Source organism: Oncorhynchus kisutch, unplaced genomic scaffold (genome assembly GCF_002021735.2).
Source record: "Oncorhynchus kisutch isolate 150728-3 unplaced genomic scaffold, Okis_V2 Okis01b-Okis20b_hom, whole genome shotgun sequence".
NCBI classification, from domain to species: domain Eukaryota; kingdom Metazoa; phylum Chordata; class Actinopteri; order Salmoniformes; family Salmonidae; genus Oncorhynchus; species Oncorhynchus kisutch.
This window is the reverse complement of record NW_022261978.1, coordinates 4,261,278-4,330,498: the sequence shown is the minus strand read 5'-3', so window position 1 is coordinate 4,330,498 and position 69,221 is coordinate 4,261,278. Positions and strand designations below refer to the sequence as shown.

Sequence of the window (69,221 nt, the reverse complement as noted above, 5' to 3'; positions counted from 1 at the left end):
AAACGATGCCCAGAGGTCATGACCTTAACAGGCTAGGTGGAAGTAAGGTGGATCTGTTACCATATTGCTTCCTGTCATCCTCTCAGATCCCCACTGTATATAGGACGGGCTCAAGGGGTTGATTTAGGATTGGGCCTTTAGTTACTATTCCTTTTGTTCCTTTCCAGGTGAGCGACACCCCACAAGTGGAGTACCCAGGATACAGGGTCCCCTATTTCAACAGAGGGCAACACCTACTCTCGCTGATCCAGCCCGCTGCCCCTGACATTAAACCGTCCAGCTCCCTGGCTATTCAGAAGGTGGAGAAACCACTGGCGTGTGGGCAGGCGGTGTCGATCACCATCCGCTATGCCATCGTAGGGGAGACTGTCCCAAAGGGCTCTGTGGCTGTCCTCTACCTGGTGAGTAGAACCAGGAACAACCTGCAAACCCATGGTGCCTCTCAAACAGCACCATATTTCCTATTTGCACTCCTTTTGACCAGGATCATTTCAGGCCCGAGCCACACTTTCAAAGGAAGGATGTTCCTAAACTACACCAATACTCCTAATCAACCACTGTAACCCAACCTAGCTCATGTTACAAATTGGAATTCGTAATCTATAAATAATACATTTATCAAATTCATAACCTATATAAAATGGATGATGGGCATCCACAAATGAATAGGTGCTAACGTATCATACTAATTGGAGTCCTGGATTTGTTAACCGTGTTACGTCAACCCCGTGAGTCCAGGTTGCAACGTTTCCACTCTTGCTGAGAACTGTTTCCTTTCCCTCCAGGCCTTGTCCAGAGGGGTCATAGTTCAGCATGGACACATCAATGTTACTGTGCAGCAGGACAGTCCTGGTGAGTGAATTTCATGAAGTGATTCTGAACGTTCTGGAAGGTGCTTAATGAGTGACCTGCTCTTGCGTTGCAGTAGCTGAGGGTGACGTCACCTTGACGTTGGCAGTGGTCCCAGAGATGGCGCCGGTGGTTCAGCTCCTGGTGTACAGTATGCTACCCAGTGAGACTGTCATCGCCCACAGCATGAACTTCCCCACTGAGAAATGCTTCAGGAACAAGGTGTGTGTGTGTGTGTGGAGGAGTCTGGCATATCCCCAGTGACTGTACATCACAAACATTGTTGTCCTTTTATGAAAGGTGTCCAGTATTTCCATGCAGACTGTATCATACCTGGAGTAATGGGATCTGTGTCTGCCAGGTGTTGGTGGAGTTCTCTCCCTCCAACGCTGTCCCAGGGGAGGAGAACACCCTGCATCTCTCGGCCCGGCCCGGTTCCCTCTGTGGCCTCAGTGCTGTTGACCAGAGTGTTGGCATCATGGAGCCAGGGAAGAGGCTGGATGCTGACAAGGTAACACGGCTCACTGAAGTGAACAAGTGGTACCACCATACCTACTGTTTTGGTGGTGCTGGGAATACAACCAGTGACTACAGCAGACATGGAGTGGATCTGTTCACTGTAGGGAGCTTTTATCAAATGTGATGGGACTCATTCTCTGGCTTGAGGCCCACTTTCTATTGCCTCTCAGTAACTGGAAAGCACCTCCTTGTTGAACGTTTAGCAATGGACAACAAAAAGTAGTCGTTTCAGTCTGTTCTGTTTGGTCCCCAATGAACAAGGTAATTTCACACCTCCCTGTTGTCCCTTTCCAGATATTTGATTTGTTACCGGTCAAGGAAATGACCTATATTCCCTACGAGCTTGAAGATCCAGTAGCATGTTTACGCGTTCGACCAAGGAGATCCATAATACCACACCCATATGGACCGTCTGAGCAGACAAATGATCCTTATGCAGTTTTTCAGGTAAATATTTCTGCCCTGTTTTCTCAACTTGAAGCCTCTTTTTCTTCTTTCTGGGAAGAATCAGTCACCGTACTGTTACAATGTGTTAAACTTAATAGAATGACAAACTGACTTTTATTACTAAATTGGTTCTGCTATTTCTAGACACTGGGATTGAAGCTAGCGACTAACCTGGATATAAGAGTACCTTCCTGCCTCAGTTACCAGGGGAACCAGTACTATCGCTCCTATGGTGAGATGTCCTTACCAACCCTTATTCTCATTGCCAAGTCTAATGAATCTTGGGTTATGGATGACCTTTTGCTAGAATAACAAAGCCTGGTCTAAACACTGCATGCACTCACTGAGCCCAGCAGCATTCAGTCTATTTTTAACTTGACACTAATGGCCATGTTTTGTGTTGGTAGTAGCTTACAGCCTAATGGCTAGGCCTGGATCGGCTAGGCCTGGATCAGCGGGTCCTAGACTTGAAATGGCTGTGGCTGGTGGACTTGCCGCTCCACCTCCGCCACCCATACAGACGGTCCGTACATTCTTCCCTGAGACATGGATTTGGGACCTTGTGGAAGTTGGGTAAGTGCTCTGCAGAGTGAGGCCGACCTCTGGTGAAAGCCCTCTTAGCTCTTGCCTCGTATCCAAACAGTAGTGGTGTAGATTAGGAACCTGAACCTCTGTAGGCCAGCTTTCTCTTAGGAAAGACCCTTTGACCTCAATGGGTGTCCCTGGTTAGATAAAGCTTAAATGCATTTGTAACAACAAACTGTGTTGAAATGAGACACACGTGGTGGATTTCTGTTTGAACTCTGACCTCTGTATTCCAGGGAGTCTGGATCTTTAGATGTCCCCCTGACAGTCCCAGACACCATCACCACCTGGGAGACTGAGGTCTTCTGCCTGGCCCCCAGTGGCTTCGGTCTGGCTCCTCTGGTGGAGCTCACGGTCTTCCAGCCCTTCTTCCTGGAGCTCACCCTGCCCTACTCAGTCATCCGGGGAGAGCACTTTGAGCTGAAGGCCACTGTGTTTAACTACCTCTCCAAGTGCATCATGGTACGACACTGCACCAGGATGGTTTCTTGAGTTGTATTGTTATCTTACGCCGTGTTCCTCTTTGGCAGGTTTCTGTGACTCCAGCTCTTTCCTCGGACTACACTCTCACACCCTTGCGTGATGTCCAGGACTCCTCGTGCTTGTGTGCCAATGGACGAAAGACCTTCAGTTGGACAATGGCCCCCTCTGTCCTGGGTTAGTCTTCATCTGTTCAAACGGCAGAATGCATGTCAACCTGAGTTGTGTACTGTCACCGTATTGGATGTTGTGTAACCTGCGCTGTACTGTGTGTAGGGGTTTTGAACGTGTCTGTTAGTGCGGAGGCTGTCCGGTCCCAGACTGCGTGTGACAATGGGGTTGTGAACGTACCGGAGAGAGGACGCGTTGACACAGTCACACGGAGCCTGCTGGTGAAGGTATGTAGTGTACTGCTGTGGGAGAACTAACGTTAGGTAGCACAGATACTGCCTCTGAAATGAATCCCTCTCCTCCTCCAGGCTGAGGGAACAGAGAAGAGCCACACCTACAACTGGTTGCTGTGTCCTACTGGTCAGTAATGAATCAACGTTGAATGTTCACGGTGGTTGACGTGATCATCTTCATTCAGCTCCTCTTTGTGTCCACAGGAGAAGCTCTGACGGAGGAGGTGGAACTGCAACTTCCCCAGAATGTGGTGGATGGCTCTGCTAGGATTTCCCTCTCAGTTCTGGGTAAAATAAACCATTGTGTAGTGGTGGGAAGTGACGATGCTGCTGTTTGCTGTAACAGAAGTCCCTTTTTTCTCTGTAGGGGACATCCTGGGTCGGGCCCTCAACAACCTGGATGGACTGTTGCAGATGCCGTATGGGTGTGGGGAGCAGAATATGGCCCTGCTCTCCCCCAATATCTACATCCTGGAGTACCTGAGGAACACAGAGCAGCTCACGCCAGCCATCCTAGAAAAGGCCACCAAGTTCCTCACTAGTGGTAGGAGAGTCCCTTAAAATCTGTCTTGATTAGATGCCAAATCCACAAACCGGGCTGGATTTGTCCAATTAGAGAATTTTGTTTTCTATTTTAAAGTGTTTCTCCACGGTGTACCCTGCTGTCATGGTAACGGCGGAGCTGCATAACAGATGATATCACTGACCCAACACATGGTTTTCTACTGAAGTCATTTGATGGTAGAATATTGACACTGTCTCATAGCACCCTATTCCTTACATAGGGCAGGACTCTCCGACCTTGTTACTGTCCTGTATGTAGGTTTTCACTCCAACCCTAATCTCGCTCCCCTTCTAATAATTAGCTGGTTGAATGGGGTTAATTACAACTTGGTTGGAGAGTAGCTCTCCATGAACAGGGTTGGAGAGCCCTGATGTGGATATATAGGGAGCCGTTTGGGGCACAACTCTGGGAATAGAACAAGCGCTTGGTCACCGTTGATGATAAAAACCCACCGGCAGGTTACCAAAGGCAGCTGAACTACAAGAATGCCGATGGTGCGTACAGCACGTTTGGACAAGGCTTGGGGAACACCTGGTGAGTACTTGGCTTGTTTTTCACCTACTGGTAGTTTCAATGACGTATTGACCAATCAAATGGCATCTCTGGCATGGAGACGATGGATAGGACAGCTGACGTGTGATGTCATGACTTGGAGCTTGACGATATTATGTCAGGGCTTTTAAATGAATCCACTTCTTTCTTCAGGCTGACTGCTTTTGTCTTGAGATCCTTCGGCAAAGCCCAGTCTTTCATCTATGTTGACCCGGCAACGATGGAGCAATCCAAGACTTGGTTGGACCGTCAACAAGGCCAACATGGCTGTTTCAGAACTTTAGGGAAGCTCTTGAACAACCGAATGAAGGTATTTATATTGCTAATAAACTGGTTGTCTGTTTCGTCAGACCGGCCGTAGTTTGATTTCAACAGGCTAGATACAGTTGGTGTCTTGACATTGTTTTCTAGGGTGGAGTGACGGATGAAGTCACACTGACGGCTTACATCACTGCTTCAATGCTGGAGCTCAACATGTCCGTGACGGTAAGTAGCTTCACTCCGTGGAACCATTTCTCACACCGTCATTACAGGCAACTCATTCAGCCTCCTGTATGAAATCTGTCTTACATCAACTGTCATTTACAGCTTCTACGACGTAGTGAAGTAATTTCTCTGCTAGTAGCCTATGAAATGACAAAGAATGGGCTTAGATATGGAAGGGAACACCCCCCTGAAATGGACAAAAATGAATGGGAAGTTATTGGCACTGGACAAACCATATACACGGTGTCCAATACCGCTCAATTCGGCGTCGTTTCGTTCAAAGTTGATTGCAAATGCCATATGGCAAATGCCAGGTGTAACACTTTGAAAATCCACTGTGGTTTTTCATATTGCAAATGCAACAAGTCAACATCAAAAAGCAACATTTTGAAAAAGTGAAAAAAAAATGCAAAAAAAGTGCTTTCTGGATCGTTTTTCGAAATTATTTTGATTTGTGTCAATTACACATGTATAAGGACTTCATCAACATACTTTAGTCATTTGTTATTTTTTACTTGTGCATATGTTTTGTCCATTTGCAATGTGATTTCATAGGAAGTCAAAAGTAACTTTTTTTTGGGGGCCAAATGTCTTAATTTGACATGCTCCAAAATCCTGCAGAAATGCCAAATTGACTGGCCTGATGAACACAGGATGGCCGGGCATTGATCGCTCGTTGTGTTGATTTCATTATTGGTTTATGTTTTCTCACTTTTGCAAATTCACTGTGCATTTGCAATATGGTTCAATGGGCATTTACCATCACGAATTTGTCATGCTATAAAAATCCTGCAGGAATGCAAAATTGATGGCTGGGCAGTGATTCTGGTACCTCACTGTTTAAACATATTGCAAATGGACAGTAGTCACCAGCAAGTCACTGTCCATCAGTCAATTAGATATCATTCTGACACCAAACCCACTTTTTCCAAATCGTTTAGTAGCCAACTATCACATACTACAGAGCTGGCCCAAAATTCACAACGCCTTCTCTTCAAACCATAATAAAAACGTAGTTACGTTCCAGCTGCGGGTCCTAGCTGAGGCAACTCAGAATCCCAAGGTCATTTGGTGCCCGAGCAAGACCCTAATTGGTGCTGAAAATCCACTGTTTTCCATGCCTTGCTACGGGGTCCTTGAATGAGCTATCGGACAAAAACGTTGGGGTCCGTCTATATGGGCCGAGGCGGTCGCAATGCACCTAGTCTTGCGACTCTGGGACATTTCTAAATGTTGTCATTTTCGTGATGGTCAAAATGAATTGAAGTCATTGCAAATGTACGAGGCTGTTTCTCGGTCCGAGAACCTTCTAGTGCGTGGTGAGTTACGTGGCTCTATCGACCTGCGGTCTAGAACAGGTTTCGGAACTCTAGGTCTGACGGTTCTTTAAAAGTTCCAACAAGGTTAACTAATACAGGCACTGTCTGTCTCTTTGCACCCCAATGGGTCCCTCCTGCCAAGCTGTGTGTGATTTAGTTTTTCTTTGAAATGTTATGGGAAAAATGACTGATTTACAGTTCATGGGGGTTGCCTAATCACACATATGAAGTTTTGAAAAGATCTGACCTTTCTAACCCTTGGAAACAGCCAATATGACACCATTTAAGGCACTTCCGGTTGGCACAGGAAGCTATAAATAAACTCATATCCTGATTGGGGTATGCCTTTACAGAATCCTGAGTTTTAACTGAGTTATTTACGGAGGGTTTAGTGAGTGTTATTTCAGAAAATCACAAATCTCGCAGAGCTCCGCAGCACACTTTAAAAAGATTCGTATGAACACCCTGCAACTGGATCTGTAACTGTTTAAAAAAAAAAAAACATCACCAATTTGACATTGTACGATTTCTCTTAAATTACGATAGATAAATGGCTGGTTCTTTTTTTTATTTACACCAGAGGCTCCTTGACTTGACTTGCTCATTTTAATTTTGGACCTTTTTTCCCAGAAAAATGGCCATAACTCAAGAACCGTTGAGGCCTAGACGCCATCTTGTTCGGGGCCAACTGCCCATTATGCCAAACCTACGCTCACCAAGTTTCGGCTTTGAAATCATTTCCGTTTAGGAGAAGGCCACGTTGTGATTCGTGATGTTTTGTACATTTGCAATATGATTGCTTATGCCCTCTTGTGGGATTTACCGGGACAGCGGAATAATGACAAATTTGATTATTTTATCAAACGGAAACCGAATGTCTGAGTTCGTTTGACTTCCCGGTAGATCCGGCCCTGCCGCACGGCCCGACTCCGTCCGTGAATTTTACAAACGTTTTCGGACGTCTAGTAAGGGACCGTATATTTGCAATATGGACTTTCTCACTAACCATATGGCGACTGTCAAAATGTTCCCTTAAGGTATGTTGCTACTGTAAAGTGAGAAAGGAAATGTGCTGTAGTCTGGTCCCAGATCTGTTGGTGTTTATTTTTAGCAGGGGACCTCTGCATATACACAAATTATGCCCTTTACAAACAATCCCGTTCCTCAGCAGAAAGTGTTCCCTAATCAACAATTTGAACTGCCTGAGGCCCCAGAACAGCAAGTTGAATGGAACCCAGTCCAAACTGATCTGGGACCAGGCTGGCTTTTAATGTGCTGCTGTCATTCTGTGCTCTAGGATCCTGTTGTGGACCACAGCTTGTCTTGCCTGAAGAACTCCACCAGTGATTTGTCCAACACCTACGCTACTGCTCTGCTGGCCTACACCTTCACCCTGGCAGGTGACGTGGAGACACGGGCCCGGCTTCTGCAGCACCTCGACACCATCTCATTTCAAGAGGGTGAGCTATATCCTGGTAGCGCTGTCTTGCCTTGATTGAGCATGCCTGGATAATGGAGTACTCCTAAAAGTGCAAACCATCTGGCACTCCAGATGGGCCCAATACAATAGTAACTTTAAATTATTGTTAAGGGAAAAAAAATACCCTAAAATAGTTTTGGAAATGAATTGGGGAGGTCAGAACTTTGTATTGTGTAGTCTGTATTAGGATGAATAAGCTAGTCCTTATTCTTGTGTGTGTGTGTGCTCCTCAACCCTCAGGGGGTCTCCTGCACTGGTCCCAGTCCTCCTCGGAGACCTCACCCTCCCTGGAGGTGGAGATCAGCTCGTACGTTCTGCTGGCGTCCCTCAGTGCCTCTTCTCGGTCTACCTCTGACCTGGGCTACGCCTCCCGCATCGTCAGGTGGCTGGTGAGGCAGCAGAACGCCTACGGAGGCTTCTCTTCCACCCAGGTATACTTCCTAAACACCAGTGGTCTGAAATGGGGCACTAGTACAAACATTGACTTGTATCAGACCACAGGGCATGTGTTCTTCATGTCCAACCTGGTGAGGCTCCCTTCCACTGATAGAGCAACTGTTCAATGTGAGGAAAATAATCAACCCTTCAAAATGGTCTCTTTTCATTTTGAACTGATTGTCCTGTGGTGTGCATGTCTAGGACACGGTGGTGGCCCTCCAGGCCCTGGCTCTCTACTCCACCAGGGTGTTCAGTAGAGGAGGAGCCAGCACAGTGACGGTAAGGTCTCCCAGTGGGGACCGGTGCCTCTTCCATGTGAACCAAAACAACAAGCTTCTGTACCAGGAGAGGGCGCTGCAGGACACAGAAGGGAAGTACAGCGTTGAAGTGCAGGGCAGTGCTTGTGCCTCAGTGCAGGTCAGTGAATATGCATCTCTCCTCCAGTCCTGTGGCGCAAGATGCACTTTAATACACATTACAGGGAAGCTGTTTCTTCTGGCTCATAAAATGTTTGTATTCGGACAGGATGGTTTCCCTGACTTCCTCTTCTCTATCCCAGGTGGTGCTCCGCTACAACGTCCCTACTCCTACCAGAAGCACAACGCTCAGTATCCAGGTGACTCCAGAGGTGGACTGCAACAGGACGTCTTTGAGACCCAGAGTCACGCTGAAGCTCCAGTCTCTGTAAGAATGAAGGACATATTTGTATGAATTATTTGAAATGTGTCATCTTGGAGCGTGATCTGCAGAATGGGTTTGACCAAAATGAATTAGTGCTATACCTGTGCATAGGTTATTGACCTTCTGGTTGGTACCTCGGCTTGGATCAGTCAGAATGCTTATCTGGTCTTTATGGCTAAAATAATCCAAGCATTTGATTATGAAAATCAGTTGTCAATCATCTTTCTCAGATATCATGGAAAGGAGCTCACCACCAATATGATTATAGTGGATTTGAAAATGCTCTCTGGGTTTTCTCCAGATCCAGACTCTTTGGGGAGGGTGAGTTGTTGGGCCCTTTATCCATGGAGGTCTTGCCTCATCTGTGTCCTTTTGTTTAAGGATGACGGTTCTTTGTTCATGCAATATCAATGACTTGTCTTCACAGCTGAGGGGTTCAAGTCAAGTGGCTCGTGTTGATATCAAAGATGACCATGTGTTAATGTACTTGACAGAGGTGAGGTGAAAACCATTCACATGGCGCTTCATTTAAACATAATATATTTTGATGTACAGTAACTTCTGCTTTGATCATTTAATGACCCGTATGTTTGTTTTTCTCCCAACAGCTGACATCACTTCCTTTCCGCATCACCCTGGACATCATACAGGAGCTCCCAGTACAGAATCTAAAGCCAGCAGTGGTCAAGATCTATGACTACTACCAGCCAAGTAAGTTACTCTACTAGCCCCTCTTCTGAGGAACATTTGGTCAACTTGTTTTCATTTACTGAGACGAAGCTGTCTTGTGGTTACAGGTGACCAGGCTGAGACAGAATACGTCTTCCCTTGCAAGTAGGGGTTCCAAACTGGTGAGCTACTTGAAATCTGTAGTTATTGGTGATGAATTGTGTACTATACATGATTTTAGGGAGCCAGTCTTCCTTTAATCTAAATGCTGGTCAGTTTGCTAAAGGATTCATTAAATGTCTTTGCTCCTTGACAGATGGAAGAAGATGTCACACCTGCAACCCTTGAGACGTCTTTCAAGTGCTGAAGTAAAACTATGGATCTGGAAATAAAGTGTTTCATTAGAACCCCTTTCTGGAGCCTTTTGTCTTTGAGTATTGAGGCAGTGGTGTTCATCCTGGGGTACATTTTAAGGAATGTGATTGGGTCCAGTAAACAGAGCAGCTCTCTGGAGGTGTAGTTTCCATCTGTGCTGTTAATCAGGGTCGCCAACTGTACAAAAGTGTATGCAACTTTGGGTTCTCATCTCTTTTGTTCCTCAGTCTGTGACATGAAGCCCTGGTTCTTTGGGAACAAAACATTAGTGGCGGTTATTGTTTGAGATCATTTGAGAATTTTGATTGAACATTTATTGGTTTATTAGCTTTGGTGTTGTGAGAATTTCTCATCAAAATAAATGGGGTCCACAGAAATTTGGTCCAAAAATGGTGTCCCCGCTAAAGAAGTTAATACCACTGGGCTAGTAGGAGTTACCACCCTATTTCTAGTACCGCTCATTTCAAATCAGTCAAGGGAAGTGGCAAGGAGAGAATTAGAACAAGGTCCCTACATCTCTAAAGGGATTCTACCCCCTTCTGTCGTATCATGTCGAAGGTTGTGGCTTGGACTTCCTCTTTCTGGGCAGCAGAGGAGGGGAGAGGGTCGTAGACAGAGGTTCCTCTTTGACCGGTGGGGCTGAGGAGGAGGAGGAGGGGGGTGGTAACCCCAAATCAGGCTCCAGCTTGACCCTGGAGTGGTGAGCGAGGGGACCCAACTTTAGGCTTCTTGGCTGGGGAGGCTTGATGGGTGGCGGGGCAGCTGTGCTGTGAGGATTGACAGGTAGACACACCTGTTGACCAAACCCCACCAGCAACCAGTTGATCTCACTCCATAGATCCCTGTGTCTGGGAAGAGAGGAAGATCATCAATCGCCGTCTTCATCAAAATCATGTCGGACAGAAGGCAAAATGTTTCTTTCCTGCTGTAAGGGATCTGATTGGTCAGTGACCGGTGTCGTGTCTTTGTCATAAAATTGAAGACTTAGTTTTTTATCAAAGATTCTCCGTAATTAGTATTAAGCGACTAAACTGATTAATCATGAAACTAACTAGGCAGTCGGGGGAACCAAGGAAAATATTCAGATTACAAAGTTATAATTTCCTAAACTTTTGGGATATTTTATATCTGATCAATTAGTCTTCGAATGAATGAATTATTTACCTCACGTTAGTCTCATTCCAAATGTCGTAAATTGTTGGTTATCTGCACGAACCCAGTCTTCACTATGTTATCCATACATCGATTTGTCTTAAATTTATTAATTTAGTTTGTTTATGCATTTCTGTGAATTCTACAAAATGGTTTGTATGTCACCACAGAGTTGATAATTATAATAATCGAAATACTAATCCTTTGCACATGAATGCTCACTCATTCGATATCATTGAACGCGAAGGGGACAATTACAATCTATATATATTTACGCTCAGTGTGTCGTCTTGATAGCTGTTGAAAAGTTTGTTTCTTTTGTAGAATTGTCGGTCGTGATTAGAGGGGATAGTTCAGAGCGACATTCATTCATGTTGTAGAATGGATGTTTCGGCGGTTGTCGTTCTTTGCGTTCAATGATACCAAATTCCTAGCTGCAGACTAGTAATTAATATCAAAGACTTGTTCTTATTCTGTCGGTATCGATAGTCTAAGAGTTTAACCACGTGGTATGGTTAAAAGATTCAGCAATGGTCTGCAACCTTTGTCCTCTCGTAATGGAGAAAAACATGGTCTATTGAGGAATTCTCAAGATTGGGGTTTTATTCGGAATTGCAGAAAAGGGCCTGACCCGAACTGGGCTCATGGGCGGTCCTCTGATTTAGTTCAACTCAAAAGGGAATTGGGAGTTTCCTTCATTAAAAAGTCCAAAATCATATTACACAATTTTACAAACAGTATCATCCTCACTCATTCATCTTATACAACAATTAGATGTAAACCTCATATCTGAGGCTATTACATAAACAGCGTTATGGTAATGTGGCCGCACCGTCTCCCATGAGCTTCACCGAAATGTAACAAACGGACCAGTTCGACGCTGGATTCTTCACCGATCTTTTATACTTTCTCCGGAACATAAATGTTGTTCGGACCTCAAGTTCTGTGAGGTGGAAGAAATTCCTTTGTTCTCTATGAAACTTCCCTCTGTCTCTATACTGTGTGGCCATGAGGCAGGGTCTTCTCTAGGAATTTACGACCTCGCTGACCACAGTAGCCTGGTTGAAGGAGCAGAGAGGGGGATGGTGCTCTCTGTACCCAAAGAGGGCAACGTCATTACACTGGTTAACGAGTGACCTGATGGGTCAGAGGAAGTGGTGGTGTCACCTTGGTAACCAGTCTTCCAGGGCCTTGCGTGTCTCTCCGGTTGGAGATACGGTGTGTGTGTGTGTGTGTATACACACAGCCACACACACAATAAAAACAAAAAGTAGAATGAAAGTATCCCGTGACAAGACGCCCACTATATAATCCAATAGAACTACCCCTCTGCACCTGATCAGACCACATCACAACATGCAGACTAGAATATGTGATTTGTAGTCCTAAATGAGCCATACCTACCTATGCCAGAGACCTGGTGCCAGGGGAGCCATCTTGGGCCCTACTCCAGGTAGTCGTACCAGGTCCTCCACTGTGTTAGGGATGTGATAATGGGATTTATTTGATCATGTCAATGATTAGAATATTCCACCCTGAAACCATATGATTGTATGAAATTGATTAGAATCATGAGATTATTCTAATGGTGTGTGTGTGGTACCACTAAGTGAGTACTGATGGTGATGGTGGCCACACAAAATATTGACACTTTGGGCCCACTCACTTTTGTTGTCACTGTTTAGACATTAATGGCTGTGTGTTGAGTTATTTTGAGGGGACAGCAAATGTACACTGTTATACAAGCTGTACACTCACTCCTTTACATTGTAGCAAAGTGTCATTTCTTCAGTGTTGTCACATGAAAAGATATACTCAAATATTTACAAAAATGTGAGGGGTGTACTCACTTTTGTGATATACTGTATACATCCGTGTGTGTAGGTTATGTCTATTATAGTATCTTACAAACAGTGTTGGGATAATCAGAATTGGTTGGTAACATAGGTAAGATGTTTTATATTCATCATATGTTTGTAAGTTACTTCTCATCAAGAATGTTATTTTAGTATAATACTGTGGCAGGGTTGCAGTATCTGTTCTACGTCAAGACTAAGTTGCATGGGCCGCAGAGAGGGGAGAGGTCAAGGTGTCATCATGTGTAAACATATCTTTTGCTCCACTGTGTCTGTGTGCCAGTCACTCCCTACTTTTCCCATTGGGGAGTGTCTGGAATCATTCTATGCTCCCCGTAAGCTTGTCCAAGATTGGTTGTATTTAGAATTGGTTGTATCTAAATGACAATTTGATATATGCCTGTTGATATGGAGGATTGGTTTATGGTTCTAGGGTTTGAGTAAGGACACAAAGCTGAACGATTTATTATGTCTATGCTGTCTGACTATGTGTGTTCTTTGCTATTAAAGGATCTCAGTTGCAATGTGTAAGGGGGCTCTCAGAGAATTCATTGATAAGACACTGAATTGATCTGAGAGTCACAGGGTTGTGATAGAGCTCATATAATTAAAGATGGACTTAGTTATCAAACTCTGACTTGTGTGTGTGGTTTGCGCTCATGATTTGGTAAATAGAGGAACATTTCCACGACAACAGACTGAGCAAGATTCGGTGCCGACCTTGGCCGGGGCCACTGAGGGTACTTCCCAGGGTCTCCCTATCTTGAGGGAGGATGGGGAGTAAGTCACGGATTCCCCTAAACTTTGTCGGCTGGGTAGGAGAACATTGTGTGCTAATGTTAGTGTGAATGTGTGTGAGTGAGAAGCCAGTATAAAATGTATTGTTTTGTACAACAGACCGGCGCTCTCGTCAATAAACTTTCTGACTATCGTAGCTGGGCCTCCGTCTGATTCATTTCAACCAGTTTCTTACAAATTCTGGGCTTCAGGCTGAGGACTTCATTGAATTGGGTTTATGAACATAGAGAACATAATTCTCGTGACAGGATGTTCCCTCTAAACTCCCTCTGGAGCATCACTGACGTCTGCTTCAGGTACTTCACCTTGGTCTGGAGGGGGGGTAGGAAAGAAGACAGTAACGACTACCTCATCATCATCATGTGCAGTAACGACTACCTCATCTCTGTACAACACACATGGAATTATCTGTAAGGTCCCTCAGTCGAGCAGTGAATTTCAAACACAGATTCAACCACAAAAACGAGGAAGCTTTTCCAATGTCTCACAAAGTAGAGCAGATGAGTTGGTAGATGGGTAAAAATAAAAAGCCGATATTGAATATCTCTTTCAACATGAAGTTATTAATTACACTTTGGATGGTGTGTCGATACAGGCGTCCTTCCCAACTCAGTTGCCAGAGAGGAAGGAAACTGCTCAGGGATTTTACCATGAGGCCAATGGTGACTTTAAAACAGTTACAGAGTTTAATGGCTGTGATAGGAGGGGATTCAATTATCTGTCCTGCGTTACCCCGGTGGAAGGAGTGTCCGGGATGCCTCTGGAGCATGAGCCAGGTGCCCCTTTCAAAGCCAGCTCAAAACAAAGCGATGTAGGTCAAATCAAATCAAATTGTATTTGTCACATGCGCCGAATACAACAAGTGTAGACTTTTCCGTGAAATGCTTACTTACCCTTAACCAACAGTGCAGTTCAAGAAGAGGAAAATATTGACCAAGTAGACTAAAATAAACAGTAACACAATAAGAATAACAATAACGAGGCTATATACAGGGGGCACTGTTAGTAATTTAGTATGTAGACGGACGAGTCGGTCAAGGATCGATTCAGACAAGGTGGTAAATTGTATGACAAGCTACAGTTTATTCAGAGTGAAGATATCTAGAACAGCGTAATTACGGCTCTCCCGCTGGTTCGTACGGAAGCGCAGACGAAGAAGAGACCGTTACAATCAGTACACCACTATTATATAGGAAAGAATGTAGGTTGATTCTGGAAGATCGGATCTTTGGATTGGTTCATCTGGGGTGTAGTCTGTAGTCTTCCGCCATTGGCTCAGTAGTCTGTCCGTCATCGTAGAATCCTCTTCGGGCATTCAACGTTCAGAGACAACGGAGACCATGTGTGTGTGCGCTGGTTTTGGCCATTAGTGTAATGCGGGAGCTATCCTGTAGGTGACCCCACAGGCTCAACTCTGAGTTGTAGCCCTTTATCAACAATAGTTTGGTCACCTACATAAGAATTAGCATTTCTCTACAAAACCCTCTCTTCACGTCTCACCAGAGACGTGACACAACCTAACTGGATCCAGACACAAAGAGAAACTTCTCCCAATGGGACTATGAAATAAGGCACGGTTTTAAACAGAAATAGATATATATGTATTACATCATGTTCTCCATTCAATCCCACTATGTACTAAGTTGGCTACCAGCCACCTAGGAACTTACAACCCTCATTTAACAGAGCGGAGAACAACAGCTCAAAATAAAAGTAAATGCTTGTCTACATAAGCCAACTTTTTTCCCGCAGGAAAAAGTTGTGATTCCCTCTCTTCACATCTCCAAAGAGATGTGACTTAAACTAGGCAAGTCAGGCGGAATGATCCACTTGCATAACACATACATACATCCCCATAAGGCAACAGCAGATATAATGTAAACCTAAATAGGCACTCTCCTCCTCGAATTCATGTAGGTCTTTATCCAGCAGAGGAAACATCTGGGAAGGGGAGGAAGGGTCAATGGCTTTAGAGATAACCCTAGTGGCAAGGGGACGGATGCATGGAATGCAACAGCATCCACAGAGAACTAAAATGGCAGCGAACACCGAAATGGATACCAAAATGGAGGACACCAGGGTTTTATATTTACCAAACGCACTCATCCAGGAGTCCCCACATAGAGGTATCCATCCCAGAATGAGATTTCATTTTACCATTAAGCGTCCTCAAACCTTCTAGGGCCATGGTCAAGCTACCATCGGAGGCTGTGTTACTAGGGATGAAAGTGCAACACTGTTCACCAAACATAGTACAAGCTCCACCTTTCTCCGCCAGTAGCATATCTACTGCAATGCGATTCTGGAATGTCATAAGAGAAGTTGCAGCCAGGCTCTCATGCTCCATACCGTTATCACGCACCTGGCTCCTGTTATCTAACAACAACAAAAAAAAAACGCTTGTTCTCGCAACCCCACGCTCTGAATGTGCCCTCCCTTCTGTATTTTTCCAGCATGAGAAAGTCCCCTGGCCCTGACACTTTTAACAATGTTTCAAGTCAGCTATGTTGCATAACACTTGCATACATCAACACAAGCCAACAGCAGATAATATTCAATCATATATATGGTAATGGCTATAATGTAAAACACAGGAACCAATAATCCCTCTTTTTCACACCCCCCAGGGTGTGAACAAAAATTCAGCAATGAATCATATAACAGTCACAGAGTTTAAAATACCTTCATGTCAAAAGAGAACAGCTCATTCAAAAACAGAACATAAAAAAAATTGAAATTTAAGTCCCCCTTTTGACACCCTAAAGGGTGTCACTTAGCAAAAACAGGATAACACTTTATTGTTTATTGACATGTAAGATACCGGATAAAACTTTGGTCATGGAAAACAGAGTAAAGCATAGCAAAGCATTATTATAAACCATCTGGTCCTCTCAGCTACTCCTATCCTGCACCAGTTGGGCTTCATGCCACCCAGGGACTCAAAACCTTCACAACAGGGAGAACAAACATACTGGAAAGAAAACCCATCATAAAGATGTATAACAAGGAACTGTGGTGGTGTAAGATTTATTCTACTACCTCGCCCACAGCATACCATGGGTCATCCTCAGTCAGTCTCATCCTCCCCTGAAAGCATGCTTCAGTATCAGCATCTCCAACTGGAGCATCAAGCAAAGGCATCATCATGCCTGAAGCCTTCACCACATCTGTAACAGACTTCTTAAAACACGGTATGATGCAAGCAGCACAACACGTCAAATAACAAAAATTAGGGTCAGAAATCCAGTAACCACCATTCTAGTTTACTTACCAAAACCAGGCTCCCACTCAAGAGAACAGGCCAGACTCCTCCACCCCCGCCATGGTCCACATCTCAGCAGATAGTGCATCAAGCCCACTAAGGGCCTTAGATATACTACTATCTGGACTGGTGTTATTAGGAATATACGTGCAACATTGTTCACCGAACATCTTGCATACGCCCCCCTGACTGGCAAGAAGCATATCCAAAGCAAGTCTATTCTGTCTGGCAACCCTAGATATGGCCTCAAACTGTTCAGACATACCAGTGAGTGCATCACGGGGGTAATTAACAAAACGCTGTTGATCATAGTAGATGTAATAAATCCATGCAGTCTGTCTTGCATCCACCATGGCTAGACCTATAATCCATCATTCCTGCCCAAGGCCTGAAGCCTATGAGGAACCCCCACCGGCACTCCTAACAGGTTAGTGTGTATGTCAACTACATCCTCTGTCCATGGAGCACTACTTCTATGTCTCCCATGGGATGGAATGTTTTCAGGTCCCCTGGATACAGAACCCAACAACTGTTCAGCAGTAACATCAGCAATGGTCAGTGGAATTATCAAACTGGTCAGAGCACACGTACCTTGCCAGTCTCCTCTAAGAATGGGTCTCAGCACTCTTTTGGGTCCACAGATCCACCACACATCAGCCAGACCACTAGTTTGGTTTAGGCCTGTAACTGGCCAAGTGGAATTAATGGTTATGTTACTACTGCAATCAGCTTCAGGCAATCTCCCATAATCAATGCCATTACCTGTACCCGTGATGCAACTGTAATTGCCCCCATATGCCTCAACACCCCAAGGGGCCCGATGAGGAGGTACTGTAGGAAACACAAGGCTCAAAGAGGAACAGAGAGTTGAATTGGCCTCAACCAGGTATAAACCTCTCAGAATACACAACCACCCCTCTCCTTCTCCTATAGCAAATGGGTGTGTAGCCAGAACAGGTCCATCATGACCAATGTTTCATGTAACTCATGTAGTCCTTTCTTTTCAGGGTCTTAACTGTACCTCATAAGAAAGCCACAAATTGTCCCTACCAATAACACCAGTCTCAGTGCCTAATTGATCAATAGCTGAATAGTCTAACATTAATTACCTGAATGGGATTTTTTAATACAGTGGTGGCAGGTTCGGTCCAGGGGTGGTAGAGGAGTGTGTCTGGCCCTGGTTCATCTGGGACCTCTGGTTTTGGCAGCACCTTAATAGAAAACACACCCATCGTGTCTGTCCCGGTCCTTTGTAGTCCGAGGGTGTAAGTGCCTGCATCAGAGAGCTTAATAGTTTTGATGGTTAGCAAGATTTCATCACCTTTACAAAGTTCAACAGTGCTCCCAGGTTTTCCCATATCATGAAAAGCCTATCCACCTTTGTGGGATCCCCTATGCTATAAGGATACCCTCTCTTCCAATCCCAGAACTGTCCCAAGTCGGTTATCCTGTAATCCCCATACGGACACCCTCCCAATTTAATATAATTTCATTTATAATTTTCGTCCACTTGTTCTGTAGACATACATTCAGCATTCCACGGGTCAGAACCTGGAATCCGCTGGTACATCACCATCTATTTCCATCGATTTCTCCAGAGTCCTGGAAATAAGGCCTCATAGACAGGGAGTTAGACAACAGCCCCATAAAACTAAAACAGTCACACAGGTGAATGTAGCCCATAATACAGTGATCATAATATTTTCCCCATTTTCTAAACATATTATCCAACCCAATTAATCAGAAGTATCCACCCCAGTGTTTTCTGTCAACCCGTGATCCAGGGTGGTCAAACCAGCTGAGGCTTCGGGTACTGATTCATCCGGAGCTGTGTTATTTGGGATGTCACCCACGATAAGACCGCTCAGACAAACAGCTTCCATGTGAAGCCCCACCCTTTCCCCGAGAACACATCACTTAGCAAGAGCCAGACACATCTTCACTTCTATGAACAAAAACAGGGGTGACAGGACAGGGAGGATTTTCTTCATTCGAGAGATGGCCCCCGGAATTCTGTTAATTCCAGTTCTCCTCTCGAACACTGTTTATTGTTCGATAGTGTCAGTGTGTCTTACCCTCCCACCGTGCGATATGAATCCGGGTAGCTCTTTCAGCTAGCTGCCACCAGGAGACCTTGGTATGGTCCCCCCAACAAGCCTCTGGGACTGGATTGAGTGACTTCACCTGCAGTTCACCTATAATGCATAAAATGCTGGACATACAGGCTTGGTTAACAAACAGTTTCTCATGTTTGATCTGATTCTATCTTTAACTTCTATGCCCATTTGTTAACTACATTTAAAAAAAATATTAGTTTCTTATCCAATAGGCCCCATCCTATCCTAGACCACAATTTACCTATCCCCCTTTTGATACCTAGCTTTGCCCAGGTAACAACTTTACCTGCTCTAAATAATGACTTAGGTAAGATTAGTATATTATCCGTCTGTTCTGACATTATCATGTAGGAGCGCCCCTTTAATTTTTCACATGTCCAATTCTCCCCTCTGTCTCCACTCAGTGACTGTTATCTACACACTCCGTTATCCTTGCTCGTCCTGGCTCCCTTCTAAAACTTCTCTCTGCTCTCCAACCGTCAAGGTCTCTGCAGTGCGGGGGAGGGCTCATCTGTCTGCCTTTTCCCATGTTTCCACATTTTAACTAAATGTCTCACTGTTTGGCTTTATCTAAACTCATGGATTTTTATTTTTTGAAAAACATGTCTATGGTGGCAATTACTAAAGTCTTTATATAGGTTAAGTAAACTCCACTATAATTAAGTTACCTTAAAAAATTAAATTTAAAAAAAAATATATATATTTTTATAAAACAGTATTACCCATGACCACAAATGTATTATTCAAATGGCACCCCCTTGTGGCTGATCAGACCACCCGAGGGAGCCATGAAATCCGGTCACGGGTTACACCATCCCCCCACATTCGTGTTCCATACCATATTAGACATATTAAAGAACCCTTTATCCTTAAAATAAAATAAAAATCGCTTGTGTAATTAAAACTCATAAAATAAACTCATAAAGGTTCCATATGTGAGCGTGCCTCTTTAAAATATCATGTCTCTGGGAACATGGAAATCCCCTTAACCCAAACATTTACTACAAAAACAAAACCTAATAATTATGATAATCCCCTCAAACTCAAATAATTTGTCTCGATGTTTCATGTCTTATTCGTGTTTCTCCAAATTTTCTCCCAAAAATACTTCTTAAATACCCAGCCATTAGACAGACACACACACAACTGTGATAAATGTGCACTGTCCCTTTAACATAAAAACCTCAGCCTGCAATCTACTCTGCGGGCCTTTCATAGTTCTCCATAATGAAAACAGATTCTAATGTTAGTATACCTTGACCTCCTGTTTAATTTCAATGATGTTATCTGAACAATCAAACCAAAATCAATACCCGGGAAGTACTTGTATAAATGAATTAAAATAACTAAATAATTTGGTTAGAACACCACTCCCGTCTTACATCGACCACACCCTTCGCCCCGTACCTAGTGTACAGCTTATCTATTACTCAGTGGCTCAATTAATGTTTAACGTAAGTATGTTCAGATGTTGATTATGTAATTCTACAACATTAGTATAGTTCAAACCTCATAATATAAATCCGCAAAAAGAAATTTGCGTTAATAGAGTTTAACACTCTTTCCAACAGTCATGCACCCCCCTCAATATTCTATGATATAACTCTCATCAGCAAGCCTGCGACTTTTTCAACATTCTCACCGGTTCCAGCTCCAACTGAAACACCTCATGTACCACACTCGCTTTGTCCCCGACCTCATTCATATCGATATTAGTCCCCGACTGAATATCAAGCGTGTTTCATGCACAGGATTTGATTCTTACAAATCTTCATTTACGCCAGTAAGCAGACCAGTGGGAGACGCAATGGCCCCGCCTTCTGTTCATTCTCTGTTTGGTCCCTTAGTTCTTAAATACATGGCTTTTATTTCTTTCAACTTCCTTGTCTCTGGCCTCCTGCTACGTCCCTCTCAACTCACATTCCATTGTTTTCAGCTGGGCCCCTGTTGGCGGCCACCCCCCTAGATAACCTGCTTGTGTCCATCTTAACTTCAATCCCTCCCAAACTTTCTTTATAGGCGTCCATCGTTCCTTTCCCCCTGATCTATATTCAATTTTTTGTTCTAGGAACTCATTAAACCTCAGCTTTGGAGTATTGGGAGTCGCCATTGTGAATTTGCTTTAAACGTAATTTAATTTAATTCAATCGGAATTTAATCGTAGATTTAATCGAAATTCTCTCCTTCTATCTTAATATAGTTAGCATATACTTCGCCCGACGTTGATTAGTACCCACGATGTATTCGAAGAGACACTATTGCTCGTGCTCTGCCTTATCTCAGAGCTTCTCCTTCGTATATCCAGGTTGAGAAAAACCGCATGGGTTTGTATAGCATTATGGAGCGCACAACCAAGGGATCTATTCGACTATTTAGTCTCAATATTTAAATATTATATTCAGATATTATTTCAATTATACATCAGTCATTTCATTCCTGATTATACATTTATACATGTACCTATTAACATAGGTACATAGGTACAATATAGAAGTTTCGGATTTATCCAATATCCCTTATTATAATTCTCTCTCTCTCCCTCTATCTAACCACCAACAATCTTAATGGAAACAATTACAACCACATTGCATTTTAACATAACATAACATAAACAGTTACAAATAGACAAAACAAGACAAAACAGCACGTTATATCTCTGACCCCTGAAAGCCGATCCTTATCAGTGAATTTCTATCAGACTGAGCCGTACCGGACCACAGGATAAAATTACAACTTATCCCCATCGGCGCCAGATTTGAAGAATAGTAATTAGCTATCCCCTACTGATCTCTATTCCTGATCCCTATCGAGCTGACCCCTATCAGAATTATTACACATGTCCGACCCCTATCGGTGAATCTCTATCAGACTGAGCCGTACCGGGCCACAGGATAAAATTACAATTTATCCCCCTCGGTGCCAGATTTGAAGAATAGTAATTAGCTATCCCCTACTGATCTCTATTCCCGACCCCTATCGGAACTAACACACATGTCCGACCCCTATCAGAATTATTACACATGTCCGACCCCTATCGGTGAATCTCTATCAGACTGAGCCGTACCGGGCCACAGGATAAAATTACAATTTATCCCCCTCGGTGCCAGATTTGAAGAATAGTAATTAGCTATCCCCTACTGATCTCTATTCCCGACCCCTATCGGAACTAACAAAGACAAAACAGTGATCACTCATCATTGAAAGCTAGCAGACTGTGCTGAACGGACTGATATCTCATCAATGATTTAAATCACACCGGCCGTCGCCGGTTCGTTACTACATATGTTCACATACACTGTTATTTCGACTCGTCAGCAAATTATAAATTTACACAAGAATTCATACTTACTCGGAAAAACTGATAAAAATTTGGACAGACTATTCGACAATATGCAAAGTTTGATTTAACAGGCTTTTGCTTACCTTATTTTTATATGGTGCACCTTGAAATCAGTTTTCCGAGTTGAGCAGAATTGTTGCCCTCCCCCGAAAGTCTTCACCCGTCTTTCTTATTTATTTAATGAATCGTCCTTTCCCCAACTCGCCTTCTCCACACCCAAATCAACTCACTTCGACTGGATCGTTAGTAAACTATACTCTGCTACCATTTCTGTTAGTAATTTAGTATGTAGACGGACGAGTCGGTCAAGGATCGATTCAGACAAGGTGGTAAATTGTATGACAAGCTACAGTTTATTCAGAGTGAAGATATCTAGAACAGCGTAATTACGGCTCTCCCGCTGGTTCGTACGGAAGCGCAGACGAAGAAGAGACCGTTACAATCAGTACACCACTATTATATAGGAAAGAATGTAGGTTGATTCTGGAAGATCGGATCTTTGGATTGGTTCATCTGGGGTGTAGTCTGTAGTCTTCCGCCATTGGCTCAGTAGTCTGTCCGTCATCGTAGAATCCTCTTCGGGCATTCAACGTTCAGAGACAACGGAGACCATGTGTGTGTGCGCTGGTTTTGGCCATTAGTGTAATGCGGGAGCTATCCTGTAGGGGACCCCACAGGCTCAACTCTGAGTTGTAGCCCTTTATCAACAATAGTTTGGTCACCTACATAAGAATTAGCATTTCTCTACAGCACCGGTACCGAGTCCACAGGTTAGTTGAGGTAATCAACATGCTGCCTTGTTGACAATATGATCGAGCATTTGAAATGGCCGTTCAGTCTAATCGAACTCCCTGAATATCCAGCAGGTGCGAGCGCTTAGTAATTAGAAGGGGAAAAAGTCCGGAACTAAGGATATTTATAGGGACATGACCGACGGGGGATGTTTACTTTCGACTGACAACCCGCTGCGGTGAGTATGCCTAGTGCACAGGTGTTCTAGGAACTTGTGTTGCAATCATATACCCAAAACAATAGTTTTTAAATGTTACTTGCATCTGGTCTTATACAGGCTATACCAAATGCAATCCAAAAGGGTTTAGCAACATAATACTGTCTCCTAGTGCACGTTACACTTTTGCAATCTGTGTTTGGCGCCCAGTTTCTAGCCCGATATATTGTAACTCGGTTTAGAAGTAAAACACTAACCTACATGCAATTGAGCCTTTTTTACCGACCTGTGTCTGCAGCCTGGTCTCATGGACTATATGTAACATAGTAACTGTAAATCTGACAGGCTGAAATCTGTATGAAATGTAAAGTTTGGTATTTTTACAGAAGACTGACAGCTACAATAACCAAAAGGGTGGAGGGGTGGGTGTAGTAAAACTGCCGTATAACTATTTGGGTAATAAGCAACTTCATCTACTTTGGAACTAGTTAGCTAAAAGGGTGAAGGTTAGCCAACATGCTAACCACCTTTACTCCTAATGTTTAGCCTAGATAATGTTAGCTACCTAGTTCATGTTGGCCACAACACATTGGAATTTGTAAGATGTCTATTTTTAACATCATATGAAATGGATGTACATCCACGAATACAAATGTAATATATATGCGTACAAAATGGTCTGAGACCTGTTTGGGGAAGCTTCTCCCTGTCTGGTGGTATGTCAGTGGGTAGATGCTTCTGAAATGGAGTGCATGGTTTGCAGTGCCCAGGAAATAATTTTAAATTCAATTGTATTTTATTAGCCAACCCTTAACCTATATCTCCTAACCTGCTGTGGAAGCTCTAACCTTATAGGTGAAGTCAATTGGCAATCTGGATCCCATCTAGACACAACCTGTATACTGTGCAGTAGGAATACTGGGTCATAACAGACTTGGTGATTTTATTTTTCTCCTTTAGTCATGGTTCTTCCTGGGCTTCAGGTTTGGAGATGGATACTCTTTGCCTGCATTCACTGGCTTTGTGTCTGTCAAGAGACTCCAAGACCGTAAGTCCATCTGCAGTTAGAATTTAGTGATCAGACTTTTGAGAGCAATTTTTCACCTACCCTTTCTGCAGATCTTTATCCCCTCTTGTATATTTCAACTGGCTTTGGGTTTAGAGATGTACTGATTTTCCTGTTGCCGGGTGTGTTCTCTGTAGGGTTTACATGGTAGCCGTTCCTGCAGTGATCCAGGCAGGCTCAGAGGCCAAGCTTTGTGCCAGCCTTCTGCAGCCCAACGAGACCCTGGTCATGACCGTATCTCTGATGGCCGACGGGCAGAACAAGAGACTTCTCCACCAGAGTTCTGACCAAGAGTTTCACCGCTGTTTCCAGTTTCAGGTCAGCCCAGCACTGGTGGACTTCCAGAACCATTCCATTAAGAGTGGACTGTACTGCTCAGCTTTGATGCATCGCTTAGGTTCTTTGTGCAATGCCAGCTTATTTTATGGGAAATGTCAGTGGTGGCCTACCAGAACTTTTCTTCCAATTTGTACCAGGTTTTGATTGAATGCTAGTATATACTATTGAGACAAGTTATATACAGTCAGCCACTTAAAAAGGAGAGGCCTGTAATTTTCATCATAGGTACACTTCAACTATGACAAACAAAATAAGGAAAGAAAATCACATTGTAGGATTTTTAATGAATTTATTTGCAAATGATGGTGGAAAGTATTTGGTCAATAACAAAAGTTTATTTATCTCAATACTTTGTTATATACCCTTTGTTGGCAATGACAGAGGTGAAGACTTACAGAAAACATTTGACAAGGTTTTCACACACTGTTGCTGGTATTTTGGCCCATTCCTCCATGCAGATCTCCTCTAGAGCAGTGATGTTTTGGGGCTGTTGCTGGGCAACACGGACTTCCAACTCCCTCAAGATTTTCTATGGGGTTGAGATCTGGAGACTGGCTAGGCCACTCCAGGACCTTGAAATGCTTCTTACGAAGCCACTCCTTCGTTGCCCGGGCGGTGTGTTTGGGATCATTGTCATGCTGAAAGACCCAGCCACGTTTCATCCTCAATGCCCTTGCTGATGGAAGGAGGTTTTTCACGATGCATGGCCTCATTCATTCTTTCCTTTACACGGATCAGTCGTCCTGGTCCCTTTGCAGAAAAACAGCCCCAACGCATGATGTTTCCACCCCCATGCTTCACAGTAGGTTTGGATGCAACTCAGCATTCTTTGTCCTCCAAACATGACGAGTTGAGTTTTTACCAAAAAGTTATATTTTGGTTTCATCTGACCATATGACATTCTCTTCTTCTGGATCATCCAAATGCTCTCTAGTGAGATCTTGCATGGAGCCCCAGATCGAGGGAGATTATCAGTGGTCTTGTATGTCTTCCATTTCCTAATAATTGCTCCCACAGTTGATTTCTTCAAACCAAGCTACTTACCTATTGCAGATTCAGTCTTCCCAGCCTGGTGCAGGTCTACAATTTTGTTTCTGGTGTCCTTTGACAGCTCTTTGGTCTTGGCCATAGTGGAGTTTGGAGTGTGACTTTTTGAGGTTGTGGACAGGTGTCTTTTTTTATACTGATAACAAGTTCAAACAATTACAAATCCTACAATGTGATTTTTCTGGAGAAAATAAATTCTCATTTTGTCTGTCATAGTTGAAGTGTACCTATGATGAAAATTACAGGCCTCTCCTTTTTAAGTGGGAGAACTTGCACAATTGGTGGCTGACTAGAAATACTTCTTTGCCCCACTGTCTGTAACTTACAGTAGGCTGAATGCATAATGGGATCCCTGCAGGAGTTAAACGCTCTACCTTGAAGTGGCTAGTGGCACGCTCTTACCAACTGGGCCACACGGCACCACATTTGAATGTCCTATGTTATCGGTCCGTTTGTTCACCGGCGTTGCCCTGTTTCCGTCCCTGACAGGCCCCTCGTGTGAATAGCGACAAAGTGCAGAACTTTAAGGTGGAGGTTCGAGGAGAAACATTCCTATCAACAGAGGAGAGAAGGGTCATGATCAAACCCTACAGCCCCGTGACGTTCATCCAAACGGACAAACCAATCTACAACCCAGGACAAACGGGTAATGTTTAGTCTGGTTGCTAAGAAACAGGCCAATTAGGTGTTGGCATGTTCTGTAATGGTTTACTCCGGGGCTTTGACCTTTTTGGGCCCCTGACCCCATTTTGACATCAACAGTTATCCACGACCCCACCGTGCTCCCTTTGTTTATTTGAGGCTATAACAGTATTACAATGAAGTATTGTTTGAAATGCATCAGGCAATAATTGTGTAGAAAAGAACACCATCATTGCTGGCAATGCTCTTCCCCAGTCTGGTCCCGTCCACTATGTTCTAACGTCATGCGTGGCTTATGAGGATTGTAGAGGGAAACGGTAGACATCTGAAGAGCCTCGTTGTTCAGGAATGTGGTGCAGATGCAGTAAATCCCCCTGGGTTCACTCAGGATATGTACACTGGAATCAGGCTGGAAATCCTCAACCAGTATTTCTGGGAATCCTTGGAATTATGCTTCTAATATTCTCATTGTGTTTGTCGTCTTGTCGTTGGCTGTTTACAGTGCTTTTTAGAGTCGTCACCTTGGATACCCATTTTAGCCCCGTCAATCAGCTGGTGAGTTGAAAATATACGATTGACAATAGTATTTTAGTTCAGTCTCTACTATTTCAATCCAAGATGCAGAAGTGTCACAATACTGTGATGGACATAGCAGTCTGGTATTATGTACAGCCATGACATGAGGCTTCCATTCGTATAGGTCAGATTGGAATGTATGGGATCATCTTTTCCTGAGATTGAATTGCAAATGTTACATGTGATGTTTACGTTAAGTGACCAAGCCAATCACCTGTCTAGTAGCTGTAGACAGCTATGCTCCGTTTTGGCATTGGAGTTCTTAATGAAACATGACGCCCATCTCTTGTCTTTGCCCTTCACAGTACAACATTGTGGAACTTGAGGTAAGATCCTTGTTGGTGTAACTTTATGTTGACTGTCCGTGTAAAGACTGCAGCATTATGACTCCCCCTGCTAGCTAGGTCCTCATATCCACCTACTGTAGAAGATGGCTAAATACTTCCAATCAGCGTTGTGTGTAATCTGGGCCCTCTTCGGTAGATGAATGTTGCAGATAGAACTGACTCCTTGTCCTGTATACCGTTGTGAACTTTCCACAACGTTGTGTCCTGCTGAACATGCCCCTTCCTATGAACCAACAGGATGTTAATCACAACCGGATTGGACAGTGGGTCAACACTACATCCAGTGGCAACATTCTGCAGCTTTCTCACCCCCTGAACTCTGAAGCACCTGTAGGATCCTATACCATTGTAGTGTGGATTGGTGAAGAGAAAATCTACCACAACTTCAAGGTAGAACAGTATGGTAGGTTGAGTTTCTCTTTCATGCTCGGTAATGTTGCATCACAATCCTGGAACGTTCTGGAGTTGACTGCTGTTCTTTTTATCTGTAGTTTTGCCCAAGTTTGAGATCAAAATGAACCTCACTGACAAGATCAGCGTTGTTCAAGAAGAGTATGAAGTGAAAGTGTGTGCAGAGTGAGTAAACACTATTGGTGATTTGCAATGTACTGTAGTTACAAGGTGATGTCTAACTCCACTACATGTCATTAATTATCTCATTACGTGAAGGCAGACCTGGGTTCAACTACTATTAGAAGTATTACATTTACTTTCACGTTTCAAATGAAGGATTTGAAAATACAAGTAAATAACATTTTATTGGTTCATGTTGCGGGTGCAGCGATAGATGATCAATGTCAGAGGTATAGAATACACTATAAACATATGAGATGAGTAATGCAAGGTATGTAAGCATTATTAGTGACTAGTATTCCAATGATGTCAAGTCTGTAGGCAGCAGCCTCTGCTAGTACTGTAGCTTCATTTGACATAATACACTTATTTAAATATGCATGTGGTCTGCATTAATGACCCATGCTAATTGAAGACCTATAGTGCTACTGCTGCTAGGATCCCTGAGATTTGTTAGTGGCAATCACATGAACAGCTGGTTCTTCGGTCATAAAGCATCTCAAATTAGGATGGCAGTTCTAGGATCAGGTCCCAGCCTGACATGTGACCTTGTTCATTATGATCTATAGTTAAAACTGATCCCGTTCTGAGGCTCTATGAATACAGGTCCAGATTCATTGACCGTGTTAAACGCCTGACTTGAAGCCTTTAGGTCTTATGTTTTTAATATGGTAACTGGATGTAGGAAATTGACACTTGTCTTGTTGTGAATTGAAATCAGATACACGTATGGGCAGCCTGTACCTGGTAAAGCAGGGGTCAAGTTGTGCCGACCTTTGGTGGACAATGCAGTGATACCAATAACAATTGATGAGCGAAATCCACAAGGAGTTCCTGATTACACACCTCCATGCCACAAAGAGTCAATAGAGGTCTGTATGCTTTCCTAAAACGAGTAGTGCTGTTTTTACCAACCTATTACATTTTGAATGGGATTTAAATCTGTTTTTATGTGTGGTTCTGCTTGCTTTTCCTAGATGGACCATACTGGCTGTGCTTCTTGTGTCTTCAACATGGCACTTTTCACAAAGAATGCAGGAGAGAAATTGCTGGGAGACGTGTTTAGTGTCCATGCAGAAGTACAGGAGGAGGGGACAGGCAAGTCCTCATCACAATCATTATGAGATGCATCATGTTGTTGACTCAAGACAAACCCTTCATTTCACTTCAGCTGATGGCGACGTAACTATTGCCTAACTGTCCTGGGGTTCCCCCTGGGTTCATGTTTTGGTTTTTGCCCGAGCGCTACACAGCTGACTGAAATAACCATCTCATAATGTAGTTTTGATTTGAATCAGCTGGAGTGCCAGGGCAAGAAACTACAAGGTGCACCCAGGGGGGGTCCCCAGAACTGAGTTTGGGTTACTCTGCGTTGGCTCAAGGTTTTGTAAGAAAGAGCTTTTTGACCGTTGGTGCTGCAGCAGGGTTTTATGTAATGCTGTTTTAATATTCTGTGGAAGCTGCACTGCAATTCAGTTTCTGTATTGTGAAATAAAACCATATTTGTTTTCATTTGACAGGTATTACACTGTCTGAGGAAAAAAATGTAGAGCTCTCCTATGTGATTGGAGAATTCACATTTGTTGACACGCCCCAAATCTATGAGCATGGATCAATTATCGAAGGCAAGGTAAGTCCAAATGGTGTTCCTGTTGCATTGTGTATGCTTGGTTTGTCCTGCTTCCTGAACTACCAGTATGTGGTGTCACTTCATTCATACAACACCCCCCTTTTTCTTCAGATAAATGCTGTTCGATATAACAACACACCCATCTCTGACATGTTAGTCTACCTGTTCGAGGAGAAAGGCTGGTCCTCATATCTACGACTACAGAACCTAACCACGGACAGTCGTGGTATTGCCAGGTTCTCCGTCAACACAACCAGTCTGCCCAAAGAGAATATTAACCTCGTAGTAAGTATGATTCCTTCTAGGTTTGAGAGACTTTATACTCGATGCCAGTGTCTGGGACTAAACAATATCTACATTTTAAATAGAACTATAACTAATTAAACTTATACTCTTTATTATATCTGATTAATAATGTCAATTCATAAGGAAGGATTGTGGCTTTTTAAGCAAGCAAAAAGGGTCGTTAACCTATGGTTGAACCGACTCAACTTAGCTCTGGGATGTTTAGATAAGATAGAGAGTTCCAGATAATGGAAAAGTCTTCTAAATAGTGATGGATGAAGGTGAAGATTCCAGAAGTTAATCTGGATAAGTGTGTGTCTGGAGTGAGTGAGCTAGTGGGTTGGAATAAACTTTTGAACCTGTTCTGTCCTGGTCATAGGAGGAAAGACATTTTATAACCTATGGCGTCATATTTAGTATATAAACTGTTTGTGGTTTCATGGCAGCGAGCTCCGAGAATAAATACTATCATCTAATTTTGAGGAGACTGGTCCCTGTCTATTTTATACAAATAAGAATCTTAGAAATTCTTAAACAGAGATAGGAATTATGACATTCCTGTGACGGGGGAACCAAAACGTGCACCGCTTGGGGTCCCCAGGACTGTTGGGGAAACGATGCCCAGAGGTCATGACCTTAACAGGCTAGGTGGAAGTAAGGTGGATCTGTTACCATATTGCTTCCTGTCATCCTCTCAGATCCCCACTGTATATAGGACGGGCTCAAGGGGTTGATTTAGGATTGGGCCTTTAGTTACTATTCCTTTTGTTCCTTTCCAGGTGAGCGACACCCCACAAGTGGAGTACCCAGGATACAGGGTCCCCTATTTCAACAGAGGGCAACACCTACTCTCGCTGATCCAGCCCGCTGCCCCTGACATTAAACCGTCCAGCTCCCTGGCTATTCAGAAGGTGGAGAAACCACTGGCGTGTGGGCAGGCGGTGTCGATCACCATCCGCTATGCCATCGTAGGGGAGACTGTCCCAAAGGGCTCTGTGGCTGTCCTCTACCTGGTGAGTAGAACCAGGAACAACCTGCAAACCCATGGTGCCTCTCAAACAGCACCATATTTCCTATTTGCACTCCTTTTGACCAGGATCATTTCAGGCCCGAGCCACACTTTCAAAGGAAGGATGTTCCTAAACTACACCAATACTCCTAATCAACCACTGTAACCCAACCTAGCTCATGTTACAAATAGGAATTCGTAATCTATAAATAATACATTTATCAAATTCATAACCTATATAAAATGGATGATGGGCATCCACAAATGAATAGGTGCTAACGTATCATACTAATTGGAGTCCTGGATTTGTTAACCGTGTTACGTCAACCCCGTGAGTCCAGGTTGCAACGTTTCCACTCTTGCTGAGAACTGTTTCCTTTCCCTCCAGGCCTTGTCCAGAGGGGTCATAGTTCAGCATGGACACATCAATGTTACTGTGCAGCAGGACAGTCCTGGTGAGTGAATTTCATGAAGTGATTCTGAACGTTCTGGAAGGTGCTTAATGAGTGACCTGCTCTTGCGTTGCAGTAGCTGAGGGTGACGTCACCTTGACGTTGGCAGTGGTCCCAGAGATGGCGCCGGTGGTTCAGCTCCTGGTGTACAGTATGCTACCCAGTGAGACTGTCATCGCCCACAGCATGAACTTCCCCACTGAGAAATGCTTCAGGAACAAGGTGTGTGTGTGTGGAGGAGTCTGGCATATCCCCAGTGACTGTACATCACAAACATTGTTGTCCTTTTATGAAAGGTGTCCAGTATTTCCATGCAGACTGTATCATACCTGGAGTAATGGGATCTGTGTCTGCCAGGTGTTGGTGGAGTTCTCTCCCTCCAACGCTGTCCCAGGGGAGGAGAACACCCTGCATCTCTCGGCCCGGCCCGGTTCCCTCTGTGGCCTCAGTGCTGTTGACCAGAGTGTTGGCATCATGGAGCCAGGGAAGAGGCTGGATGCTGACAAGGTAACACGGCTCACTGAAGTGAACAAGTGGTACCACCATACCTACTGTTTTGGTGGTGCTGGGAATACAACCAGTGACTACAGCAGACATGGAGTGGATCTGTTCACTGTAGGGAGCTTTTATCAAATGTGATGGGACTCATTCTCTGGCTTGAGGCCCACTTTCTATTGCCTCTCAGTAACTGGAAAGCACCTCCTTGTTGAACGTTTAGCAATGGACAACAAAATGGAGTGTTTCCCCAAGTAGTCGTTTCAGTCTGTTCTGTTTGGTCCCCAATGAACAAGGTAATTTCACACCTCCCTGTTGTCCCTTTCCAGATATTTGATTTGTTACCGGTCAAGGAAATGACCTATATTCCCTACGAGCTTGAAGATCCAGTAGCATGTTTACGCGTTCGACCAAGGAGATCCATAATACCACACCCATATGGACCGTCTGAGCAGACAAATGATCCTTATGCAGTTTTTCAGGTAAATATTTCTGCCCTGTTTTCTCAACTTGAAGCCTCTTTTTCTTCTTTCTGGGAAGAATCAGTCACCGTACTGTTACAATGTGTTAAACTTAATAGAATGACAAACTGACTTTTATTACTAAATTGGTTCTGCTATTTCTAGACACTGGGATTGAAGCTAGCGACTAACCTGGATATAAGAGTACCTTCCTGCCTCAGTTACCAGGGGAACCAGTACTATCGCTCCTATGGTGAGATGTCCTTACCAACCCTTATTCTCATTGCCAAGTCTAATGAATCTTGGGTTATGGATGACCTTTTGCTAGAATAACAAAGCCTGGTCTAAACACTGCATGCACTCACTGAGCCCAGCAGCATTCAGTCTATTTTTAACTTGACACTAATGGCCATGTTTTGTGTTGGTAGTAGCTTACAGCCTAATGGCTAGGCCTGGATCGGCTAGGCCTGGATCAGCGGGTCCTAGACTTGAAATGGCTGTGGCTGGTGGACTTGCCGCTCCACCTCCGCCACCCATACAGACGGTCCGTACATTCTTCCCTGAGACATGGATTTGGGACCTTGTGGAAGTTGGGTAAGTGCTCTGCAGAGTGAGGCCGACCTCTGGTGAAAGCCCTCTTAGCTCTTGCCTCGTATCCAAACAGTAGTGGTGTAGATTAGGAACCTGAACCTCTGTAGGCCAGCTTTCTCTTAGGAAAGACCCTTTGACCTCAATGGGTGTCCCTGGTTAGATAAAGCTTAAATGCATTTGTAACAACAAACTGTGTTGAAATGAGACACACGTGGTGGATTTCTGTTTGAACTCTGACCTCTGTATTCCAGGGAGTCTGGATCTTTAGATGTCCCCCTGACAGTCCCAGACACCATCACCACCTGGGAGACTGAGGTCTTCTGCCTGGCCCCCAGTGGCTTCGGTCTGGCTCCTCTGGTGGAGCTCACGGTCTTCCAGCCCTTCTTCCTGGAGCTCACCCTGCCCTACTCAGTCATCCGGGGAGAGCACTTTGAGCTGAAGGCCACTGTGTTTAACTACCTCTCCAAGTGCATCATGGTACGACACTGCACCAGGATGGTTTCTTGAGTTGTATTGTTATCTTACGCCGTGTTCCTCTTTGGCAGGTTTCTGTGACTCCAGCTCTTTCCTCGGACTACACTCTCACACCCTTGCGTGATGTCCAGGACTCCTCGTGCTTGTGTGCCAATGGACGAAAGACCTTCAGTTGGACAATGGCCCCCTCTGTCCTGGGTTAGTCTTCATCTGTTCAAACGGCAGAATGCATGTCAACCTGAGTTGTGTACTGTCACCGTATTGGATGTTGTGTAACCTGCGCTGTACTGTGTGTAGGGGTTTTGAACGTGTCTGTTAGTGCGGAGGCTGTCCGGTCCCAGACTGCGTGTGACAATGGGGTTGTGAACGTACCGGAGAGAGGACGCGTTGACACAGTCACACGGAGCCTGCTGGTGAAGGTATGTAGTGTACTGCTGTGGGAGAACTAACGTTAGGTAGCACAGATACTGCCTCTGAAATGAATCCCTCTCCTCCTCCAGGCTGAGGGAACAGAGAAGAGCCACACCTACAACTGGTTGCTGTGTCCTACTGGTCAGTAATGAATCAACGTTGAATGTTCACGGTGGTTGACGTGATCATCTTCATTCAGCTCCTCTTTGTGTCCACAGGAGAAGCTCTGACGGAGGAGGTGGAACTGCAACTTCCCCAGAATGTGGTGGATGGCTCTGCTAGGATTTCCCTCTCAGTTCTGGGTAAAATAAACCATTGTGTAGTGGTGGGAAGTGACGATGCTGCTGTTTGCTGTAACAGAAGTCCCTTTTTTCTCTGTAGGGGACATCCTGGGTCGGGCCCTCAACAACCTGGATGGACTGTTGCAGATGCCGTATGGGTGTGGGGAGCAGAATATGGCCCTGCTCTCCCCCAATATCTACATCCTGGAGTACCTGAGGAACACAGAGCAGCTCACGCCAGCCATCCTAGAAAAGGCCACCAAGTTCCTCACTAGTGGTAGGAGAGTCCCTTAAAATCTGTCTTGATTAGATGCCAAATCCACAAACCGGGCTGGATTTGTCCAATTAGAGAATTTTGTTTTCTATTTTAAAGTGTTTCTCCACGGTGTACCCTGCTGTCATGGTAACGGCGGAGCTGCATAACAGATGATATCACTGACCCAACACATGGTTTTCTACTGAAGTCATTTGATGGTAGAATATTGACACTGTCTCATAGCACCCTATTCCTTACATAGGGCAGGACTCTCCGACCTTGTTACTGTCCTGTATGTAGGTTTTCACTCCAACCCTAATCTCGCTCCCCTTCTAATAATTAGCTGGTTGAATGGGGTTAATTACAACTTGGTTGGAGAGTAGCTCTCCATGAACAGGGTTGGAGAGCCCTGATGTGGATATATAGGGAGCCGTTTGGGGCACAACTCTGGGAATAGAACAAGCGCTTGGTCACCGTTGATGATAAAAACCCACCGGCAGGTTACCAAAGGCAGCTGAACTACAAGAATGCCGATGGTGCGTACAGCACGTTTGGACAAGGCTTGGGGAACACCTGGTGAGTACTTGGCTTGTTTTTCACCTACTGGTAGTTTCAATGACGTATTGACCAATCAAATGGCATCTCTGGCATGGAGACGATGGATAGGACAGCTGACGTGTGATGTCATGACTTGGAGCTTGACGATATTATGTCAGGGCTTTTAAATGAATCCACTTCTTTCTTCAGGCTGACTGCTTTTGTCTTGAGATCCTTCGGCAAAGCCCAGTCTTTCATCTATGTTGACCCGGCAACGATGGAGCAATCCAAGACTTGGTTGGACCGTCAACAAGGCCAACATGGCTGTTTCAGAACTTTAGGGAAGCTCTTGAACAACCGAATGAAGGTATTTATATTGCTAATAAACTGGTTGTCTGTTTCGTCAGACCGGCCGTAGTTTGATTTCAACAGGCTAGATACAGTTGGTGTCTTGACATTGTTTTCTAGGGTGGAGTGACGGATGAAGTCACACTGACGGCTTACATCACTGCTTCAATGCTGGAGCTCAACATGTCCGTGACGGTAAGTAGCTTCACTCCGTGGAACCATTTCTCACACCGTCATTACAGGCAACTCATTCAGCCTCCTGTATGAAATCTGTCTTACATCAACTGTCATTTACAGCTTCTACGACGTAGTGAAGTAATTTCTCTGCTAGTAGCCTATGAAATGACAAAGAATGGGCTTAGATATGGAAGGGAACACCCCCCTGAAATGGACAAAAATGAATGGGAAGTTATTGGCACTGGACAAACCATATACACGGTGTCCAATACCGCTCAATTCGGCGTCGTTGATTGCAAATGCCATATGGCAAATGCCAGGTGTAACACTTTGAAAATCCACTGTGGTTTTTCATATTGCAAATGCAACAAGTCAACATCAAAAAGCAACATTTTGAAAAAGTGAGAAAAAAAATGCAAAAAAAGTGCTTTCTGGATCGTTTTTCGAAATTCTTTTGATTTGTGTCAATTACACATGTATAAGGACTTCATCAACATACTTTAGTCATTTGTTATTATTTTTACTTGTGCATATGTTTTGTCCATTTGCAATGTGATTTCATAGGAAGTCAAAAGTAACTTTTTTTTGGGGCCAAATGTCTTAATTTGACATGCTCAAAATCCTGCAGAAATGCCAAATTGACTGGCCTGATGAACACAGGATGGCCGGGCATTGATCGCTCGTTGTGTTGATTTCATTATTGGTTTATGTTTTCTCACTTTTGCAAATTCACTGTGCATTTGCAATATGGTTCAATGGGCATTTACCATCACGAATTTGTCATGCTAAAAAAATCCTGCAGGAATGCAAAATTGATGGCTGGGCAGTGATTCTGGTACCTCACTGTTTAAACATATTGCAAATGGACAGTAGTCACCAGCAAGTCACTGTCCATCAGTCAATTAGATATCATTCTGACACCAAACCCACTTTTTCCAAATCGTTTAGTAGCCAACTATCTCATACTACAGAGCTGGCCCAAAATTCACAACGCCTTCTCTTCAAACCATAATAAAAACGTAGTTACGTTCCAGCTGCGGGTCCTAGCTGAGGCAACTCAGAATCCCAAGTTTCAGGCTCGATAGGTCATTTGGTGCCCGAGCAAGACCCTAATTGGTGCTGAAAATCCACTGTTTTCCATGCCTTGCTACGGGGTCCTTGAATGAGCTATCGGACAAAAACGTTGGGGTCCGTCTATATGGGCCGAGGCGGTCGCAATGCACCTAGTCTTGCGACTCTGGGACATTTCTAAATGTTGTCATTTTCGTGATGGTCAAAATGAATTGAAGTCATTGCAAATGTACGAGGCTGTTTCTCGGTCCGAGAACCTTCTAGTGCGTGGTGAGTTACGTGGCTCTATCGACCTGCGGTCTAGAACAGGTTTCGGAACTCTAGGTCTGACGGTTCTTTAAAAGTTCCAACAAGGTTAACTAATACAGGCACTGTCTGTCTCTTTGCACCCCAATGGGTCCCTCCTGCCAAGCTGTGTGTGATTTAGTTTTTCTTTGAAATGTTATGGGAAAAATGACTGATTTACAGTTCATGGGGGTTGCCTAATCACACATATGAAGTTTTGAAAAGATCTGACCTTTCTAACCCTTGGAAACAGCCAATATGACACCATTTAAGGCACTTCCGGTTGGCACAGGAAGCTATAAATAAACTCATATCCTGATTGGGGTATGCCTTTACAGAATCCTGAGTTTTAACTGAGTTATTTACGGAGGGTTTAGTGAGTGTTATTTCAGAAAATCACAAATCTCGCAGAGCTCCGCAGCACACTTTAAAAAGATTCGTATGAACACCCTGCAACTGGATCTGTAACTGTTTAAAAAAAAAAAACATCACCAATTTGACATTGTACGATTTCTCTTAAATTACGATAGATAAATGGCTGGTTCTTTTTTTTATTTACACCAGAGGCTCCTTGACTTGACTTGCTCATTTTAATTTTGGACCTTTTTTCCCAGAAAAATGGCCATAACTCAAGAACCGTTGAGGCCTAGACGCCATCTTGTTCGGGGCCAACTGCCCATTATGCCAAACCTACGCTCACCAAGTTTCGGCTTTGAAATAATTTCCGTTTAGGAGAAGGCCACGTTGTGATTCGTGATGTTTTGTACATTTGCAATATGATTGCTTATGCCCTCTTGTGGGATTTACCGGGACAGCGGAATAATGACAAATTTGATTATTTTATCAAACGGAAACCGAATGTCTGAGTTCGTTTGACTTCCCGGTAGATCCGGCCCTGCCGCACGGCCCGACTCCGTCCGTGAATTTTACAAACGTTTTCGGACGTCTAGTAAGGGACCGTATATTTGCAATATGGACTTTCTCACTAACCATATGGCGACTGTCAAAATGTTCCCTTAAGGTATGTTGCTACTGTAAAGTGAGAAAGGAAATGTGCTGTAGTCTGGTCCCAGATCTGTTGGTGTTTATTTTTAGCAGGGGACCTCTGCATATACACAAATTATGCCCTTTACAAACAATCCCGTTCCTCAGCAGAAAGTGTTCCCTAATCAACAATTTGAACTGCCTGAGGCCCCAGAACAGCAAGTTGAATGGAACCCAGTCCAAACTGATCTGGGACCAGGCTGGCTTTTAATGTGCTGCTGTCATTCTGTGCTCTAGGATCCTGTTGTGGACCACAGCTTGTCTTGCCTGAAGAACTCCACCAGTGATTTGTCCAACACCTACGCTACTGCTCTGCTGGCCTACACCTTCACCCTGGCAGGTGACGTGGAGACACGGGCCCGGCTTCTGCAGCACCTCGACACCATCTCATTTCAAGAGGGTGAGCTATATCCTGGTAGCGCTGTCTTGCCTTGATTGAGCATGCCTGGATAATGGAGTACTCCTAAAAGTGCAAACCATCTGGCACTCCAGATGGGCCCAATACAATAGTAACTTTAAATTATTGTTAAGAAAAAAATACCCTAAAATAGTTTTGGAAATGAATTGGGGAGGTCAGAACTTTGTATTGTGTAGTCTGTATTAGGATGAATAAGCTAGTCCTTATTCTTGTGTGTGTGTGTGCTCCTCAACCCTCAGGGGGTCTCCTGCACTGGTCCCAGTCCTCCTCGGAGACCTCACCCTCCCTGGAGGTGGAGATCAGCTCGTACGTTCTGCTGGCGTCCCTCAGTGCCTCTTCTCGGTCTACCTCTGACCTGGGCTACGCCTCCCGCATCGTCAGGTGGCTGGTGAGGCAGCAGAACGCCTACGGAGGCTTCTCTTCCACCCAGGTATACTTCCTAAACACCAGTGGTCTGAAATGGGGCACTAGTACAAACATTGACTTGTATCAGACCACAGGGCATGTGTTCTTCATGTCCAACCTGGTGAGGCTCCCTTCCACTGATAGAGCAACTGTTCAATGTGAGGAAAATAATCAACCCTTCAAAATGGTCTCTTTTCATTTTGAACTGATTGTCCTGTGGTGTGCATGTCTAGGACACGGTGGTGGCCCTCCAGGCCCTGGCTCTCTACTCCACCAGGGTGTTCAGTAGAGGAGGAGCCAGCACAGTGACGGTAAGGTCTCCCAGTGGGGACCGGTGCCTCTTCCATGTGAACCAAAACAACAAGCTTCTGTACCAGGAGAGGGCGCTGCAGGACACAGAAGGGAAGTACAGCGTTGAAGTGCAGGGCAGTGCTTGTGCCTCAGTGCAGGTCAGTGAATATGCATCTCTCCTCCAGTCCTGTGGCGCAAGATGCACTTTAATACACATTACAGGGAAGCTGTTTCTTCTGGCTCATAAAATGTTTGTATTCGGACAGGATGGTTTCCCTGACTTCCTCTTCTCTATCCCAGGTGGTGCTCCGCTACAACGTCCCTACTCCTACCAGAAGCACAACGCTCAGTATCCAGGTGACTCCAGAGGTGGACTGCAACAGGACGTCTTTGAGACCCAGAGTCACGCTGAAGCTCCAGTCTCTGTAAGAATGAAGGACATATTTGTATGAATTATTTGAAATGTGTCATCTTGGAGCGTGATCTGCAGAATGGGTTTGACCAAAATGAATTAGTGCTATACCTGTGCATAGGTTATTGACCTTCTGGTTGGTACCTCGGCTTGGATCAGTCAGAATGCTTATCTGGTCTTTATGGCTAAAATAATCCAAGCATTTGATTATGAAAATCAGTTGTCAATCATCTTTCTCAGATATCATGGAAAGGAGCTCACCACCAATATGATTATAGTGGATTTGAAAATGCTCTCTGGGTTTTCTCCAGATCCAGACTCTTTGGGGAGGGTGAGTTGTTGGGCCCTTTATCCATGGAGGTCTTGCCTCATCTGTGTCCTTTTGTTTAAGGATGACGGTTCTTTGTTCATGCAATATCAATGACTTGTCTTCACAGCTGAGGGGTTCAAGTCAAGTGGCTCGTGTTGATATCAAAGATGACCATGTGTTAATGTACTTGACAGAGGTGAGGTGAAAACCATTCACATGGCGCTTCATTTAAACATAATATATTTTGATGTACAGTAACTTCTGCTTTGATCATTTAATGACCCGTATGTTTGTTTTTCTCCCAACAGCTGACATCACTTCCTTTCCGCATCACCCTGGACATCATACAGGAGCTCCCAGTACAGAATCTAAAGCCAGCAGTGGTCAAGATCTATGACTACTACCAGCCAAGTAAGTTACTCTACTAGCCCCTCTTCTGAGGAACATTTGGTCAACTTGTTTTCATTTACTGAGACGAAGCTGTCTTGTGGTTACAGGTGACCAGGCTGAGACAGAATACGTCTTCCCTTGCAAGTAGGGGTTCCAAACTGGTGAGCTACTTGAAATCTGTAGTTATTGGTGATGAATTGTGTACTATACATGATTTTAGGGAGCCAGTCTTCCTTTAATCTAAATGCTGGTCAGTTTGCTAAAGGATTCATTAAATGTCTTTGCTCCTTGACAGATGGAAGAAGATGTCACACCTGCAACCCTTGAGACGTCTTTCAAGTGCTGAAGTAAAACTATGGATCTGGAAATAAAGTGTTTCATTAGAACCCCTTTCTGGAGCCTTTTGTCTTTGAGTATTGAGGCAGTGGTGTTCATCCTGGGGTACATTTTAAGGAATGTGATTGGGTCCAGTAAACAGAGCAGCTCTCTGGAGGTGTAGTTTCCATCTGTGCTGTTAATCAGGGTCGCCAACTGTACAAAAGTGTATGCAACTTTGGGTTCTCATCTCTTTTGTTCCTCAGTCTGTGACATGAAGCCCTGGTTCTTTGGGAACAAAACATTAGTGGCGGTTATTGTTTGAGATCATTTGAGAATTTTGATTGAACATTTATTGGTTTATTAGCTTTGGTGTTGTGAGAATTTCTCATCAAAATAAATGGGGTCCACAGAAATTTGGTCCAAAAATGGTGTCCCCGCTAAAGAAGTTAATACCACTGGGCTAGTAGGAGTTACCACCCTATTTCTAGTACCGCTCATTTCAAATCAGTCAAGGGAAGTGGCAAGGAGAGAATTAGAACAAGGTCCCTACATCTCTAAAGGGATTCTACCCCCTTCTGTCGTATCATGTCGAAGGTTGTGGCTTGGACTTCCTCTTTCTGGGCAGCAGAGGAGGGGAGAGGGTCGTAGACAGAGGTTCCTCTTTGACCGGTGGGGCTGAGGAGGAGGAGGAGGGGGGTGGTAACCCCAAATCAGGCTCCAGCTTGACCCTGGAGTGGTGAGCGAGGGGACCCAACTTTAGGCTTCTTGGCTGGGGAGGCTTGATGGGTGGCGGGGCAGCTGTGCTGTGAGGATTGACAGGTAGACACACCTGTTGACCAAACCCCACCAGCAACCAGTTGATCTCACTCCATAGATCCCTGTGTCTGGGAAGAGAGGAAGATCATCAATCGCCGTCTTCATCAAAATCATGTCGGACAGAAGGCAAAATGTTTCTTTCCTGCTGTAAGGGATCTGATTGGTCAGTGACCGGTGTCGTGTCTTTGTCATAAAATTGAAGACTTAGTTTTTTATCAAAGATTCTCCGTAATTAGTATTAAGCGACTAAACTGATTAATCATGAAACTAACTAGGCAGTCGGGGGAACCAAGGAAAATATTCAGATTACAAAGTTATAATTTCCTAAACTTTTCGGATATTTTATATCTGATCAATTAGTCTTCGAATGAATGAATTATTTACCTCACGTTAGTCTCATTCCAAATGTCGTAAATTGTTGGTTATCTGCACGAACCCAGTCTTCACTATGTTATCCATACATCGATTTGTCTTAAATTTATTAATTTAGTTTGTTTATGCATTTCTGTGAATTCTACAAAATGGTTTGTATGTCACCACAGAGTTGATAATTATAATAATCGAAATACTAATCCTTTGCACATGAATGCTCACTCATTCGATATCATTGAACGCGAAGGGGACAATTACAATCTATATATATTTACGCTCAGTGTGTCGTCTTGATAGCTGTTGAAAAGTTTGTTTCTTTTGTAGAATTGTCGGTCGTGATTAGAGGGGATAGTTCAGAGCGACATTCATTCATGTTGTAGAATGGATGTTTCGGCGGTTGTCGTTCTTTGCGTTCAATGATACCAAATTCCTAGCTGCAGACTAGTAATTAATATCAAAGACTTGTTCTTATTCTGTCGGTATCGATAGTCTAAGAGTTTAACCACGTGGTATGGTTAAAAGATTCAGCAATGGTCTGCAACCTTTGTCCTCTCGTAATGGAGAAAAACATGGTCTATTGAGGAATTCTCAAGATTGGGGTTTTATTCGGAATTGCAGAAAAGGGCCTGACCCGAACTGGGCTCATGGGCGGTCCTCTGATTTAGTTCAACTCAAAAGGGAATTGGGAGTTTCCTTCATTAAAAAGTCCAAAATCATATTACACAATTTTACAAACAGTATCATCCTCACTCATTCATCTTATACAACAATTAGATGTAAACCTCATATCTGAGGCTATTACATAAACAGCGTTATGGTAATGTGGCCGCACCGTCTCCCATGAGCTTCACCGAAATGTAACAAACGGACCAGTTCGACGCTGGATTCTTCACCGATCTTTTATACTTTCTCCGGAACATAAATGTTGTTCGGACCTCAAGTTCTGTGAGGTGGAAGAAATTCCTTTGTTCTCTATGAAACTTCCCTCTGTCTCTATACTGTGTGGCCATGAGGCAGGGTCTTCTCTAGGAATTTACGACCTCGCTGACCACAGTAGCCTGGTTGAAGGAGCAGAGAGGGGGATGGTGCTCTCTGTACCCAAAGAGGGCAACGTCATTACACTGGTTAACGAGTGACCTGATGGGTCAGAGGAAGTGGTGGTGTCACCTTGGTAACCAGTCTTCCAGGGCCTTGCGTGTCTCTCCGGTTGGAGATACGGTGTGTGTGTGTGTGTGTGTGTACACACAGCCACACACACAATAAAAACAAAAAGTAGAATGAAAGTATCCCGTGACAAGACGCCCACTATATAATCCAATAGAACTACCCCTCTGCACCTGATCAGACCACATCACAACATGCAGACTAGAATATGTGATTTGTAGTCCTAAATGAGCCATACCTACCTATGCCAGAGACCTGGTGCCAGGGGAGCCATCTTGGGCCCTACTCCAGGTAGTCGTACCAGGTCCTCCACTGTGTTAGGGATGTGATAATGGGATTTATTTGATCATGTCAATGATTAGAATATTCCACCCTGAAACCATATGATTGTATGAAATTGATTAGAATCATGAGATTATTCTAATGGTGTGTGTGTGGTACCACTAAGTGAGTACTGATGGTGATGGTGGCCACACAAAATATTGACACTTTGGGCCCACTCACTTTTGTTGTCACTGTTTAGACATTAATGGCTGTGTGTTGAGTTATTTTGAGGGGACAGCAAATGTACACTGTTATACAAGCTGTACACTCACTCCTTTACATTGTAGCAAAGTGTCATTTCTTCAGTGTTGTCACATGAAAAGATATACTCAAATATTTACAAAAATGTGAGGGGTGTACTCACTTTTGTGATATACTGTATACATCCGTGTGTGTAGGTTATGTCTATTATAGTATCTTACAAACAGTGTTGGGATAATCAGAATTGGTTGGTAACATAGGTAAGATGTTTTATATTCATCATATGTTTGTAAGTTACTTCTCATCAAGAATGTTATTTTAGTATAATACTGTGGCAGGGTTGCAGTATCTGTTCTACGTCAAGACTAAGTTGCATGGGCCGCAGAGAGGGGAGAGGTCAAGGTGTCATCATGTGTAAACATATCTTTTGCTCCACTGTGTCTGTGTGCCAGTCACTCCCTACTTTTCCCATTGGGGAGTGTCTGGAATCATTCTATGCTCCCCGTAAGCTTGTCCAAGATTGGTTGTATTTAGAATTGGTTGTATCTAAATGACAATTTGATATATGCCTGTTGATATGGAGGATTGGTTTATGGTTCTAGGGTTTGAGTAAGGACACAAAGCTGAACGATTTATTATGTCTATGCTGTCTGACTATGTGTGTTCTTTGCTATTAAAGGATCTCAGTTGCAATGTGTAAGGGGGCTCTCAGAGAATTCATTGATAAGACACTGAATTGATCTGAGAGTCACAGGGTTGTGATAGAGCTCATATAATTAAAGATGGACTTAGTTATCAAACTCTGACTTGTGTGTGTGGTTTGCGCTCATGATTTGGTAAATAGAGGAACATTTCCACGACAACAGACTGAGCAAGATTCGGTGCCGACCTTGGCCGGGGCCACTGAGGGTACTTCCCAGGGTCTCCCTATCTTGAGGGAGGATGGGGAGTAAGTCACGGATTCCCCTAAACTTTGTCGGCTGGGTAGGAGAACATTGTGTGCTAATGTTAGTGTGAATGTGTGTGAGTGAGAAGCCAGTATAAAATGTATTGTTTTGTACAACAGACCGGCGCTCTCGTCAATAAACTTTCTGACTATCGTAGCTGGGCCTCCGTCTGATTCATTTCAACCAGTTTCTTACAAATTCTGGGCTTCAGGCTGAGGACTTCATTGAATTGGGTTTATGAACATAGAGAACATAATTCTCGTGACAGGATGTTCCCTCTAAACTCCCTCTGGAGCATCACTGACGTCTGCTTCAGGTACTTCACCTTGGTCTGGAGGGGGGGTAGGAAAGAAGACAGTAACGACTACCTCATCATCATCATGTGCAGTAACGACTACCTCATCTCTGTACAACACACATGGAATTATCTGTAAGGTCCCTCAGTCGAGCAGTGAATTTCAAACACAGATTCAACCACAAAAACGAGGAAGCTTTTCCAATGTCTCACAAAGTAGAGCAGATGAGTTGGTAGATGGGTAAAAATAAAAAGCCGATATTGAATATCTCTTTCAACATGAAGTTATTAATTACACTTTGGATGGTGTGTCGATACAGGCGTCCTTCCCAACTCAGTTGCCAGAGAGGAAGGAAACTGCTCAGGGATTTTACCATGAGGCCAATGGTGACTTTAAAACAGTTACAGAGTTTAATGGCTGTGATAGGAGGGGATTCAATTATCTGTCCTGCGTTACCCCGGTGGAAGGAGTGTCCGGGATGCCTCTGGAGCATGAGCCAGGTGCCCCTTTCAAAGCCAGCTCAAAACAAAGCGATGTAGGTCAAATCAAATCAAATTGTATTTGTCACATGCGCCGAATACAACAAGTGTAGACTTTTCCGTGAAATGCTTACTTACAAGCCCTTAACCAACAGTGCAGTTCAAGAAGAGGAAAATATTGACCAAGTAGACTCAAATAAACAGTAACACAATAAGAATAACAATAACGAGGCTATATACAGGGGGCACCGGTACCGAGTCCACAGGTTAGTTGAGGTAATCAACATGCTGCCTTGTTGACAATATGATCGAGCATTTGAAATGGCCGTTCAGTCTAATCGAACTCCCTGAATATCCAGCAGGTGCGAGCGCTTAGTAATTAGAAGGGGAAAAAGTCCGGAACTAAGGATATTTATAGGGACATGACCGACGGGGGATGTTTACTTTCGACTGACAACCCGCTGCGGTGAGTATGCCTAGTGCACAGGTGTTCTAGGAACTTGTGTTGCAATCATATACCCAAAACAATAGTTTTTAAATGTTACTTGCATCTGGTCTTTTACAGGCTATACCAAATGCAATCCAAAAGGGTTTAGCAACATAATACTGTCTCCTAGTGCACGTTACACTTTTGCAATCTGTGTTTGGCGCCCAGTTTCTAGCCCGATATATTGTAACTCGGTTTAGAAGTAAAACACTAACCTACATGCAATTGAGCCTTTTTTACCGACCTGTGTCTGCAGCCTGGTCTCATGGACTATATGTAACATAGTAACTGTAAATCTGACAGGCTGAAATCTGTATGAAATGTAAAGTTTGGTATTTTTACAGAAGACTGACAGCTACAATAACCAAAAGGGTGGAGGGGTGGGTGTAGTAAAACTGCCGTATAACTATTTGGGTAATAAGCAACTTCATCTACTTTGGAACTAGTTAGCTAAAAGGGTGAAGGTTAGCCAACATGCTAACCACCTTTACTCCTAATGTTTAGCCTAGATAATGTTAGCTACCTAGTTCATGTTGGCCACAACACATTGGAATTTGTAAGATGTCTATTTTTAACATCATATGAAATGGATGTACATCCACGAATACAAATGTAATATATATGCGTACAAAATGGTCTGAGACCTGTTTGGGGAAGCTTCTCCCTGTCTGGTGGTATGTCAGTGGGTAGATGCTTCTGAAATGGAGTGCATGGTTTGCAGTGCCCAGGAAAGCATTTTAAATTCAATTGTATTTTATTAGCCAACCCTTAACCTATATCTCCTAACCTGCTGTGGAAGCTCTAACCTTATAGGTGAAGTCAATTGGCAATCTGGATCCCATCTAGACACAACCTGTATACTGTGCAGTAGGAATACTGGGTCATAACAGACTTGGTGATTTTATTTTTCTCCTTTAGTCATGGTTCTTCCTGGGCTTCAGGTTTGGAGATGGATACTCTTTGCCTGCATTCACTGGCTTTGTGTCTGTCAAGAGACTCCAAGACCGTAAGTCCATCTGCAGTTAGAATTTAGTGATCAGACTTTTGAGAGCAATTTTTCACCTACCCTTTCTGCAGATCTTTATCCCCTCTTGTATATTTCAACTGGCTTTGGGTTTAGAGATGTACTGATTTTCCTGTTGCCGGGTGTGTTCTCTGTAGGGTTTACATGGTAGCCGTTCCTGCAGTGATCCAGGCAGGCTCAGAGGCCAAGCTTTGTGCCAGCCTTCTGCAGCCCAACGAGACCCTGGTCATGACCGTATCTCTGATGGCCGACGGGCAGAACAAGAGACTTCTCCACCAGAGTTCTGACCAAGAGTTTCACCGCTGTTTCCAGTTTCAGGTCAGCCCAGCACTGGTGGACTTCCAGAACCATTCCATTAAGAGTGGACTGTACTGCTCAGCTTTGATGCATCGCTTAGGTTCTTTGTGCAATGCCAGCTTATTTTATGGGAAATGTCAGTGGTGGCCTACCAGAACTTTTCTTCCAATTTGTACCAGGTTTTGATTGAATGCTAGTATATACTATTGAGACAAGTTATATACAGTCAGCCACTTAAAAAGGAGAGGCCTGTAATTTTCATCATAGGTACACTTCAACTATGACAAACAAAATAAGGAAAGAAAATCACATTGTAGGATTTTTAATGAATTTATTTGCAAATGATGGTGGAAAGTATTTGGTCAATAACAAAAGTTTATTTATCTCAATACTTTGTTATATACCCTTTGTTGGCAATGACAGAGGTGAAGACTTACAGAAAACATTTGACAAGGTTTTCACACACTGTTGCTGGTATTTTGGCCCATTCCTCCATGCAGATCTCCTCTAGAGCAGTGATGTTTTGGGGCTGTTGCTGGGCAACACGGACTTCCAACTCCCTCAAGATTTTCTATGGGGTTGAGATCTGGAGACTGGCTAGGCCACTCCAGGACCTTGAAATGCTTCTTACGAAGCCACTCCTTCGTTGCCCGGGCGGTGTGTTTGGGATCATTGTCATGCTGAAAGACCCAGCCACGTTTCATCCTCAATGCCCTTGCTGATGGAAGGAGGTTTTTCACGATGCATGGCCTCATTCATTCTTTCCTTTACACGGATCAGTCGTCCTGGTCCCTTTGCAGAAAAACAGCCCCAACGCATGATGTTTCCACCCCCATGCTTCACAGTAGGTTTGGATGCAACTCAGCATTCTTTGTCCTCCAAACATGACGAGTTGAGTTTTTACCAAAAAGTTATATTTTGGTTTCATCTGACCATATGACATTCTCTTCTTCTGGATCATCCAAATGCTCTCTAGTGAGATCTTGCATGGAGCCCCAGATCGAGGGAGATTATCAGTGGTCTTGTATGTCTTCCATTTCCTAATAATTGCTCCCACAGTTGATTTCTTCAAACCAAGCTACTTACCTATTGCAGATTCAGTCTTCCCAGCCTGGTGCAGGTCTACAATTTTGTTTCTGGTGTCCTTTGACAGCTCTTTGGTCTTGGCCATAGTGGAGTTTGGAGTGTGACTTTTTGAGGTTGTGGACAGGTGTCTTTTTTTATACTGATAACAAGTTCAAACAATTACAAATCCTACAATGTGATTTTTCTGGAGAAAATAAATTCTCATTTTGTCTGTCATAGTTGAAGTGTACCTATGATGAAAATTACAGGCCTCTCCTTTTTAAGTGGGAGAACTTGCACAATTGGTGGCTGACTAGAAATACTTCTTTGCCCCACTGTCTGTAACTTACAGTAGGCTGAATGCATAATGGGATCCCTGCAGGAGTTAAACGCTCTACCTTGAAGTGGCTAGTGGCACGCTCTTACCAACTGGGCCACACGGCACCACATTTGAATGTCCTATGTTATCGGTCCGTTTGTTCACCGGCGTTGCCCTGTTTCCGTCCCTGACAGGCCCCTCGTGTGAATAGCGACAAAGTGCAGAACTTTAAGGTGGAGGTTCGAGGAGAAACATTCCTATCAACAGAGGAGAGAAGGGTCATGATCAAACCCTACAGCCCCGTGACGTTCATCCAAACGGACAAACCAATCTACAACCCAGGACAAACGGGTAATGTTTAGTCTGGTTGCTAAGAAACAGGCCAATTAGGTGTTGGCATGTTCTGTAATGGTTTACTCCGGGGCTTTGACCTTTTTGGGCCCCTGACCCCATTTTGACATCAACAGTTATCCACGACCCCACCGTGCTCCCTTTGTTTATTTGAGGCTATAACAGTATTACAATGAAGTATTGTTTGAAATGCATCAGGCAATAATTGTGTAGAAAAGAACACCATCATTGCTGGCAATGCTCTTCCCCAGTCTGGTCCCGTCCACTATGTTCTAACGTCATGCGTGGCTTATGAGGATTGTAGAGGGAAACGGTAGACATCTGAAGAGCCTCGTTGTTCAGGAATGTGGTGCAGATGCAGTAAATCCCCCTGGGTTCACTCAGGATATGTACACTGGAATCAGGCTGGAAATCCTCAACCAGTATTTCTGGGAATCCTTGGAATTATGCTTCTAATATTCTCATTGTGTTTGTCGTCTTGTCGTTGGCTGTTTACAGTGCTTTTTAGAGTCGTCACCTTGGATACCCATTTTAGCCCCGTCAATCAGCTGGTGAGTTGAAAATATACGATTGACAATAGTATTTTAGTTCAGTCTCTACTATTTCAATCCAAGATGCAGAAGTGTCACAATACTGTGATGGACATAGCAGTCTGGTATTATGTACAGCCATGACATGAGGCTTCCATTCGTATAGGTCAGATTGGAATGTATGGGATCATCTTTTCCTGAGATTGAATTGCAAATGTTACATGTGATGTTTACGTTAAGTGACCAAGCCAATCACCTGTCTAGTAGCTGTAGACAGCTATGCTCCGTTTTGGCATTGGAGTTCTTAATGAAACATGACGCCCATCTCTTGTCTTTGCCCTTCACAGTACAACATTGTGGAACTTGAGGTAAGATCCTTGTTGGTGTAACTTTATGTTGACTGTCCGTGTAAAGACTGCAGCATTATGACTCCCCCTGCTAGCTAGGTCCTCATATCCACCTACTGTAGAAGATGGCTAAATACTTCCAATCAGCGTTGTGTGTAATCTGGGCCCTCTTCGGTAGATGAATGTTGCAGATAGAACTGACTCCTTGTCCTGTATACCGTTGTGAACTTTCCACAACGTTGTGTCCTGCTGAACATGCCCCTTCCTATGAACCAACAGGATGTTAATCACAACCGGATTGGACAGTGGGTCAACACTACATCCAGTGGCAACATTCTGCAGCTTTCTCACCCCCTGAACTCTGAAGCACCTGTAGGATCCTATACCATTGTAGTGTGGATTGGTGAAGAGAAAATCTACCACAACTTCAAGGTAGAACAGTATGGTAGGTTGAGTTTCTCTTTCATGCTCGGTAATGTTGCATCAATGCATCACAATCCTGGAACGTTCTGGAGTTGACTGCTGTTCTTTTTATCTGTAGTTTTGCCCAAGTTTGAGATCAAAATGAACCTCACTGACAAGATCAGCGTTGTTCAAGAAGAGTATGAAGTGAAAGTGTGTGCAGAGTGAGTAAACACTATTGGTGATTTGCAATGTACTGTAGTTACAAGGTGATGTCTAACTCCACTACATGTCATTAATTATCTCATTACGTGAAGGCAGACCTGGGTTCAACTACTATTAGAAGTATTACATTTACTTTCACGTTTCAAATGAAGGATTTGAAAATACAAGTAAATAACATTTTATTGGTTCATGTTGCGGGTGCAGCGATAGATGATCAATGTCAGAGGTATAGAATACACTATAAACATATGAGATGAGTAATGCAAGGTATGTAAGCATTATTAGTGACTAGTATTCCAATGATGTCAAGTCTGTAGGCAGCAGCCTCTGCTAGTACTGTAGCTTCATTTGACATAATACACTTATTTAAATATGCATGTGGTCTGCATTAATGACCCATGCTAATTGAAGACCTATAGTGCTACTGCTGCTAGGATCCCTGAGATTTGTTAGTGGCAATCACATGAACAGCTGGTTCTTCGGTCATAAAGCATCTCAAATTAGGATGGCAGTTCTAGGATCAGGTCCCAGCCTGACATGTGACCTTGTTCATTATGATCTATAGTTAAAACTGATCCCGTTCTGAGGCTCTATGAATACAGGTCCAGATTCATTGACCGTGTTAAACGCCTGACTTGAAGCCTTTAGGTCTTATGTTTTTAATATGGTAACTGGATGTAGGAAATTGACACTTGTCTTGTTGTGAATTGAAATCAGATACACGTATGGGCAGCCTGTACCTGGTAAAGCAGGGGTCAAGTTGTGCCGACCTTTGGTGGACAATGCAGTGATACCAATAACAATTGATGAGCGAAATCCACAAGGAGTTCCTGATTACACACCTCCATGCCACAAAGAGTCAATAGAGGTCTGTATGCTTTCCTAAAACGAGTAGTGCTGTTTTTACCAACCTATTACATTTTGAATGGGATTTAAATCTGTTTTTATGTGTGGTTCTGCTTGCTTTTCCTAGATGGACCATACTGGCTGTGCTTCTTGTGTCTTCAACATGGCACTTTTCACAAAGAATGCAGGAGAGAAATTGCTGGGAGACGTGTTTAGTGTCCATGCAGAAGTACAGGAGGAGGGGACAGGCAAGTCCTCATCACAATCATTATGAGATGCATCATGTTGTTGACTCAAGACAAACCCTTCATTTCACTTCAGCTGATGGCGACGTAACTATTGCCTAACTGTCCTGGGGTTCCCCCTGGGTTCATGTTTTGGTTTTTGCCCGAGCGCTACACAGCTGACTGAAATAACCATCTCATAATGTAGTTTTGATTTGAATCAGCTGGAGTGCCAGGGCAAGAAACTACAAGGTGCACCCAGGGGGGGTCCCCAGAACTGAGTTTGGGTTACTCTGCGTTGGCTCAAGGTTTTGTAAGAAAGAGCTTTTTGACCGTTGGTGCTGCAGCAGGGTTTTATGTAATGCTGTTTTAATATTCTGTGGAAGCTGCACTGCAATTCAGTTTCTGTATTGTGAAATAAAACCATATTTGTTTTCATTTGACAGGTATTACACTGTCTGAGGAAAAAAATGTAGAGCTCTCCTATGTGATTGGAGAATTCACATTTGTTGACACGCCCCAAATCTATGAGCATGGATCAATTATCGAAGGCAAGGTAAGTCCAAATGGTGTTCCTGTTGCATTGTGTATGCTTGGTTTGTCCTGCTTCCTGAACTACCAGTATGTGGTGTCACTTCATTCATACAACACCCCCCTTTTTCTTCAGATAAATGCTGTTCGATATAACAACACACCCATCTCTGACATGTTAGTCTACCTGTTCGAGGAGAAAGGCTGGTCCTCATATCTACGACTACAGAACCTAACCACGGACAGTCGTGGTATTGCCAGGTTCTCCGTCAACACAACCAGTCTGCCCAAAGAGAATATTAACCTCGTAGTAAGTATGATTCCTTCTAGGTTTGAGAGACTTTATACTCGATGCCAGTGTCTGGGACTAAACAATATCTACATTTTAAATAGAACTATAACTAATTAAACTTATACTCTTTATTATATCTGATTAATAATGTCAATTCATAAGGAAGGATTGTGGCTTTTTAAGCAAGCAAAAAGGGTCGTTAACCTATGGTTGAACCGACTCAACTTAGCTCTGGGATGTTTAGATAAGATAGAGAGTTCCAGATAATGGAAAAGTCTTCTAAATAGTGATGGATGAAGGTGAAGATTCCAGAAGTTAATCTGGATAAGTGTGTGTCTGGAGTGAGTGAGCTAGTGGGTTGGAATAAACTTTTGAACCTGTTCTGTCCTGGTCATAGGAGGAAAGACATTTTATAACCTATGGCGTCATATTTAGTATATAAACTGTTTGTGGTTTCATGGCAGCGAGCTCCGAGAATAAATACTATCATCTAATTTTGAGGAGACTGGTCCCTGTCTATTTTATACAAATAAGAATCTTAGAAATTCTTAAACAGAGATAGGAATTATGACATTCCTGTGACGGGGGAACCAAAACGTGCACCGCTTGGGGTCCCCAGGACTGTTGGGGAAACGATGCCCAGAGGTCATGACCTTAACAGGCTAGGTGGAAGTAAGGTGGATCTGTTACCATATTGCTTCCTGTCATCCTCTCAGATCCCCACTGTATATAGGACGGGCTCAAGGGGTTGATTTAGGATTGGGCCTTTAGTTACTATTCCTTTTGTTCCTTTCCAGGTGAGCGACACCCCACAAGTGGAGTACCCAGGATACAGGGTCCCCTATTTCAACAGAGGGCAACACCTACTCTCGCTGATCCAGCCCGCTGCCCCTGACATTAAACCGTCCAGCTCCCTGGCTATTCAGAAGGTGGAGAAACCACTGGCGTGTGGGCAGGCGGTGTCGATCACCATCCGCTATGCCATCGTAGGGGAGACTGTCCCAAAGGGCTCTGTGGCTGTCCTCTACCTGGTGAGTAGAACCAGGAACAACCTGCAAACCCATGGTGCCTCTCAAACAGCACCATATTTCCTATTTGCACTCCTTTTGACCAGGATCATTTCAGGCCCGAGCCACACTTTCAAAGGAAGGATGTTCCTAAACTACACCAATACTCCTAATCAACCACTGTAACCCAACCTAGCTCATGTTACAAATTGGAATTCGTAATCTATAAATAATACATTTATCAAATTCATAACCTATATAAAATGGATGATGGGCATCCACAAATGAATAGGTGCTAACGTATCATACTAATTGGAGTCCTGGATTTGTTAACCGTGTTACGTCAACCCCGTGAGTCCAGGTTGCAACGTTTCCACTCTTGCTGAGAACTGTTTCCTTTCCCTCCAGGCCTTGTCCAGAGGGGTCATAGTTCAGCATGGACACATCAATGTTACTGTGCAGCAGGACAGTCCTGGTGAGTGAATTTCATGAAGTGATTCTGAACGTTCTGGAAGGTGCTTAATGAGTGACCTGCTCTTGCGTTGCAGTAGCTGAGGGTGACGTCACCTTGACGTTGGCAGTGGTCCCAGAGATGGCGCCGGTGGTTCAGCTCCTGGTGTACAGTATGCTACCCAGTGAGACTGTCATCGCCCACAGCATGAACTTCCCCACTGAGAAATGCTTCAGGAACAAGGTGTGTGTGTGTGTGTGGAGGAGTCTGGCATATCCCCAGTGACTGTACATCACAAACATTGTTGTCCTTTTATGAAAGGTGTCCAGTATTTCCATGCAGACTGTATCATACCTGGAGTAATGGGATCTGTGTCTGCCAGGTGTTGGTGGAGTTCTCTCCCTCCAACGCTGTCCCAGGGGAGGAGAACACCCTGCATCTCTCGGCCCGGCCCGGTTCCCTCTGTGGCCTCAGTGCTGTTGACCAGAGTGTTGGCATCATGGAGCCAGGGAAGAGGCTGGATGCTGACAAGGTAACACGGCTCACTGAAGTGAACAAGTGGTACCACCATACCTACTGTTTTGGTGGTGCTGGGAATACAACCAGTGACTACAGCAGACATGGAGTGGATCTGTTCACTGTAGGGAGCTTTTATCAAATGTGATGGGACTCATTCTCTGGCTTGAGGCCCACTTTCTATTGCCTCTCAGTAACTGGAAAGCACCTCCTTGTTGAACGTTTAGCAATGGACAACAAAAAGTAGTCGTTTCAGTCTGTTCTGTTTGGTCCCCAATGAACAAGGTAATTTCACACCTCCCTGTTGTCCCTTTCCAGATATTTGATTTGTTACCGGTCAAGGAAATGACCTATATTCCCTACGAGCTTGAAGATCCAGTAGCATGTTTACGCGTTCGACCAAGGAGATCCATAATACCACACCCATATGGACCGTCTGAGCAGACAAATGATCCTTATGCAGTTTTTCAGGTAAATATTTCTGCCCTGTTTTCTCAACTTGAAGCCTCTTTTTCTTCTTTCTGGGAAGAATCAGTCACCGTACTGTTACAATGTGTTAAACTTAATAGAATGACAAACTGACTTTTATTACTAAATTGGTTCTGCTATTTCTAGACACTGGGATTGAAGCTAGCGACTAACCTGGATATAAGAGTACCTTCCTGCCTCAGTTACCAGGGGAACCAGTACTATCGCTCCTATGGTGAGATGTCCTTACCAACCCTTATTCTCATTGCCAAGTCTAATGAATCTTGGGTTATGGATGACCTTTTGCTAGAATAACAAAGCCTGGTCTAAACACTGCATGCACTCACTGAGCCCAGCAGCATTCAGTCTATTTTTAACTTGACACTAATGGCCATGTTTTGTGTTGGTAGTAGCTTACAGCCTAATGGCTAGGCCTGGATCGGCTAGGCCTGGATCAGCGGGTCCTAGACTTGAAATGGCTGTGGCTGGTGGACTTGCCGCTCCACCTCCGCCACCCATACAGACGGTCCGTACATTCTTCCCTGAGACATGGATTTGGGACCTTGTGGAAGTTGGGTAAGTGCTCTGCAGAGTGAGGCCGACCTCTGGTGAAAGCCCTCTTAGCTCTTGCCTCGTATCCAAACAGTAGTGGTGTAGATTAGGAACCTGAACCTCTGTAGGCCAGCTTTCTCTTAGGAAAGACCCTTTGACCTCAATGGGTGTCCCTGGTTAGATAAAGCTTAAATGCATTTGTAACAACAAACTGTGTTGAAATGAGACACACGTGGTGGATTTCTGTTTGAACTCTGACCTCTGTATTCCAGGGAGTCTGGATCTTTAGATGTCCCCCTGACAGTCCCAGACACCATCACCACCTGGGAGACTGAGGTCTTCTGCCTGGCCCCCAGTGGCTTCGGTCTGGCTCCTCTGGTGGAGCTCACGGTCTTCCAGCCCTTCTTCCTGGAGCTCACCCTGCCCTACTCAGTCATCCGGGGAGAGCACTTTGAGCTGAAGGCCACTGTGTTTAACTACCTCTCCAAGTGCATCATGGTACGACACTGCACCAGGATGGTTTCTTGAGTTGTATTGTTATCTTACGCCGTGTTCCTCTTTGGCAGGTTTCTGTGACTCCAGCTCTTTCCTCGGACTACACTCTCACACCCTTGCGTGATGTCCAGGACTCCTCGTGCTTGTGTGCCAATGGACGAAAGACCTTCAGTTGGACAATGGCCCCCTCTGTCCTGGGTTAGTCTTCATCTGTTCAAACGGCAGAATGCATGTCAACCTGAGTTGTGTACTGTCACCGTATTGGATGTTGTGTAACCTGCGCTGTACTGTGTGTAGGGGTTTTGAACGTGTCTGTTAGTGCGGAGGCTGTCCGGTCCCAGACTGCGTGTGACAATGGGGTTGTGAACGTACCGGAGAGAGGACGCGTTGACACAGTCACACGGAGCCTGCTGGTGAAGGTATGTAGTGTACTGCTGTGGGAGAACTAACGTTAGGTAGCACAGATACTGCCTCTGAAATGAATCCCTCTCCTCCTCCAGGCTGAGGGAACAGAGAAGAGCCACACCTACAACTGGTTGCTGTGTCCTACTGGTCAGTAATGAATCAACGTTGAATGTTCACGGTGGTTGACGTGATCATCTTCATTCAGCTCCTCTTTGTGTCCACAGGAGAAGCTCTGACGGAGGAGGTGGAACTGCAACTTCCCCAGAATGTGGTGGATGGCTCTGCTAGGATTTCCCTCTCAGTTCTGGGTAAAATAAACCATTGTGTAGTGGTGGGAAGTGACGATGCTGCTGTTTGCTGTAACAGAAGTCCCTTTTTTCTCTGTAGGGGACATCCTGGGTCGGGCCCTCAACAACCTGGATGGACTGTTGCAGATGCCGTATGGGTGTGGGGAGCAGAATATGGCCCTGCTCTCCCCCAATATCTACATCCTGGAGTACCTGAGGAACACAGAGCAGCTCACGCCAGCCATCCTAGAAAAGGCCACCAAGTTCCTCACTAGTGGTAGGAGAGTCCCTTAAAATCTGTCTTGATTAGATGCCAAATCCACAAACCGGGCTGGATTTGTCCAATTAGAGAATTTTGTTTTCTATTTTAAAGTGTTTCTCCACGGTGTACCCTGCTGTCATGGTAACGGCGGAGCTGCATAACAGATGATATCACTGACCCAACACATGGTTTTCTACTGAAGTCATTTGATGGTAGAATATTGACACTGTCTCATAGCACCCTATTCCTTACATAGGGCAGGACTCTCCGACCTTGTTACTGTCCTGTATGTAGGTTTTCACTCCAACCCTAATCTCGCTCCCCTTCTAATAATTAGCTGGTTGAATGGGGTTAATTACAACTTGGTTGGAGAGTAGCTCTCCATGAACAGGGTTGGAGAGCCCTGATGTGGATATATAGGGAGCCGTTTGGGGCACAACTCTGGGAATAGAACAAGCGCTTGGTCACCGTTGATGATAAAAACCCACCGGCAGGTTACCAAAGGCAGCTGAACTACAAGAATGCCGATGGTGCGTACAGCACGTTTGGACAAGGCTTGGGGAACACCTGGTGAGTACTTGGCTTGTTTTTCACCTACTGGTAGTTTCAATGACGTATTGACCAATCAAATGGCATCTCTGGCATGGAGACGATGGATAGGACAGCTGACGTGTGATGTCATGACTTGGAGCTTGACGATATTATGTCAGGGCTTTTAAATGAATCCACTTCTTTCTTCAGGCTGACTGCTTTTGTCTTGAGATCCTTCGGCAAAGCCCAGTCTTTCATCTATGTTGACCCGGCAACGATGGAGCAATCCAAGACTTGGTTGGACCGTCAACAAGGCCAACATGGCTGTTTCAGAACTTTAGGGAAGCTCTTGAACAACCGAATGAAGGTATTTATATTGCTAATAAACTGGTTGTCTGTTTCGTCAGACCGGCCGTAGTTTGATTTCAACAGGCTAGATACAGTTGGTGTCTTGACATTGTTTTCTAGGGTGGAGTGACGGATGAAGTCACACTGACGGCTTACATCACTGCTTCAATGCTGGAGCTCAACATGTCCGTGACGGTAAGTAGCTTCACTCCGTGGAACCATTTCTCACACCGTCATTACAGGCAACTCATTCAGCCTCCTGTATGAAATCTGTCTTACATCAACTGTCATTTACAGCTTCTACGACGTAGTGAAGTAATTTCTCTGCTAGTAGCCTATGAAATGACAAAGAATGGGCTTAGATATGGAAGGGAACACCCCCCTGAAATGGACAAAAATGAATGGGAAGTTATTGGCACTGGACAAACCATATACACGGTGTCCAATACCGCTCAATTCGGCGTCGTTTCGTTCAAAGTTGATTGCAAATGCCATATGGCAAATGCCAGGTGTAACACTTTGAAAATCCACTGTGGTTTTTCATATTGCAAATGCAACAAGTCAACATCAAAAAGCAACATTTTGAAAAAGTGAAAAAAAAATGCAAAAAAAGTGCTTTCTGGATCGTTTTTCGAAATTATTTTGATTTGTGTCAATTACACATGTATAAGGACTTCATCAACATACTTTAGTCATTTGTTATTTTTACTTGTGCATATGTTTTGTCCATTTGCAATGTGATTTCATAGGAAGTCAAAAGTAACTTTTTTTTGGGGGCCAAATGTCTTAATTTGACATGCTCCAAAATCCTGCAGAAATGCCAAATTGACTGGCCTGATGAACACAGGATGGCCGGGCATTGATCGCTCGTTGTGTTGATTTCATTATTGGTTTATGTTTTCTCACTTTTGCAAATTCACTGTGCATTTGCAATATGGTTCAATGGGCATTTACCATCACGAATTTGTCATGCTATAAAAATCCTGCAGGAATGCAAAATTGATGGCTGGGCAGTGATTCTGGTACCTCACTGTTTAAACATATTGCAAATGGACAGTAGTCACCAGCAAGTCACTGTCCATCAGTCAATTAGATATCATTCTGACACCAAACCCACTTTTTCCAAATCGTTTAGTAGCCAACTATCACATACTACAGAGCTGGCCCAAAATTCACAACGCCTTCTCTTCAAACCATAATAAAAACGTAGTTACGTTCCAGCTGCGGGTCCTAGCTGAGGCAACTCAGAATCCCAAGGTCATTTGGTGCCCGAGCAAGACCCTAATTGGTGCTGAAAATCCACTGTTTTCCATGCCTTGCTACGGGGTCCTTGAATGAGCTATCGGACAAAAACGTTGGGGTCCGTCTATATGGGCCGAGGCGGTCGCAATGCACCTAGTCTTGCGACTCTGGGACATTTCTAAATGTTGTCATTTTCGTGATGGTCAAAATGAATTGAAGTCATTGCAAATGTACGAGGCTGTTTCTCGGTCCGAGAACCTTCTAGTGCGTGGTGAGTTACGTGGCTCTATCGACCTGCGGTCTAGAACAGGTTTCGGAACTCTAGGTCTGACGGTTCTTTAAAAGTTCCAACAAGGTTAACTAATACAGGCACTGTCTGTCTCTTTGCACCCCAATGGGTCCCTCCTGCCAAGCTGTGTGTGATTTAGTTTTTCTTTGAAATGTTATGGGAAAAATGACTGATTTACAGTTCATGGGGGTTGCCTAATCACACATATGAAGTTTTGAAAAGATCTGACCTTTCTAACCCTTGGAAACAGCCAATATGACACCATTTAAGGCACTTCCGGTTGGCACAGGAAGCTATAAATAAACTCATATCCTGATTGGGGTATGCCTTTACAGAATCCTGAGTTTTAACTGAGTTATTTACGGAGGGTTTAGTGAGTGTTATTTCAGAAAATCACAAATCTCGCAGAGCTCCGCAGCACACTTTAAAAAGATTCGTATGAACACCCTGCAACTGGATCTGTAACTGTTTAAAAAAAAAAAAACATCACCAATTTGACATTGTACGATTTCTCTTAAATTACGATAGATAAATGGCTGGTTCTTTTTTTTATTTACACCAGAGGCTCCTTGACTTGACTTGCTCATTTTAATTTTGGACCTTTTTTCCCAGAAAAATGGCCATAACTCAAGAACCGTTGAGGCCTAGACGCCATCTTGTTCGGGGCCAACTGCCCATTATGCCAAACCTACGCTCACCAAGTTTCGGCTTTGAAATCATTTCCGTTTAGGAGAAGGCCACGTTGTGATTCGTGATGTTTTGTACATTTGCAATATGATTGCTTATGCCCTCTTGTGGGATTTACCGGGACAGCGGAATAATGACAAATTTGATTATTTTATCAAACGGAAACCGAATGTCTGAGTTCGTTTGACTTCCCGGTAGATCCGGCCCTGCCGCACGGCCCGACTCCGTCCGTGAATTTTACAAACGTTTTCGGACGTCTAGTAAGGGACCGTATATTTGCAATATGGACTTTCTCACTAACCATATGGCGACTGTCAAAATGTTCCCTTAAGGTATGTTGCTACTGTAAAGTGAGAAAGGAAATGTGCTGTAGTCTGGTCCCAGATCTGTTGGTGTTTATTTTTAGCAGGGGACCTCTGCATATACACAAATTATGCCCTTTACAAACAATCCCGTTCCTCAGCAGAAAGTGTTCCCTAATCAACAATTTGAACTGCCTGAGGCCCCAGAACAGCAAGTTGAATGGAACCCAGTCCAAACTGATCTGGGACCAGGCTGGCTTTTAATGTGCTGCTGTCATTCTGTGCTCTAGGATCCTGTTGTGGACCACAGCTTGTCTTGCCTGAAGAACTCCACCAGTGATTTGTCCAACACCTACGCTACTGCTCTGCTGGCCTACACCTTCACCCTGGCAGGTGACGTGGAGACACGGGCCCGGCTTCTGCAGCACCTCGACACCATCTCATTTCAAGAGGGTGAGCTATATCCTGGTAGCGCTGTCTTGCCTTGATTGAGCATGCCTGGATAATGGAGTACTCCTAAAAGTGCAAACCATCTGGCACTCCAGATGGGCCCAATACAATAGTAACTTTAAATTATTGTTAAGGGAAAAAAAATACCCTAAAATAGTTTTGGAAATGAATTGGGGAGGTCAGAACTTTGTATTGTGTAGTCTGTATTAGGATGAATAAGCTAGTCCTTATTCTTGTGTGTGTGTGCTCCTCAACCCTCAGGGGGTCTCCTGCACTGGTCCCAGTCCTCCTCGGAGACCTCACCCTCCCTGGAGGTGGAGATCAGCTCGTACGTTCTGCTGGCGTCCCTCAGTGCCTCTTCTCGGTCTACCTCTGACCTGGGCTACGCCTCCCGCATCGTCAGGTGGCTGGTGAGGCAGCAGAACGCCTACGGAGGCTTCTCTTCCACCCAGGTATACTTCCTAAACACCAGTGGTCTGAAATGGGGCACTAGTACAAACATTGACTCGTATCAGACCACAGGGCATGTGTTCTTCATGTCCAACCTGGTGAGGCTCCCTTCCACTGATAGAGCAACTGTTCAATGTGAGGAAAATAATCAACCCTTCAAAACTGTCTCTTTTCATTTTGAACTGATTGTCCTGTGGTGTGCATGTCTAGGACACGGTGGTGGCCCTCCAGGCCCTGGCTCTCTACTCCACCAGGGTGTTCAGTAGAGGAGGAGCCAGCACAGTGACGGTAAGGTCTCCCAGTGGGGACCGGTGCCTCTTCCATGTGAACCAAAACAACAAGCTTCTGTACCAGGAGAGGGCGCTGCAGGACACAGAAGGGAAGTACAGCGTTGAAGTGCAGGGCAGTGCTTGTGCCTCAGTGCAGGTCAGTGAATACGCATCTCTCCTCCAGTCCTGTGGCGCAAGATGCACTTTAATACACATTACAGGGAAGCTGTTTCTTCTGGCTCATAAAATGTTTGTATTCGGACAGGATGGATTCCCTGACTTCCTCTTCTCTATCCCAGGTGGTGCTCCGCTACAACGTCCCTACTCCTACCAGAAGCACAACGCTCAGTATCCAGGTGACTCCAGAGGTGGACTGCAACAGGACGTCTTTGAGACCCAGAGTCACGCTGAAGCTCCAGTCTCTGTAAGAATGAAGGACATATTTGTATGAATTATTTGAAATGTGTCATCTTGGAGCGTGATCTGCAGAATGGGTTTGACCAAAATGAATTAGTGCTATACCTGTGCATAGGTTATTGACCTTCTGGTTGGTACCTCGGCTTGGATCAGTCAGAATGCTTATCTGGTCTTTATGGCTAAAATAATCCAAGCATTTGATTATGAAAATCAGTTGTCAATCATCTTTCTCAGATATCATGGAAAGGAGCTCACCACCAATATGATTATAGTGGATTTGAAAATGCTCTCTGGGTTTTCTCCAGATCCAGACTCTTTGGGGAGGGTGAGTTGTTGGGCCCTTTATCCATGGAGGTCTTGCCTCATCTGTGTCCTTTTGTTTAAGGATGACGGTTCTTTGTTCATGCAATATCAATGACTTGTCTTCACAGCTGAGGGGTTCAAGTCAAGTGGCTCGTGTTGATATCAAAGATGACCATGTGTTAATGTACTTGACAGAGGTGAGGTGAAAACCATTCACATGGCGCTTCATTTAAACATAATATATTTTGATGTACAGTAACTTCTGCTTTGATCATTTAATGACCCGTATGTTTGTTTTTCTCCCAACAGCTGACATCACTTCCTTTCCGCATCACCCTGGACATCATACAGGAGCTCCCAGTACAGAATCTAAAGCCAGCAGTGGTCAAGATCTATGACTACTACCAGCCAAGTAAGTTACTCTACTAGCCCCTCTTCTGAGGAACATTTGGTCAACTTGTTTTCATTTACTGAGACGAAGCTGTCTTGTGGTTACAGGTGACCAGGCTGAGACAGAATACGTCTTCCCTTGCAAGTAGGGGTTCCAAACTGGTGAGCTACTTGAAATCTGTAGTTATTGGTGATGAATTGTGTACTATACATGATTTTAGGGAGCCAGTCTTCCTTTAATCTAAATGCTGGTCAGTTTGCTAAAGGATTCATTAAATGTCTTTGCTCCTTGACAGATGGAAGAAGATGTCACACCTGCAACCCTTGAGACGTCTTTCAAGTGCTGAAGTAAAACTATGGATCTGGAAATAAAGTGTTTCATTAGAACCCCTTTCTGGAGCCTTTTGTCTTTGAGTATTGAGGCAGTGGTGTTCATCCTGGGGTACATTTTAAGGAATGTGATTGGGTCCAGTAAACAGAGCAGCTCTCTGGAGGTGTAAGAGAGAATAAAGTAGATGTCACGGGTCAAAATTTTGATTGATGACCCTATGTGAACTCTATGTGAACCCTATGTAGTGATGACGTGTGCATGTCTTCTGGTCAGGCAAGCCTGGTTAGGTGGGGGCTATGGGGTGAGTAAGGGTCCATTTGACAGGCCGTTAATGATTGATGACCCAAGCCTGATAGACAAGCCTGGTTAGGTGGGGGCTATGGGGTGAGTAAGGGTCCCTTTGACAGGCCGTTAATGATTGATGACCCAAGCCTGATTTATGACCCTATGTAATGATTTATGACCCTATGTCATGTAGAAGGGTGCATGCCCTGGGTTGAGTAAGTGACCATGTGTCAGGTCAACCTGTTACTGTTTCTCACGGTTTGGGTTGGTTAAGGCCCCTTATAAAGCCGCTGAACAATACCTGTTTAAGACTGTACATGATAACCCCCCTGAATATTAAACAAAAATGACACCTATGCCAATTTTAGGGATGTTATGCTCGGCTTGTCATGAACCCAGTGACCAAAGCCTTGAAGTTCTGTGTGAAGCTCCAGAATGTTTTAAAGGATTTTTGGGTACGAGTGAGGGCCACATGTCTTACATATTCCACCCGGAGGATTCTACGGTAAAGATATTCACAGACCGTGGACCCAAACCCCTTTATCCTGCAAAACCTGGGAGTTTTCCCCCGGCTCTGGGGATGAGAGAATGGCTAAACATCAGGCTGGCTCTTTGTAAAATTGAACAGGTCCTAAGTGTTACAAATGTGCCAGGATATGCGTTGGAAGAACAGGTCTGCGGCCGCAGTGATCTCAAGGCTCTAAGAATTGCTTCAATGGACTATAGCCCTGACAACAAAGTGACAATTTTAGCCTGTGACCTTTATGATAAGGCTAATGCTACAAAGTCTGTCAATTCTCCGGTAGCTTCCAGAGCCCGCAAACATGTAAACTTTTTTATTCCTGTGTTTAGTTTTAAATGGGTGGATTATCCAATTTTCATAACACTTATGAATAAGCTGGACATTCTCTTCCAAAATGGGGAACAGTTAAAGCGCTGGGCGAGGCTTTCCTTGAGACAGAGTCAAGACCAAAAGGCCCGACGGCGGATCTACCCCTGGAGTGAACTTACCATGTGTTGATGGACATAGCAAGAGAGCCTTGCCTTTTGAGGGTGAACTCGACACGGACAATTGCGGTTGGTTGCATAAGCTCCCAGGATCTGTAAGAAAGGCATCGTAAAATACCTTAAGAATGTAACGATATAAAATGTATGTACTAAATATTTTGAATGAAATAAATGGTTTTAAAATCAGAATCTCACCACGTTATGAACTCTCGCGTTTGTTCACTCTTAGCGCAGTCTGTCCCTGAGAAAAATCTTGCGGAAAAAGCCATGTGCGCGCGCATGTGCGTGAGGGAGTTTTCTGTAGTGGCTGTGTGTGTGTGTGTGTGTGTGTTTCAAAAACAGAAAAAGGGGGGCGGGTTGTTTGTTAAAAAAATACCCATGCATGCCTGGTGGGTCGTTTGAAACCAAGGTTTACACTAGCCTGCAAAACAGATGCCTACCCCCCAACAATAATATTGTGTCTTACGACTCCTAATCTTAAAGGCCTTTCATAAAACTATTTTTTTTAGGTGGGCTAAAAAGTCATTCATCCCAGCGATGTCGAGAACAACACACCCCCATGCATCTAGGTGCTAGCACCCCGGAGATTTTAGAAGCTCCAAAAGGATCCTAATGTTTAGACACACCCAATACCATGTGTTTGAAATGTGTCAAATATACCATGGGCGGGGGTATAGCCCAAAAAAAACGACAAACCCCAAATGCTATGTAAAAAAATCATTCAGGGGTTTTTCTCTAGGTCGTAGGGTACAAAAGCGCTAGAAACCATGGGCAATGTTAGCAGCGTTTTAGTTCCGATGCAAACAGCACCTCCAGAAACTCCAAGAATCGTTATCGGACTGAAGCGTTAAAAAAGATAATCGGGGAAAACAGTCTAATGGATCTATCGCAAGGTGAGTTCTTGAAATAAATCTTTATTAGATTTGATTGTTGTGGGGAATTGTTTGAAAAGCGTGGGATGTTATAGAAATATTAAACAATCATTAGGATCAGTATGCTTACCGTATAACAAGGCAATATTAGCTAAAGTGATTATAGCTTTAATATTGTCGAATGTTTTATAGATTCTGAAGCATTCACGCAGATACTCCGAGGTATAACTGAGCTCGAATCATCCCATGGGGCTCCGAAACAAACGCCTGCCCTGAATTGTCAACGTAAGTAAGCTCCAAGAATTCCATACATAAAAATATTTATACCTTAAAAACAAAAAGTGTGGGCATCTTATATTAAAAGTTATTTTATATGTTTACAGAGGACCTAAAGCCTAGAAGGTTAAACGATGCCCTATGGAGCCTGAACGGTTTCTGCGAAGCATATGACTACGAGACAATTCTGCCCTACTCCCAGGATGTATTTACCCAAAAGCAGCGAACAGAGACTTTAAACGGCAGGTCAACTCCCCTTGGCCAGGACAACGTTGTCCCCCATATTTCTAAACACCAAAGGATAATTAGTGCTCAGATCCACAGTTCCGCTTCACCCGAACAATTCTACTTGGCCGATATTCACGAGACGTCGTTCCAAGGACTAGGTATGAATCAATTATATATTATTATTTATATATATTATTATTTTAATATTTATATATTTTTTTTATGCCGGAATATGTTAAAACAAGGCCTAATGCTGTTTTTTTTTGTTTTTTTTCAGGCTCCCCATCTACCGGACCTGCAGATGCTGTAATACAGGTTGAACAAAGACATCAGCCCATGGTTTCAGAGCTTCTTCAGAACAGCCCTCGTCAAAAAAGCCGAGGTATTTAATTAATGTATTGTTAATATATAGGCTTATATCTGAAATGTATTTGGCATTTTTAACATATTTTAGGGTTAATAACCTATTTGTGTATGTATTATTTTTATTTCAGACTCCTCACCGGCTTATGAACACAACGCACAAACATCGGAGGATGCCCAGACAAGCATCCCCGAGGAGGCTCCAAAGACACCAGCGAAACCTGATGATGTCAAAGATTTAAATGACATTTCTGAGGTAGACGATTTGATGTTCTGTGAAGCTGCCAACCTTCTTGAATCGGCCAATTCTGTGGGGGAAACAGCAGATTCTGAAATAGACAAAGAACGTTTTTTCAAAGCGTTTACCCTGGGTTTAAAATCACGAAAGGCTCTACTCCAGAGGCGCATGTGTATTCTACTCGAGCATCAATACAATCAGGATGTGTCATTCTGGCGTAGCGAGCTACCCCGTATGTTAAAAAACATTAGGGCTAAAACAAGCAAATACCGCCGTTAAAAAACACACATGTAAACACACACACACACACACACACACACATCCTTAATTAGACAGATGGCGCCCCCTATAGACCAAAGTGAGACAATTGAAACACTCTTAGCCAGGATCCCTACAGAGCTCCAAGATATAGTTAACCATATGAATGATTCGGGGGTAATTGACATAATGACAATAGATGAAAATCTATTATCCCAGATTCCCTCCGAACTCATAGACATTATTACACGTATGAATGAGTCAGGGCCTTCCGAGGAAAACATGTTAACACAGATTCCCGAAACCATCATATCTCTAATTACCCAGCTTAACGCGAGCCCTAGGTTTAATTCGGCCCCACAGACACCTCTAAGACAGCCTTTAACAACATTGTCCGAAGAGTCTGAAAGTCAATATGATGTTTTTGAACAGTTGGACAAATGTCTAGCAAATCTGGAGGGGGGCGGTCTTGAGATCAGTGTACAGAACGAGAGCGCTAGGTTTAATTCGGCACCCCAGACACCTATAAATCAGCCTTTAACACCAATGTCCGAAGAGTCTGAAACCCAATACGATGTTTTTGAACAGTTGGACAATTGCCTAGTAAATCTGGAGGGGGGAGGTCTTGATCGAAGTGTACATGTTTTGCGTCGAAATAAATTCAACAATATTGAGGTTCGCCAGTTTTTCAATTTCGCATGGGGGGGTCAGATTCGGGAATATGCTGTGTTTTACGTAATGCTTATGGACACTTTGAATGAACTGTTAGCGAGGATTAGAGATTATAGCGAACCTAGGGATCTCTTACAGTTGGAAATTTGTGGAGACAGTCTACAGAGCAAGGTATCGCTTATTTTACAGAATGGTGAAGCAGAGCTTGAACAATTTGTTAAACTGCTAGAACGCCTTGTACAGTCAAATTTAAACGTGCTAGCAGATAGGACCCTCGAACTTGTAGTACAATTAGTACGCCAACCACAAGGGGGCGGGGGTCAGAGACGAAAGCTCGAGAGTTTAATGCAGTCCGAAATCATAAGCAATAAAAGGGCCTATCTCATAAACGTTCACAATCCAGGTAATAAGCTATGTTTTGCCATAGGTTTGGCCCACTTACTCAGCCCCGGATGTACGGATCAAGCCGCGTTACATAAAGCTCTCGAGCTACAAACTGCGGTGGGTCTCGGTATACAGGATGCTGTGGCTTTCTCAGACATAGTCAAATTTGAAAACTTTCTGAACATCAAGATTGTGGTTTTGTACCACAGTAGGGCTAATGACGCTCTCCTCAAGTTCCAAAATATACCCGAACCACATCCTAAGACTATGTACTTTTATGTGCAAAATGAGCATTACTATGCCGTAACTAACATCACAGCCTTTTTAGGCGCGCCATATGTCTGTCCAGCCTGTCATACCGGCTACACACGCATGGGGGGGCACTCGTGCCGTTACAACTGTTCAGTATGTCTGGATAAACATTGCCCTATGCAGCCGCTAAACTTGACCCCCTGTGCGGATTGTCACCGCACATGTCGTTCGGCCTACTGTTACGAAAAACACAAAACTGAAACATGGCATCCCAAGGCATGTAAATCTGTAAGCAGTTGTGACATTAACAAGAAATGTCCAAAATGTCATTGCAATTACAACCTTAAAATAGATAGCCCTAAACCTCATGTTTGTGGAATTATACACTGCCCAATCTGTAAAGGTCCTTTGAAAAGCAGAGACGCGGAAGCAGTTCAAGAAGTAACACATGAGTGTTACATTCAGCCCTTGGCTGAAGATGAACATACAGAGAAATATGTGTTTTATGATTTTGAGACAACTCAGCAATCAGGGGTTCATTTGCCTATTTTTGTGTCAACCATGACTTTCAAGGGTGAAAAATGGTCGGCCGAGGGACCCGATTGTGCCCGACTCTTTCTAAAACATTTTAGAAAAGCCCAGTACAGAAACTTCACGTTTATAGCTCACAATGCTAGGGCCTATGACTCCTATCTGCTTCTGAACCCTTTGATACAGCAAGGCGTGGCACCCAGTGTCATAGCTCAAGGGAGTAAAATATTATGCTTTGTTGACCCCGCCTTCAAACAGAGATACATTGACAGCTTAAGCTTCTTACCCATGAGATTGGCTCAAATGCCAGAGGCCTTGGGTTTTGAAAACTCTGTCAAAGGCTATTTCCCTCATTTCTTCACATCTGAGGAGAATCTACATTATATAGGATCTTATCCAGCCCCCGAAATGTACGGGTGTGATCAAATGTCTCCCAAAGAGCGTGAGAGATTCATGACATGGTACGAGACCGTAAGACATGGCACTTTTGATTTCCATAAAGAGATGGAATCATACTGTGACAATGACGTTGTTATACTTCGTGAAGGATGCCTCAGATTCAGAGAAGAGGTAATCAAAGATGCGGGCATTGACCCCTGGAGCTGTACAACTATTGCATCAGCGTGCATGAAAACCTATCGTACACACTATCTAACTCCTGAATCTATAGCTATCCCATCGCCAGACAACTACCGACGCCAATTCAAGGCCTACTCTAGTGGTTCCATTCAATGGTTGGAGTACTTGGCCCAGGATAAAGATATTTTTATCCAACATGCTTTGAATCGGGGGGAGAAGGCTTTTGGGCCTTACCATGTAGATGGATACACACAGATTGACGGGGTTGAGACAGTGTATGAGTACAACGGTTGTTTCTTCCACGGTTGTAAATTATGCTTTGTCCCCCACACCTTGTGTGTCCTAACCCAAAAGACTTTTGGGGAAATGTACCAAGAGTTTCAAGACAAACTGAATTCTTTAAAGGCTACTTACGGGTTAAAAGTTGTGGTTTTGTGGGAGCACGAATGGACAGCCCTCAAAAAGGCAGATCCTAGTGTTAAGGCCTTCCTTACCCATTATGACCCTCCAGAGCCCCTGGAACCGCGACAGGCCTTGTTTGGAGGCCGGACCAATGCTTTGACATTGCGTTATGTAGCTCAACCCGACGAGACAATAGGCTATGTAGATTTTACATCCCTATATCCTCATGTAATGAGTTCCTCATTCTATCCTATAGGGCATCCTGAAATTATTCACAGCGACTTTGACGAACCCCAAAATTATTTTGGTTTAATCAAAGCGACTGTCTACCCTCCTAGGGGGCTGTTTATACCTGTGTTGCCTTACAAGGGTCCTAAAGGAAAACTTTTCTTTCCCCTTTGTCGCACATGCTGTGAAAACCACAACCAGGAAAACCCCTGTGATCACACAGATCAAGAAAGAGCCCTGACCGGTGTATGGGTCACTGTAGAATTCTCTAAGGCTTTAGAGAAGGGGTATCGTGTGGCCAAAATCTTTGAAGTGTGGAACTTTTCCAGGAAATCAGACACACTTTTTAAAGAGTACATCAAAACCTTCTTGAGATGCAAGCAGATGGCT

General features: G+C 44.0%; 3 protein-coding genes and 1 pseudogene across 13 annotated transcripts in view; all 4 read left to right on the top strand.

Annotated features, from left to right (window-relative positions):
• LOC116358984 (alpha-2-macroglobulin-like) overlaps positions 1–9,886 on the top strand; it is a 16,084-nt gene extending 6,198 nt beyond the window's left edge. Inside the window, exons 12-36 of one of the 4 annotated variants that reach the window (XM_031811532.1) lie at positions 168–401; positions 786–852; positions 926–1,071; positions 1,211–1,360; positions 1,663–1,815; positions 1,960–2,047; positions 2,223–2,388; positions 2,637–2,862; positions 2,931–3,057; positions 3,157–3,278; positions 3,360–3,411; positions 3,489–3,572; positions 3,652–3,828; positions 4,308–4,383; positions 4,555–4,711; positions 4,813–4,887; positions 7,504–7,666; positions 7,927–8,117; positions 8,326–8,541; positions 8,684–8,808; positions 9,036–9,126; positions 9,233–9,301; positions 9,414–9,516; positions 9,603–9,656; positions 9,791–9,886. In XM_031811532.1, coding sequence (XP_031667392.1) covers positions 168–401; positions 786–852; positions 926–1,071; positions 1,211–1,360; positions 1,663–1,815; positions 1,960–2,047; positions 2,223–2,388; positions 2,637–2,862; positions 2,931–3,057; positions 3,157–3,278; positions 3,360–3,411; positions 3,489–3,572; positions 3,652–3,828; positions 4,308–4,383; positions 4,555–4,711; positions 4,813–4,887; positions 7,504–7,666; positions 7,927–8,117; positions 8,326–8,541; positions 8,684–8,808; positions 9,036–9,126; positions 9,233–9,301; positions 9,414–9,516; positions 9,603–9,643 — 3,099 coding nt within the window. In that variant the 3' untranslated portion in view covers positions 9,644–9,656; positions 9,791–9,886. The remainder of the gene's footprint in view (positions 1–167; positions 402–785; positions 853–925; positions 1,072–1,210; positions 1,361–1,662; positions 1,816–1,959; positions 2,048–2,222; positions 2,389–2,636; positions 2,863–2,930; positions 3,058–3,156; positions 3,279–3,359; positions 3,412–3,488; positions 3,573–3,651; positions 3,829–4,307; positions 4,384–4,554; positions 4,712–4,812; positions 4,888–7,503; positions 7,667–7,926; positions 8,118–8,325; positions 8,542–8,683; positions 8,809–9,035; positions 9,127–9,232; positions 9,302–9,413; positions 9,517–9,602; positions 9,657–9,790) is intronic. The other 3 variants (XM_031811535.1, XM_031811534.1, XM_031811533.1) reach the window with 3 other exon arrangements.
• Positions 9,887–23,133: 13,247 nt separating this feature from the next.
• LOC116358983 (alpha-2-macroglobulin-like) lies at positions 23,134–40,337 on the top strand. Of its 4 annotated transcripts, none has more exons than XM_031811528.1 (37): positions 23,134–23,344; positions 24,284–24,371; positions 24,527–24,707; positions 26,265–26,421; positions 26,920–26,972; positions 27,299–27,319; positions 27,578–27,743; positions 27,832–27,916; positions 28,635–28,785; positions 28,891–29,011; positions 29,434–29,543; positions 29,655–29,828; positions 30,608–30,841; positions 31,226–31,292; positions 31,366–31,511; positions 31,647–31,796; positions 32,114–32,266; positions 32,411–32,498; positions 32,674–32,839; positions 33,088–33,313; positions 33,382–33,508; positions 33,608–33,729; positions 33,811–33,862; positions 33,940–34,023; positions 34,103–34,279; positions 34,759–34,834; positions 35,006–35,162; positions 35,264–35,338; positions 37,958–38,120; positions 38,378–38,568; positions 38,777–38,992; positions 39,135–39,259; positions 39,487–39,577; positions 39,684–39,752; positions 39,865–39,967; positions 40,054–40,107; positions 40,242–40,337. In XM_031811528.1, exons 2-36 carry the CDS (start codon positions 24,286–24,288, stop codon positions 40,092–40,094), a joined length of 4,404 nt encoding a protein of 1,467 aa, XP_031667388.1. In that variant the 5' UTR covers positions 23,134–23,344; positions 24,284–24,285; the 3' UTR covers positions 40,095–40,107; positions 40,242–40,337. The 4 variants fall into 4 exon arrangements, with proteins under 4 accessions (XP_031667388.1, XP_031667391.1, XP_031667390.1 ...); XM_031811531.1 differs by having other exon boundaries at positions 31,369–31,511; positions 32,677–32,839; positions 40,242–40,336; XM_031811530.1 differs by having other exon boundaries at positions 31,369–31,511; positions 40,242–40,336.
• Positions 40,338–45,118: 4,781 nt separating this feature from the next.
• Positions 45,119–62,315, top strand: LOC116358982 (alpha-2-macroglobulin-like). 4 transcript variants are annotated; one of them, XM_031811527.1, is made up of 37 exons: positions 45,119–45,329; positions 46,269–46,356; positions 46,512–46,692; positions 48,250–48,406; positions 48,905–48,957; positions 49,284–49,304; positions 49,563–49,728; positions 49,825–49,909; positions 50,628–50,778; positions 50,884–51,004; positions 51,427–51,536; positions 51,648–51,821; positions 52,601–52,834; positions 53,219–53,285; positions 53,362–53,504; positions 53,644–53,793; positions 54,096–54,248; positions 54,393–54,480; positions 54,659–54,821; positions 55,070–55,295; positions 55,364–55,490; positions 55,590–55,711; positions 55,793–55,844; positions 55,922–56,005; positions 56,085–56,261; positions 56,741–56,816; positions 56,988–57,144; positions 57,246–57,320; positions 59,936–60,098; positions 60,357–60,547; positions 60,756–60,971; positions 61,114–61,238; positions 61,466–61,556; positions 61,663–61,731; positions 61,844–61,946; positions 62,033–62,086; positions 62,221–62,315. In XM_031811527.1, exons 2-36 carry the CDS (start codon positions 46,271–46,273, stop codon positions 62,071–62,073), a joined length of 4,398 nt encoding a protein of 1,465 aa, XP_031667387.1. In that variant the 5' UTR covers positions 45,119–45,329; positions 46,269–46,270; the 3' UTR covers positions 62,074–62,086; positions 62,221–62,315. The 4 variants fall into 4 exon arrangements, with proteins under 4 accessions (XP_031667387.1, XP_031667385.1, XP_031667384.1 ...); XM_031811525.1 differs by having other exon boundaries at positions 54,656–54,821; XM_031811524.1 differs by having other exon boundaries at positions 53,359–53,504.
• The window catches only part of LOC109878905 (tuberin-like), a 71,820-nt pseudogene continuing 64,734 nt past the window's right edge, over positions 62,136–69,221 (top strand). The window contains exon 1 of the transcript XR_004206488.1: positions 62,136–62,175. The product of XR_004206488.1 is annotated as a tuberin-like (transcript). The remainder of the gene's footprint in view (positions 62,176–69,221) is intronic.

Excerpts from the sequence above, each read along its gene's own strand:
- LOC116358983 (XM_031811528.1), top strand. The coding sequence starts at position 24,286 with ATGGTTCTTCCTGGGCTTCAGGTTTGGAGATGGATACTCTTTGCCTGC. Across the intron at positions 27,917-28,634 it reads GAAGTGAAAGTGTGTGCAGA|ATACACGTATGGGCAGCCTG; the intron begins GTGAGTAAACAC and ends AATTGAAATCAG. Across the intron at positions 29,829-30,607 it reads AAGAGAATATTAACCTCGTA|GTGAGCGACACCCCACAAGT; the intron begins GTAAGTATGATT and ends GTTCCTTTCCAG.
- LOC116358982 (XM_031811523.1), top strand. The coding sequence starts at position 46,271 with ATGGTTCTTCCTGGGCTTCAGGTTTGGAGATGGATACTCTTTGCCTGC. Across the intron at positions 46,693-48,249 it reads ACCGCTGTTTCCAGTTTCAG|GCCCCTCGTGTGAATAGCGA; the intron begins GTCAGCCCAGCA and ends CGTCCCTGACAG. Across the intron at positions 49,729-49,824 it reads CTTCAAGGTAGAACAGTATG|TTTTGCCCAAGTTTGAGATC; the intron begins GTAGGTTGAGTT and ends TTTTATCTGTAG.